Raw genomic sequence first — 72,089 nt, 5'->3', positions numbered from 1 at the left:
TGCCACGTCATGAGGTGAGTATACCGCATGGGCACAGGCAGTAGATGTGATTGGCCAAACACCTTTTTTTTGCAAGCCAAGTAGCTTAGGCAAGGAAAACAAGCAAATACATGGGGGGGGGGTCCTTAGAATTCCTCTATGCATTTCCAAGTGAGACCACACAGAAATTTAAAGGGACTGCTCAGCTGTCTGCATTACTGCTTAACCCTACTTAATACAGAAAGCATAGTTCAATGTCTTTATCTTGAACTTGATTGCGCTGAGAAAGAGGAAACACGTGAACAGAAGACATATATGGCATTTCACAAAGCATTCTGAAATATAAAAAATGTTGTATTGATTAGGAAAACTATCGCAGCTTGAAATATTGATTTCTTTGCTTACACTTAATGCTGCTAATGCAGCCCAGTCGAGCTACCCACTTAACAAATATTTACAATTCTTGAGACACTTTTCACAAGTGATATTTTGGTTCTTCATTTGCAGATATTTTTTTCCCACTTTATTCTTTAAGAATATTTTTAAGTTACTTTTTCCTCTATTTCCCACATGTCTTATGCTACCTAATGCTAACCTTAGCCCCTTCCAACCGCCCCCAGCTCCCCTCTGATCCCCTAGCCCCATTCTGTACCCACTGCTCTAACCTGTGGCCTCCAGCTCCCAACTTATCCTCCCAGCCTCTTTCTGCTCCCTTTGCTCTGCCCTGCCTTCTCCATCACCACGCTGCTCTGAGCAACCCCTCCTCACCCCTCTACCCTGACCCCCTTCTAATCCTTCCAGTCCCTTCCTACCCTTTCTGCATTGGGCAGTCCTCTCTGGCTTCCCTCTGCTCTGACCAGACCTTCTTGCCCCCCTTTGCGCCGGCCTGCCCCATCCAGTTACCTTTGCTTTGACCCGGGCCCCCTATTGCTCGTCATAGACTGTTTCTGCCCCCTCTGCTCTGACCTGCCACCTCCAGCTCTCTTGACTGCCCCTTCTGATCCGATCTTTCCCCTCCAGAAACTCACTGACCTGCTCCTTCATGCCCCCTCTGCTTTGACCTACCTCCTTCAGCTACCCTATATATTATATATATATATATATAAGCCATGTTGTCACTTTTTGTCTGTAACCTCAAAGGCATGCTCAGTAAGTCAGTGCAGTGATGGATTGCAGAACTGGATCTTCTACCTCCAGTTTAATTTACTTCTGACTATTTTGTACGAAACCAAAATTCCATTTGAACATGATTATGTAAAACTTCTAGCATATCTTTGTTATTGTTAATTCTTGCATATCAACTCCAGAGTCTGGACTATAAAAAAGGCTTACATACTTTAGTAATTGTGCTTCAAAGCTTTTCAATTAATTCTGTAGTAAAACAGTCCCCTCAGGGTCCCGATTTCTAAGTGCAAACCACATGGTTCACAGTTAGAAATGCTCAGTTATATGTTTTATATTTTTTAGTTTTCGGTGAAAGTTTACCCTGCTCCTATGTTTCTTTCACAATTCCTTTGCATTTGGCCACTTTTGTATCTTGTTAGTTTTTTTCCTAAAATGGTGAATTATTTGCTCTTGAGGGTTCTCTGTTAGAGATTAGGGTTTCCCTTTGCTGTCGCCTCTATCTTCTTGTTCCATACTGAATTGTCCTTCTAACACCCATTATCTTTTAGCCAGATGGGGAAGTATTGCCAAGTGGTGTCTGTGCCCTGCCCACTCAATATGAGTTTGCCCCCACCTATAAAACACATACTGCAAGGTCTCGAAAATTTCTTGGTATGTGCACCCAACTCCCAGACCCAGCTCGAAGAATTTAGGCTTACCTTGCTGCCATGCAGACAAGCCCACCCTTTCTAAAACTCTTTAAAATATGTATTTATAAACTAACTGGGAATAAAATAGTTGATCTAAATATAATGTCAAGCAATATGATCATCATGAGTCATGTTGTGATGGAGTGTGTGATGGAACTGTCCATCATTGGGGCCCCTGGAGAGGACTAAAAGCAAGCCTGCTACCCACAGATTATGGACTCTGTCTCCCTGCTCTGGCGAGTGGGACTTTTGTCCTCGTCTGGGACCCAAACTCCCCAGTCTCTAAGTGTACCCCTGTACTGGTTAGTGGAACAGGTGCCTCTTACCAGCCCCCTGCATCCATAACCCTAGGAGCGACGGAGCTGTGCTCTCCGACTGAACTGGATGCAGACCCGGTAGGGGTCTGGCCCCAGTTCAGTCTTCTTTTTAAAAGGGGAGATATGTGACAGAATGACCTGTCATACAGGGCCGCAAGGTACTCAAAGATGGCTCCAGCCTGGCTGTCAAACAAAGATAGCACAGGCAGGAACTCCATTTGTTTAATTAATCCCATTAATAGGATTGCTGCCTGGGGATTAAAGGTTGGGTTATATGCATGTATCTGTTAATTTATGTTAATGCAGTTCTCTGTATATATGAGTCTATGTTTTACAACAATAAACTGTTCATTCCTGCTGTACTCAGTTCAAGGTAGTTGTATCTACTTATTGGGTACACATAGCAGGGTTCCAAGGTGTGCATGCTGGCTGGTGCTGGAAGTGATTCCGGGGACAACAGGAGGATACATGTGGGTGATCTCTGGGAGTTACCACAGCTCTCTTGGTGAAACGTTACACATGTCAATACCAAAACTCTGTAAGACATGGTGGTAATTCCTGTGAATATGATCATCTGCATTTCCTTATTGTTGATGTTGTACTTCTTTACGTTGAATAAGTTATACTAGAAACTGTTCACTGATTTCTGTCATTCTGAGCAGCAGTGTTTTTATCTTTGGAGATGTCCTAGGCCTGACCCAGTGCAGCGCCCCCAGCTGCCCCCTCTGTGGCCTCCATCTTCACTACTTTTGGTGACCTTTTCAGAGGAAACCACATAATTTTGAAGTAATGTCACAATTTAATACATTTGTTATGTTAGTGAGTTTGTTTTTGCGTTTCTGTAAGGGTTCTGTTTAAAATTATGATTGACTCATAAGAGCTCTAAACAAGAGTACCTTCTACTTCAATAAGTCGTGTCAGAAATATAAATATGTGAAAAGTCAATGTAGAAACACAGTTAGCTCCAAGGCTAACAGTGAGAGTTTATATTGCAAAGAAAATATATGAAAGGACTATGCCTTTCTGCAAAAATTATCTCTCGCTCTCTCTACTATTTTGTTTATTGAACACTCTTTTTCAGACGTTTTCCTTAGAATTTTCAGAATCCTTCTTTGTTTTTGACATTCAATATATAAAACCTAAGAAAGAAAAGTGCCAACAATATACACACACTATATGGACAAAAGTATTGTAACGGCTGACTATTACACCAACAGGGAATTTTATGACATTGCTTTGTAAATACATAGACATTAACATCTAGTTGGTCCCCCTTTGCAGCTATAACAGCTTCCACTCTTCTGGGAAGATTTCCACAAGATTTTGCAGTGTTTATGTGGGAATTTGTGCCCATTCACCCAGTAGAGCATTTGTGAGGTCAGGCACTGATGTTTGAAAAGTTTCACTATTAATTAACACAGCTGGAAACTAGAAATGCGCAAAAGGGCCAAAAATAAGTGAACACATTTTTAGGTTTGTTTTTGGCCTTCATTTTCGGGCAATAAACTACATTCCCTGCCCATTCAGTACGAAAGTCGTGACTCTCATTCATTGTAACTCACTCATACTTCCGCATCTTCTTGTTCTTATATACATCTTATATGTCTTATCTTTTATCTTCCATCTTCGTCCACATCTCCGCAGACATAACCTGGCCCGAGCTTCCGCCAAAATGGTGGTGCTTCCAGTGACATGCTCTCACCTGATCCCCCAATTGGAAGAAGGACGTCACCAAAAGCATCAACATTTTGTCACAGGTTATGTCAGGGAAGAGGCAGATGAAGACATAAGCGTATCACAGTGTCTTACAGCCATATGAGATAAAATGAGTACCTGTGTAAGGGGGAACACTTGGTTCTCTGGTCTTAAGTCTTACCATGAATTTAAGTGTGAGTTGTATTTTGATTTTCATGCGTGTGTGATTATTTTTAACATAGATTTTTTGACACATTTTTCTTTATTACGAATGTAGTAAGTCCCTGAAGACTCTGTGTTTGGTGGGGATGTGGGTCTGCCTTTTGACCACCACCTCCCTTTTAAGACTTCAATGGTTTTCTTCATTGGAGGGAAACAAAGAAGATTCAGCCCTCCCTCCTTCTTTAGCTATGGAAGGAAAAATGGACAGTGTGGTGACATAAGTATTATTGTCAATGTTTTTGCCAGTTGAACTCTTCCTATATTACATGTCTTTTGATATGTTAACGAGGACACACCTACAGTGATTCAATATGCCTGTTGAATGCAAAATCTTAGTTCAGTCTCTCTCTGCCCACCATCCTGCATGGATGGGGTAATCGGTGGTGTGCTGGGTTATGTTGGACCTTTAGGTTGCAGGTTAGTCTTGGAAAGTGTTGCATTGTATGTTGGGCTGTCACTCATTTATTGTATGTTACTGTGTTTTTGTCTCTTATTAAATATCTGTTAAAGTAGACGAACCTTTGTGTTATATTTTTATATTTGGTTTAAACACCACAGACAGGATATCCCCATGGTGGGCAGTGTGGTTCCAGTAGAGGAAGATAGTGGACCAAGTTTCCACTGTGGCACTTACCACGTCGAGCACCGACATCTCCACACAATGCCTGGAAGCACGACATCTTAGTCTTTAAAAAAATGTAACAATTGTATGTATTATATACACGTATAATATGTGCAATGTGTACCTAACTATCCCCACAGACATAGAACCATCACTACTTCTTTATTTTGTTACTGGATCATATTGTGGATTGTGAGAACCAAAGGAGAGGGACACATTTGCTTTGTAGTTTGTATGTTACCAAGTTACATGTCTTGGTGATGCCCTGCTTCTAACTGTTACTCTTTGAACACTAGCAGTGTTGGGAATTTTGAGAATACATTCTGACATCAATCTGAGACCCTTAGTTTAGAATGAAATTATTTTGCTGTATTGTATCATAGGTTCAGCTGTGTTTTTAACACTGTTATTGCCCCTTGTAAAATATTATGTATTGTAAACAATTGTCTGATGGGAACTGAACTTAAAGACTGTAATTAAAAATAACACTCCTCTATTATCAGTTATGACACTTTGGTGACAAGCCAGGGTCACTGACCTTTAAACTTAAAGGGCATTCCCCTGAACAGGATGGAACCTTCACTGTATGTCAGATTTGCATGTTTCCTGATAGCCGTACCTGTGAACTCTCAATGGTTGACCCCAAATCTCAGGGTTTTTAGACCAATCTTAGGGTCTTAGAGTGACTTTGTAGATTCCTAGAGCCTCAAGCAGACCTCTTGATATTCTACCCTGATGCTTTTCTCATTGCTATACATATTCTATAGTGCTCTACAACACAAAATGTAATTTAGAATAACCTTACCTTTCTATAATTTCCACATCAGAATGATTTGACTGCCATCATTAATAAGTCACTACAAGTTGGAGTCATTGTAGTGGACTGTTTTGAAAGAAATTTGGGTTAGCAAAATTAGACATTAGCACATATGCTCCCTTAAAATACTAGTTTTCTGTTTTAAATATTACTTTATTATTAACGCGGTAACATATTTTTCTTATATAAAGGGTTTCTAGTTTCCTTAGATTGCAATATCTAATGACCAAGTTCATGATACTTTTGAACAACTGCGACCAAATTTTCAACATAACTAAAATATTTTCCAAGTTCCTAATATTTTAATGAGACTGGTTGAAAAATTGTGCTTAATGTCAGATGAGTTCTTACCATAGAGTTATGAAATGACAAATTATATAGCTTTTCCCTGTCAGTTTATGTCTTGTCTTATTAAGAAGATGACATTGCACAAAATGTCTATGATTTATGATTATTAGAAAATCACCCTCTTTCAAAGATTCCAAAGACATATCAATATTTAGTGTGAGTTACAGATGCTTGCCTATGACCAAGAGATGTCTAATTCTCCTTATCTTTGTTTCATTTGCTGCTTACTAGCTTCATACACTCCTGTTCAGATCCTGATGCTGAAAAAGATGAATGACTTTACTTATTTGTATGTACATAGCACAATGAAGAACATTTCAAGATAGTACAATTATTATTATTTATTGTTTCATATAGAGCCATCATATTCTGTAGTACTGTATAATGCATAGACAGGTCATAAAAAGTAGTGAATAACATAATAATTTAACTTAATAATAATTTAACTTACAGAAACAACAGGTGAGGAAGGCCCTGCTCAAAAGAGTTTACAATCCACTGTTAGGAATGGACCAGCCACACTAGTAGAAGTATTTAAGGAGAGGGATTAGGAAAGGTGAGCTAAAGGGTGTTGAGACGTAAATTTGTGGGTGTCCTTAAAGATGTGGGCCTTGAGGGATTGGGGGGGCCAATAGGTCAAGGATAGGGGCAGCCCTGGAAAAGTCTTGTAAACCTGCATGAGAGTTAGAAATCAGAGAAGAGGACAGGCAGAAATCATGGGTTTAGCAGAGAGAGCTGATAGGAGTTATTTAGAAATGAGTGATGAGATGTAAGTAGGGGGGTGCTGTGAAGGGCTTTGAAAGTAAGAGTCAGAATTCTGAAATTAATTCTGAAGAGCAGAGGTGTTAGTAAAGCAATAAGAGATGATGATAAGTCTGGCAGCAGCGTTCGTGGTGGATTGTAGAGGGGTGAGTTGGGTAACAGCGAGACCAGCTAAGACAGAGTTAATAGCCAAGGAGGGAGATAATGAGGGCATAAACAAGAGCCTTGGTGGAATCTTGTGTTAGGAAGGGACCAATACGGTCAATGTTTTTATGATGAAGGTGGCAGATTTTTAAGAAAGACTGAATGTGGGGGTTGAAGGAGAGGTCATAGTCAAGGGTGACACCAGGGCAGCAATTGTAAGAGGACGGGGAGATGACTGTTCCATTAACATTTAGGGAAACTGATGAGGGAATGTTAATATTGGAGGGAGAGAAGATGAGGAGTTCGGTTTATGTCACTGTAGGTTACCTGAACAGCAAGTCACTGACTGTAGATACAAGGCCCCTCCAACAACAACCAAAAAACACCAGTCCGAATCTACTAAAGTTAGAGCCCTGCCAGAAGTATCTTGGGTTCCTAGATCCCTGTTTTAGATTTCAATACAAGACATTCTTTACAATATCATTTTTTTTTAGGTGTTATTGATAGGGAATAACATTTTCTAAGGAAAGAATGAAATGACAGCTCTGCTAAGATTTATTTGCATAGCATACTAGAAAGTACAATTAATGTAATGTGTCAATGGAGCAGCACCTTTACAACAAAATAACAGGTTAAGTTTCTAATACAATTAATGTTTATACTTATGAGGGTTTATAAGTGTAACAACCGTGAGCAGAAGCAGTGTCTCTACTAAGGTGAACTGTCCAGCACAGGCTCGGTTAAAGACGCCTCCTCGTGAAACATATGATGCAGGGCTACACAGAGTCACCATTGTTTGAACATTCGTACATGGTAGATTTTTATAACAAGAACTCTTCTAAGTGTTTCACCTCAGAGGGAACACTAAACAGAAGTCTCAATCAATTAGCTATCCATCAAACGCATGAACATTTGGCTGTTCATATGAAAATAAACTGTCTTCATGTTTACGGGGATGACACAACATAAGCTTTAGTGGGGTATAAAAGTTACTGTGACAAGTGGAGGAATAACTTACCACCTTAGTTTGAATAAGACCAAGTGTGTTTCGGTTATCTTAAGGACAAGCCACACCAACAGGGATATTTACTGTATAAAGAGGCAACTCCTAATGGGCTATAACCCAAAATAAATAATTCTGTACTGTGCCTTTACAGTCACCCCTATTATTTAGCCCAGGGCTTGAACATGCAAAATTTCCATTACAGAGAACCATACTCATGAACACATACTCAAGTAGAACAAGACCTGTCACTGTACATAATGCAGACAAAGGAAACTTTTGGTGTTCTAAACATGCCCTATATTAAAGTTTTTCCTTTGGAAACTATAGTAAAGGAGCCATACATTATTACTTTTTAAACATTTACTAAATGCAAAATGGAACTAATGTGTCACAAGTAGACGGTTATAGTGGACTCAGAGCCTAGCTGGCAATATGAACATAACCAGAGCTTTATAAGCTGCCCTGATACAACGGCTCACATTACAGGACACAAGCAGTACATTTTTAACTGGGAGAAAAAGTACAACTATATCTTGTAAATGTATTGTGACTGTGTTTTGCATTTGATCTAAAGCCTTTATGAGACACTAATTAGCCAGTATACCCTCCTCAAAGATTTATGTTACAAAACAAAAATAACAGTGTTTTGCCATAGTTTCAATTTTTGTGGGTGCCATTTTGCATCAGTAGGCTTAAGATTGAATGTTTTGGTGGGTGTTCAGAGATAGAAGAAACTGAACTGGAGAACTAGGAAACTGGCTTCAGCCAAAGCCTAAGAGTTCCCAAGCATGCAGATGCAGTTGATTTAGGTCAATTTGCCATCAACCTAAACTTGATGGCTATTGAGTCCAGCACAACTGCTGTCATTATCATCACTGAGTGAGCTGAGCAAGTTGACATATGAGTGGTGCAAGGGCAATCTTAAATAAATAAAACACACACACAAAGAGAACTGAGATTGGAAGGAAAATGTATTGTGGTTTATAAATTACAATCAATTAAAAAATAACCATGTAACGATATCTAAACAAATATTTAACCAAATGTAACCTGATACACAAGCCCTAATAGCCTGACTGCTTATCATATACATATGATGTCCACCCTCCTCAATAGGTAGGTGTCCCATACCCCCAATAAGCACCATGACAAAAAAATGGAGGGATGAAGCTTGGCCAGGTGTGGCTCTTTTGCCAGCTCCTTGCAGTCCGTAGTGGCACCGAGGTAAATCCTGTCAAGCAGTGCAATTTATACAAGAGCTACCTTGCTCGCGCTAAGCCCATGAAACTTAACCCTATGCTGCCCTGCACCCTCATGTTACAAACAGGCTAAATAGCCCTATGTATCCATTCTAGTCTGGCAGTTGAGTCGGTGCTTGAGGTGTTACAGATTCAAGCTAATTATGTTAAATTAGATACATTTTTCAACTTGTTCTCCAATTCTATACTATACTCTATGCTATGATTTCCACAAGAACTTGCTGCAAGCTGAATCAATCTAAACCATGGTCAATCTGGCAAGCAAGTACCTTTTAGTGAATGATGCTTAGTTTTATCCAATGTGTACATCCTGAGCTTGATTCTCAGTTTGACTCATGAAACAAATTGAGCTTTAGTTGGACAATGGTCATTCTCAAAACCCTTAATACTTTAGTTGAAAATGCAGGTGTGAAAGTTTAGGTTAATCCGTTGTGTACATTGCAAAACTCATGTATGCTCAATAGGTTGAATGAAGAAAGCAAATGTAAAAGAAGATTGTAATGGACAAGAATTTTAATAGGAATTTGGATTACATTTTACTTGAAAAAAATTGGATCACTTCTTACAACCAACTAAACAAATGCATGTGTCAAGATTCAAGACTTCTTACACATCGTTCATATTTCGTTATGAGCGTTGCAAGAAGATTATACAAAAACAATAGCCCAATGTCCACAATCCACCCCAAGGACCCTAACAGTAAAGTGACAGCTTCAGCTTCAGATTTTAAAAGGCTCATAAATTCAGATTTCATGAAAGACGGTCTTATATTGTCAAATTATGAGTTGTATACCATCGCTTTATACATATATAAAAAAATTGACATTACGCCCATTTGTATGTATACAGTACAACTTCTCCTGTAACAGTCAAAAAAATTGTTAAATAGGAAATGAGGAAAAAGGGATTGTTAGCAATAATAGAAGGTTTAATATATGGAGATTTCTTTGCAACTACTCTGGAGCAACAATATGAATGTTAACTGTGAAGTATATTAGTTTTTTGTGTGTTTGTCACATTAATGTACTATTGTAGCTAAATTATTTAACAAATACTAAACTTATCATTTAGCACATATATATATATATATATTGTATGTACTTTTTTCAACCTATATGTGATATATATATATATAAACGTCTCTGCTAATAATTAATAAAATCCACTGGAAACGTTGCACATTTTTAAATTTCGAAGACTGACTTAAATGCATTTTAGTTTTTTGGATAGTTTTTTGGAATGTAATTTTATGAGGTGTGTATTATAACTAAACCCTCTGCGCATGAAGTTTTGTCACTGCGTGTTTTCTGTGATATAGAAAAATGTAGAATGAATATGTAGTATGGAATACAGAAAGAAAGATGATTATGCGACTGGTTTTTGTGGACTTATATGTAGAGATTTAGCTCACTGCTATAATGTCTGGATTTAATATTACGAGAATAGATCATACTGATCAAACTAATCATTTGCCTCTAGAATACCCAATGCCACATTATCAGCCCATTCCCAGCTATAAGCTGTATATAGCTTGTATGTGTTCTAGGTGTATCATCTCCAGCGGTGTGCTCAGTTCTGTACCATTCTGCTACGACTCATACTTATATGTACCTATCTTGGTGATGGGACACCCCAGGGGGCAGGAGCTACCCCCAGTTTCCAATGCCCTCCTATTTCTCTTCCACCTCTCTGTCACAGGTCTCTTACCCCTGGACTTCTGCCTACCTTTTGCAGGAGGCTCCAGCACACTTACTAATCAGTAGGCATTTCCAGGAGGTATCCCAGAAAAAAGTTAACAGGAGGAGTCTAAAAGTCAGTACCCTGCTAAACTTGGTCTGATTGTGAAAAAAAATTCTTTCCTTCCAACTCAAGTTACAATACACTACAGCCCTGCTGCTTCTCCTGCTGCTGCCACTGCCTGCAAGGAACCTGACACACTTACCATTAAAGGGGATTTTGCTTTCTACTCAAGGTAGAAGGCAAAGAAAACATCTGGAGACTGTGAAGGAAACATCTTTAAAGAATAGTGCCAAGATTTTTGCCTTCTCCAACAGAGACAAGAATAACCAACAAAACTTTCTTATCTACCAGGTGTATGGGACATACATAATTGAAACACTGCACTGAACTCTTAAAGGTAAATTCAACTTGCTATTAAAGAAATATATATATATATATATATCATGATTCATATAAAATCACTTTTTAAATACCCCTATATGATATATGTTTTTTTACTAGCTAACTTGAATATGTATTTGTACAGATATATGTTTATGTGTGCATATGCATGTATATATACATAACATAAATATTATGGTATTCTGCCAGCAATACTTTATTGTATATTGTTTGTTATGTCTTTTTTATGATTTGTTTTCTTTAGTTGTGTTTTAGTTATTATATATATTTATTTATGACTATATTGATTCCAAAGGCTGGACACCTTTTGCTGATGTGAATTTTTACAGATGTGGCTACTGTAGTGGCAGATCTGCTAGCTGAGCTCCCTTGGATGGATATACACAGTGCTGTACTCAGCCAAAACCCACAAGTAGAGCTATTGGACAGTATCACCCTGCAGGCGCCCACATAATTCCATCCCTTCCTCCTTCTCTGTAGAGTTAATAAGCTGGCTTCATCATGGCTTATTGTGTGACATGTCTGTCTTTAAAATGCTGGGTCCCTGCTTATTCTTGATGTAGGAAACTTTTTTAAAGAAACTAAATTTTACAAGTTCAGGAAAAGTCCTTAAATGTAGTCCTTAAATGAACCCATGAGCTGCTGAACAAATCATGCATGAATTCGATTTCACATCTTCTATGTTTATTGACAGCATGTCATATATTTATTGATAGCTTTTACCTGATTTTAATTTAGTGTATTATTATTGGGAATAGCTGCGAAATGGTTCATGCAGCCTATTAATTGTCCAGTAATTTACCATCAGTGCTTAGAATAGTGCAGCTACTATAGGGTCACTAGAAATAGTACAGGTTATAGGCGCCATACTATTACCCTTAATTATTTGATAATTTCGTATATATTAACATTAGGCATTTTATGAATTTTAGAGAGAAACCTCTCTAATTCATCTATGATTCTAAAGGGACTATGCATTAACATCTGTAATTTCTCTAGCCTTATTCTGGTTAAGAATAGAATAATGTTCCTGCAGACATATACCTGTAATTTATTATACATTAGTACTTCGGCTCAGTTACATTGGGCAAAATGTCTTATCATTTATAAAGATACATTTCATATATGCTGTAAATTCTCCAGTGGCTATAATTAGGCATTGACAGCACATATACAGTAGGAAAGACTTAAGTGTCACATTTTTCCTAGCTGAAAAAAAAACCTGAAGGGTGGATACTGGAAAAAGTTAGGTCTGATTTACTATTGGCTGAATTGAAAATACATATTTTTATCCAAGTATAGGTGTGTGGATAAGGAGGGTTTCCAAAAGGGAGGTAGTTGCAGGAAAGCTGGTAACATACTTAAAACCAGGACTGTCTGTCAAAATTTCCATTTTTCTCCCCCTGTTGGGTTTGTCGGGTTTCCTGTAAACTCAAGATTCCAGTTAAATCTGAATCAGAGCATCTATTAGCTCTGTGCAGAGAGGGCATTTAATATGGAAAGTCAGGGTGTGCATTTATTTTAGGATCGGTTGGAAATAGAACAGGGAAAAGAAAATAAGTATTGATGGATAACTAGTACACATTTCCAAAAAAATATTATATTTGAAAACTCAGAAATTAAGAATGTAGGTGAAGGGATGTGTAATAGCTAGGGGTAAAAAATGCATAGGACTAAAACTCCCATCAGTTTTAACCAACTAACCAAAACGTTAAGTGAAGCTAAGAGGCTACCATACATAAACCAGTATGGTTTAAAACTAATTCTTAAATAAAGAACCTTGTGAAAATGTTTTAAAAAATGTAATTAAAATCTCTTCATCCAGTGTTATCCTGCATATTAAAAAGCTGAAAATAGGCCAAGTTTGGAATTTTTGTTTCAGTATGGGCAGTGATGGTCATTCTATGGCATCGTCTTGATAATTCCATGTGTTAGGTTTTATAGATTCATTTATGAAAATTTTAATTTATTAGAATTATTTGTTAATTAAAGATTTTATTGATATATCTCTCTCAGATGTGGAGCTGCTATATTTGGATTTCATCATTCATTTTAGATGAAGCACCATTCAATAGATGCGCTACTTCGGTTTATGTTTTATTTGAATTTAGCTCTTTCCACAAACCTCCCTCCCTGTTACGTCTTGCTGCGTTGGAGAAAGATTTTTTTTTCCTTTTTTTTTTTTTTTAAACCACAAGATGACGCCAGCCTACTCCTTACATCTCCTCCCCTGTCCTCCTCCCTACTAAACAAACCAGACTCTGTCTATGATGGTCCAACGTTTAACCAGCAACAAAAGCTGTGTTCATCTACCTCTCTTGGACCGCATAATTTGTGCCAGCACTAGGCTACTGAGGGCCCATAGAAAAGCCAAGAAAAGTAAAGTTTGTTTTACTGTGAGAAAGAGAAGGAGAAACAGAGAATCGGAGAAATGTGACCGTCATAAAGGAGGAAAATGGGTTCATTGCAGTTACAGAAATCTTGAAAGTTTACTTTTTAGAAATTACTGACTTCTTCTGCAAGTCAGAACAGCCAGCTAGTGTATGAATGATAGGCAGGATACATGAATCTCGCTTTATGCTTGCTCAAAGGACTCACAGTGCTGGTCAATTTTGGTATTCTGCCTTATGAATGTATGCATTTTGGTGTTTAATCATGGAATGATGTAAATAGAACGTCAACTATGTTGAGGCAATAATAGAGTAATTAAATCATTCCATATAACGATCTGTAGAAGTTAATTTTAGATCACAGAATTCTTCCATTCAGTTTGAAATCCGTCCACTTCCATTCAGCGTTTAACAAACATAAAGCCGAAAACTAAAAACTGCTAATTTAAACATGCCTTTTGAAATATGGTAGCATAAAGATTTTTTCTAATTAAAATGCAAAAGTCTATATGTGGATGTATGCCAACAATAGTTTTCAGTAATCAAGAAAAGCGGGATTACATTTGTAATGAGTCAAAAAGGGTAATCAGTATAGTACTTAACTCTCAAAGGGTTAAATCAGTTTTTTGGAATTTGGTGGATGTAGCTTATTTCACACACCATTACCTGGATTTAAATCCCGGCAATCTAACAACTAAAAAAGAGTATCCAGAGCTCTGTAAGTGGGATGTATGGCAACAGATGTTGGAATTGATCAGTAGCTTTAAGTTATCATGGGAGTTCCCAAATCACATTACTCTAGGGTTAAAAATAATATAATTGACATTAGATCTGGATAAACATCTAGATTTTTAAATATATGTCAAATCATTTGATACAGTGTACAGGACAATCTGGAAAGAGTCATAGATTACGAGGGCACGTACAGTTTATACTGTCCCCTTCACCATGCCCCAAAATAGAGATGCCATTGCTGACTTGCTTGCGTTCAGGTCATGCAGGAGGTTACACAAATTGCCAATGTAAGTCATTTGCATCATTGACAAAATAGATTGACATTGTATTTCATACAGAGTTGTGACTAATGAAAGTCATAACCACTTTGATCAGATGGTATACTGTTAGTCTTAACGGGAATGACTTGAATGAATACTTTATTATGCAGCAAAGCATAGTTTATTGTGAAAAAAAATGCGTGATTTCATTTACCGCCTCCGTATTGGTTCACGTGTGCAACAAATTACCAGAAAATTGATTTTAGACCATCAAATAGCTAAAATGTAAAGAGCCAAAAAAGCTTCTTTACACTTATATTTACTAGTGATTTTTTATTACATTCATTGACTTTTTACATTGTTTTATCCACCACAAGCCAACAACGTTCAATAATGGGGTCACCAGTTGTCCTTTTTTAAAAATATCTCTAACTTTGGAGGGAATATTGCAATGTTACTATTATTATTATTATTATTATTATTAAATGCTTGGTTTGTGATAAACACACTTTAAGGTTTATTTAATACCTAAGAAAAACCTAAATCAGCAACTAACTGGCCATACATTATTTACCAACTGGATAAGGGTAATGTATTGCTCATGCCTTTTACACTCAATGAGTCTATTAGTCTAATGAGTTTAATGAGTATTAGATTTTTAGATTATTAGTCTGCTCTACTTCTCATCTCAAGGAGCAGTTGTTCAGCAGGGTATGCAGATGAGCAAAGGTTGTACACAATCACAGGACGGCCACATATGCATTGTATTTGGATTTCTTTTAAGAGCCATGGAAGTATAAGATTGTTTCTTATGCCAACATGCAGGCATCCTAGAGTTTAACAGGAAGATGGGAAAATACTTTCCTTTGACCTTACTTGAGATCACAGGCTTATCAAGGCATCCACTATGGGGCTTGTGTATTGTTATAGTAGCAGTTCTGTTTTGGGGATTACTACCTCTAGTAGCTGCCCCGCAGAGACATAACATGAAGTCAAAGGTATACTAATGAGAAAAGTTGACATAAAGGATATTTTCCCAGTTAAATGCCCAAAAACTCAAAATAGAAATTGCTTCACCCTTCTTACTAGAAAAATCCAGCTTGATTACCATTAGCCACATAACAGAATTTAAAATAAAAGCAGTTGCCTAGGGCTTCAGTAGATCTATGGGTACCCATTCAGTGGATATGGGGAGAGGCCCCATAGATGACATAGATATGCCACAATGATACAAAATGGCATAGGAATTTCTAGAGAAAACCTTCAGCTACGTAATAACTTTTTAAAATCTATTCACTAGGACCAAAACAGCTCAATCCAAGATGGATGCATGTGGTGAAGTGGGTACAGGTGTGGATAGGGACAAGCCTTTACCATGGTTTTTGACTACATGTTTGACATTGTGACGTATTGAAAGCTATTTATTTATCTGAGTAAGACAATGTATCACACAGTCCTCCATTTTGGAAAAATCAATCATAAGGTTTTAAAAATTAGAAAAAAGCTTTTACTTGAGGGAGCTTGTTATACAACCATACAACCAGCATTGTTCTGTGGCAGGAGTGTCAAAAACCAACATTTTTAAAGGTCCTAGAAGCCAGAAGTTTTAGCATTTTTGCTATAATGAGTACACTTCTGGTGGTGGTTTAAAATAAATATAGTGAACGGTCTTTTTCTGTGTATTTACCACAGAACAAACAAATGCATAGAATAAGGTAGCAGCAGCAGCACTGCACAACAAGAATGTTCCAAGTCAGAATAGTCAGAGAACTGTATGTTTTATTTTGGCAGAACTTCGCAGCTAAAACGGTTTCATTTATAGTGAAGCCTCTGTATTTATGCTTAGTCTCAAATTAATGCAGGAAAGGAAGTGTTGGAATGCCAGCTCTTCAATGGAAAGACCAATGTCTGGATGAATAGAGAGAGTCTGTGAAACAGAGAATATAAAGTCTTTACCAAGAGGAAGACTTCATATGAACCCCTTTGTTACCACAAAGTAGATCAGTGTCTCAAGATGAATGTACTATCTCACACCAGGAGGGTTAAGCTATAAAATGACTATTCCTCACAGGAAATATTGATTTTTTTTTTGTAATAGTGCTTATTCCATTAATTAACTCTTGTATTTGAAAAACAGAACTAAATAACAGAAATCCTGTTTGCTGGATCATTGGCTTACCACTTAGATTAGTACCTTGCATCCCTCCAGCTGGCGTGTGACTGCACCAATTGATGATTGAAACTGGTAGGACTAAAGTTCAATATCATTTGGTGGGGCACAGTTGGCAAATTCTGACCTAACACTTACAGGACATCTAATGAATGGATATCCTTATATAGTGAGAGAGTTTTACGCAAAAAATCTTTAATTACTCATAGGACACTCATAGTACACCCCGCATAAAGCATCATTTATTTTAACAGGGTGTCCTTTCTTTCTAATGAACTATAAAGGCTTACCAACTTCCCAAGAGAAATATTTGAACATCTATGAGGACAAACCTGGCCAATTCATTTAAGATTCTACACCAATGACCAGACCTTATTGGAACATCATTGAGCAAGTGAACACAGCACTGAGTGACTCATGTGTATTGGTACCTTTTGGTTTTGAAACATAAGGCTTGGTCCTTCTGAATTAATTCATCAGGTTAAACATTTTTAAAAGCTTGAACATCTTAATAAATATTCCACCACTGTGACAAAAACATTAGTTTTGTTTTTCAGTTTACTGGGTGAATTAACATTGTACCTCAAACGTTTATTTAATCAACTATAATGCAAAATGTGATTGTGAATGTGGATATGAATGTTTCACAGTGTTCTACAACCATAAAGATTGTGATAATATGTATAGAACAGTGGATGTGTTAATAAATTGAATTAACTGAATGAATGTGCCTGACAAGTAACATTAGCTACATATTGCAAAATGTCAAAGTCATAGCTTCATGAGCTAGCATTTAAATGTAGTAAATACATTGTTTTTCCCAAAAATCACATTTTGCATTATAGTTGATTAAATAAACATTTGATGTAAATAGTGTTCAGAATAAAAAAATATTTTTTATGATTCCTCATACCTATTATGCTGCTCCACCAACTCTATCAAGTTACTGGTGGGGGGTAAAGAAATGAGCTTACAATCTACAATATTGAGATGGGAAGGAGACTGATCCTCTCAAATGACTCACTTGATCTCATAGTCATCTGTGGCTGAATAAGTATATATTAACAGTCCATCATTACTAGTGATTTACAAGACTGGAGAAAGAAAACATGGGATTGAAGAACAAGTTACCAATTACTTCTGAAATAAATACCATATTCTCTTGTATATTGTTTCAAACCATGTAATCAGAACCAAAAGTATGTTGCCACCGAATGAATAAAACCTCAGTTTTGTAACTTCATAATGCATTACAAAAAGGTCCTACATTGAAGTCATTGCTTTGCTATACTGTGGTAATGTAAACCAGATTCCCATTAGGTAAGAGTAGGCATTATTATCTCATAGAAACGTGTGGGGGCCTGGCAAGGACAGAAACAAAGATTAATTGTGCGTAAATACTTCAGGGAGCGAACATTTCCTTCCTCTAGGAGACATTTAGCAAAAGGACACTTTATCTATCTCAGTTCATAGCATTTATGATACAACTGTTGAAGCTTTCCACCATCAGTGGTGGAGCTGCTAATCCAGTAGGTGTTTTGCAACTGGTCTTTTTACAACAACATTAACTTGAATGATCATTTCAGACATTATCAGTGTTACATATTCACGAAATAGGAAAAGTCATTTCTAAGATGCAGGGTTAGGAACGGGGGCAGAATGAGCAGTTATTCATATACCCAAGCTAACCTTAGGGGACTAAAGCGACAATCCCTTGTTATGCTGGAAGACATAGGGAATATCTCCTTGACCATGCCTGATATATACATTAATAAGACCAGTTTGATGTTCATCTAATATATCAAATCCCCTAAAGTGAAATAAAATATAGCATTTAGGTACATTAAGGGACTCAACAATATTCAGGAATTAAGTATGTTTAAGAGCTCTAGAATTAGTGGCTAATGGGTCAGGCTCTAAATGAGTAATGATTGGAACAACTTATTTTCTGTAGTAGCAGATATTGCCTTTAATGGACAAAGTTGTAGAACAAGATAGTGAATACACATAAAATTAGGGATAAACAGTAAAACCTTATTTTTGAAACAGATAAACACAGCGTAAGAGTGAAGTGGGTGCAGCGACGAATACTAAATAAAATGTGACACAACTAGAATGACCAATCGACCCTCCTCTCCTTGCCATAGTGTCTAAGTAATATGCATGTATGAAATGGTTTGGTGGTTTATAGAGCCGCACTTAAATGACAGATCGTAGTTTTCACAGCAGATGCCTTGGGTCATTAGGTGAGGTTCGATTTCAAAGCTGGTTCATGGCAACAAATCACTTAATGAATGAGGATCTGCAGGTAGTTAGGTGAACAATGTAGTATAATTAGGTGGTTCTGATATCTGTGACTCTGGAAGCACATCAAGAAAGGGTCTGATGATGATTTAAGGATCCACTGAGACGATTCACTATGAAAGCACTGACAGCAGAACTATACCTTGTGTTTTCATTGGAATCAGTAGTCTTACATTAAAAAAAAAAAAAAATACCCACACAGGGGATTTAAACATTTTCCCTAAATAATTATTATAATAATTAATTTTGAGTTAATATTTATTTTGAGTCATTGATATAACTGATTTCTATTTTAAGATTAACCTGTCATTGTGTAACATCGATATTCTGTTTCTGAAATAATGGTCAACTTGTAGGTTTTGTACTCATCAGCTCCTTCAGTACAGTAATATGTTTTGAAATAAAATACTGAAGAGTGAAAACAAGGGACCTATGTTAAACACAGAAATATTTTATGCTAAGTGGTTCCACATTAAATACTGAATACCTAGTATTTAATGTGAATGTAATTTATATGGTCAGACTGTTAGTACATAATATAAATTCCCTGTTACGGAAATCCTGTTGTAGATATGTAGAATTGGGAGTACATATGCTGTACTTAAGTATGCTACCTGCTTCGGTAGGAACAGATAGGTGAGCAGGAGCAGTGGATTCCTAATTCCTGTAAAAAATGAACATGTACAATGGTTGAACACATGACAAATAATCCACAATGTGAAATTTATTTGCATTTCTGGAAAAAAGGTTTCTTTATTTTTGTTCACTATTGCAGTGTAATGATAATCTTTAAATAACACTTTACTTTGTGTCATACTGATCATAATTGTATATCCTTAAATAGATTGGACTTATTGGACTTCACCAAAACTTTATAAAATAATACCAAAATGGCCAAATGGCTCATTCATCTAATTTGAGTCATCTTTGCTTTTTTAAAAGTATCTTATTTAGAAATGTAGGGGTTAGGTATAAACAGTGATTTTGTTGCTAATTGGTAAAAATGAGCCAATCTTCCCAGTTACTGTTGGAATGTTAGTAATGATTACGCCGGTTTTAATTGTTTGCGGTAACCTACTAAGGTTGTCCTAAAATGTCTTTAAAGAATCCTTACTACATACAAAGCTTTCCCAGAGTCATACTGAAGGTGACACTTTCCCAGAGTCAAATATAAGACGGCACTAACCCCTTTCATAACAGTAGCCCATTTTAGGATACAGAGTTAAGCTAACTGCAATTATTACTAGTTTATGTTGAAAATATAATATCAGTGTTGAGTAAATATTCCACTGTACGTGCTTCAATAACACCTCTTAAATAAACTCCTTAAACATCCTTGAGAATTGTTCCTCCTTCCATTATATCTCCAGATACTATATATGAATCATGAAGACCATGTGTTGGCCAACCTGGGCAACAAATCTACAGTGCTTGGGAAACATGCATATTCAAAACATCTTTAGTTAGTAAACTCCTTTCAAATTATCACATCAGTTTTGTTCTTCAGTAACAACTTTTGTGCTCCTCTTCATCAATCATGACCTTGAAATTAGTCTTAAGTAGCGCCACATTACTTTTATATAACCATAGTTGCTTTAGAATGTCAAATAATGAATTACATAGATTTTAAACTTCTTGAAAGACATGTAATTCAACTTAAATCTGCTTGTTGTAAGGAGAAATTTATAGCCGAAACACCTGTCTCCTGGTATATTTTTAAATTGGTGCTTTTAAATAACATTATCATTGCCTTATGATTTATCCTAGATAGATAGATAGATAGATAGATAGATAGATAGATAGATAGATAGATAGATAGAACAGGATAAGAGGTCAGAAACATGTTTTTTTCTAGAGATATTTATTGTATTAATTACAGTCAGTATTTAATATATATTTAATATATATTTTTCAACCATTTTTCAACCATATCATGTGTGTCCAATTCTGTAAATAAATGTTTAATTGGCACAGTCTGGTGTCCGAAATAGCTGCACCAATGATCTCAAAGTACTTCATTATGCATTCTTTATCTCCCCCTTCAAAGACCCCCTGAAAATCTCATGCACCTCAGTGTTAGAACTGGCTAAAGGTGGACACATGCACACATGGCTTTTGGCCAAAAACATCTCGGGCAAGCCAAGGAGCCGGAGAATGGGGAAATAGTGCAAATGTATAGGGAGTATTCCTTTATGCATTTCCCAACAAATATAGGGTGTACAATGACATATGCATTATGGAACATATGATTCATAGAGTGTACCTTTAAATTTCCACTGCTCTTGATGTATTCTTACAAATTATTTATCCATTATTCACTCCTTAAAAAACCTTTTATTCAATTTTCCAATAGAGTAGCATGTACCACACTAGATGCTTAAAAACACACACTAAGCTACAAGGGTATAAATATGTTTTCATTATTGTGAAATGTTCTGCTGAAAGCAGACAGAAAGTCAAATTGAAGGAGCCTACTGGTAATCATTGATTTACCCAACATTGCCACGTTTCATCATGAGCGAGTTTGAAAAGGCCGTATTGTACAGACCTGCCAGCAAAATTCATTCTGGCAAACAGGGATCCAGCTTCAAATGAATACAGTGCTTCTCTTTCAGAGGTTTGAGCCGGAGCACAGAGTGCGATTTGCTGTGCAATAAAGCTGCAAAAATATCAAATATTATTCTGTCCACATATCTCAGTGTAAAAAGTTTATACTTGGTGTTTGACGGGAATACTTCAATTTTTGTTGCTTTCTAGGTTTCTCTGAGATTGGATTTTTTTTAATATATTCTATTTTAGATTTCCATTTTTTATCACCCTTGATAAAAGGGTAAAAATGTCTACCTTATCTTGAACCAGAAATATAAATGCAGAATAGTTTAACCTTTAAATATGTGCAACATGGAACTCAAAATACAAAATAGAAGATTTCAGAGGCAAAACAATCGGATAATCTTGTAGCAGGAGGTTACAGAGAATCGTTACAATATTTTACCATATTGTCCTATAAACATTTTTCTTACTTGATGGTACGTGTACCAAAACACAATTGCTCTAAACCCCCTCTTCTAAAATATTTCTGATAGCATGTGATATTACGGTATTAGTTGTCCGAACATATTTTTTATAATTTTATAATTAAATATGTAAGTTGCCTAATTGTTTATATGTTTTATATATGTTATGTATGTATGTGGTGGTTATATTAAAAAGACGACAGGGAATGCTCTATGCCCATCCGGCAATTTAAGCATAAGAGACTGTGTTAGTCAAAATCCAGTATATCGTCCATACCAAAAGTAAATTGCAAGTAAATTGTCCATTCGACAGAATATTCTATAAGTGGACGTCACATTTGCTTAACTGTGCACAAAGGTTGTAAATTCCTTTCAGGGTCCCCTTGTAATTTTGATCCATTTGTGAAACATACTACTACTTCTAGTACTAATAATCCTTATTTCTTATATTTTCCTATTGTCCGCTTGCGAGCAGGATCCAGTTTGTCTTAGCCTATCAGTTATAGTTTTGTTGTACCTCTTAAGAAGCACTGCATTAATTGTTGGTATTATATAAATAAAGGATAATAATAATAATAATAATTTGGCATTTACATAATAATTTCTCAAGCAGCCCTCCATAGACATTGTTACTGTTTTGGTCTCTTGTGTCTTGTGAATACCCTACAGTACATTATATCTATAAAATAAAGAAAAAATATTTTCTCATGTGTTTACTTGCTTTTTCTTGGGTTTTTTTTTTTTGAAACAGGTAAACTATGACCACTTTACTCTTAGTGTTTGTGTGTTTGCGAGTCATCGCTGCAGCAATTTCTGTAGAGATTCCAGGTAAGTGACTTTTTAGACCCTTTTCTAATATTTATCCTGCTGAGTGACACTTGGAGGCAATACCTGATATATTTACTAAGTGGGGCACTGCCATAAACACATCACTACACAGTATTTAAGGCAATGGCAGATTCATTCCCCATTGCTTTCTGAATGACAATATAGTAATTTATATATATATTCTCTCTGCAAAAATAAATTTTTTTGTTAATAAAAAAGAGAATTTACTTTTTGCAATCATCTACAAAGAACGATATCGTCAGTTTAAAATGTAAAAGCAGATGTGTTATTTGGGGATTTTGCATGAACATATGCTGTAATTAAGCAGTCCCTAATAATATATGATTCATAATACATAATAGAAAATAGTATATTAAGCTTGTTTAAGAAGCAATTCATAATTATTTCACCATACTTATTGAGCATTAAAAAATCGTGATGCCTAAGCAACGTTTTGTTTGAATGGCTGGATTCATTGATTTATTGTAAATGTATTTTCGTACATATGATTATTTATATTTTTCAGTGCTTTAGTATGGCACAGTATGTGGCACTGTAGAGAATGTAGGCCTTTATGAATCAAAGAAAGCAATAATTAGAGGATAGAAATTGATTGCACTTTAAACAAAAAGCCCCATCAATACATACCTGCCTCTTTACTGAAATATGAATGGATATTCATAATTAATATCTAGATATATTACATTGCCAACTAAAATATTTAGCATACTGCATACAATAATTGCTGTGAACAAGGGATCAATTCATTTATATATACACATTTGATATAATGTTGGAACAATCTAATAAATGTAACTGTGCTTTTAACATCATAAATAGATGTTTCCCATGAAGAGATAGGCCTATTCAAACTAGCTACAGCTAAATCTGCTATATCTTAGTTATATTTGGATAAAAAGTTAATATTTTTCCATAACACGTGAAAATAACCTTGATTAATTTTTGAATGATGAGTAAAGAGTAATAAAGACAATGGAAATGTCTCAGTAAGGCTACTTGCTTGTTGACAAATATCACTAAACCACCACCGGCTTTATAGTGTGGGATGACATGAGCATAGGTCAAAATGGTACACGTTTTTCACACATTTTTAACAGCCTTACCCTACTAAATATTTTACCACTTAGGTCATTGTAACAAATAAAATCTTGACTTTTAAAAGACTTGTGATCTGTGTGTTCATTTGACTTATACTTGTTTTGTAACCTGCAGACCATGGTAACGCACTGAGTGTGAGTATACCAACAGAGTCACCCTTGAGTGTCCAGCTTGGACAACCCCTAATCATTCCCTGTTATTACATCAATGCCTTGGAACATTTGACTGTGGCCCCCTCAACGGCACCTTTAACACCAAGGATCAAGTGGAGCAGACATAACAAGGGACGGGAGACTGTTCTGCTGGTGGCCACCGATGGCCAAGTTCGTATAAATGATGCGTACAAAGATCGTATTTCTATGCCAAACTACCCAATGATCCCTACTGATATTTCCCTGGAAATTGCAAACCTGCTATCTGCGGATACAGGAATCTACCGCTGTGAAGTGATGCATGGAATTGAGGACAGTCAGGACACAATAGAGGTTAATGTGAAAGGTAATCACTCTAATGCTTTGCACTTTATCAAATGACACATTTAAAGTTGAAAGAGAGGATAATATGAAAAAAAACAAAAATGTCATAAAAGACAAAAAAAATATTTGAAGGTCCCAAATTTGCACTCTTAACCCAATATTAATTTTTGATGATGGGGGATGGGTTTAATATTGTGTTTTCTAATCTGTTAAGTAATTGTTGTCTGACAGAAGGCCCACAGGCTGGATATGGATACCTGAGAGCTTTCAGGGTATGACAGCCTGGAGACTTTACCTACTTCTCCATGCAGAAGTTAGGCGAGAGTAGAGCCATGCATGAGTAGTTGGGGAGAGCTCTGGGAAATGGCCAGAACTGGGTAGAAGTGGGTAGAGCCAGATACCACCCTCAAACCAGAGTGCATTTACAAAAGTCACTCTTTGCATGAGCACTTCATAGGCTACTATTATAGGGTATAGAGATTTCCAAAATCTGACATTTCTTCATATTAAAGGCACATGTTTAATAGAGTTTGCTCATTCATGTTCTATTTTTCAGGGATTGTTTTCCACTACAGAGCAATTTCTACCAGATACACTTTGAACTTTGAGAACGCCAAAAAAGCCTGTATTCAGAACAGTGCAACCATAGCTACTCCGGAGCAGCTTCAGGCAGCATATGATGATGGTTATCACCAATGTGATGCTGGTTGGCTCTCAGATCAGACTGTTCGGTAAACATCAGTGTTTTCTGTATTATCCATATTTAAATTTAGTAATTTTGTTGTCTGTCTAATTGCAATTTTTACTTTTGGAATCCCAAGTATTGCAGAATTTCAGTGAAATCCCTTTAACAGTATATGTTTTAACTACAATTATAGAGTTAAATATGGAACACATTTGATTCATATATATTCAGTAGTACATTAGTTATTTAAAACTCCCAGCTCAATGAATAACGTGTACATATATCGCAATAACCCATACTACGTGCAAACCAAATGCAAAATGACTGTAGATTATCCATGTGATTCCTGTTTTATGCACTTTCCCCAACATTTTAAACAGTTATCCCATCCATGATCCACGCGAAGCCTGCTATGGTGACAAAGACATATTTCCAGGAGTAAGAACGTATGGTGTTAGAGAGACAGATGAAACATATGATGTCTACTGCTTTGCCGAGGAAATGCAAGGTATCCTTAACTTTTTTCTGTGCATGGTTTTGTATTTCTACATATACATATGTCTGGCTGCTACATTAACAACCAAATTATGTGTGCCGTCTGTTCTTCTATGTTACTAAATATTGCACTTGATGCACATTCCACTTTAGTTTGTGCAACTCTTTAAGCATTACCATTGAAATTGCCGTTTTAGGTGAAGTGTTTTATGCAACATCTCCTGAAAAGTTCACCTTCCAAGAAGCAGAACAGCAATGCCAAAGACTTGGTGCCAGGCTGGCCACCACTGGGGAGTTATATTTGGCATGGCAGACTGGCATGGATGTCTGCAGTGCAGGTTGGCTTGGAGATCGCAGTGTTAGATACCCAATATCCATAGCACGTCCAAATTGTGGTGGAAACCTAGTCGGAGTAAGAACAGTTTATCTTCACCCCAACCAGACTGGATATCCTGATCCACTGTCTCGTTACGATGCAATCTGCTATAATGGTTAGTAATACCGGCTTTTCATTTGTTAGTTTAATTGCATTTAGATATGTTTTATTTTGCGGGTTTCTCTATTTCTGCTGATTGCTTGCATTAATTGAATAATTGGGGTGGTTAATCTCTTTTGAAGCATATGTAAAAAAAATTAAGTAATTTTGGTATCTCGATATAATGCTTGAGTAAAAAGATCACAGACTCCAATACACCATCCCTTGTATGAAAAAAAACTACAAAACAAACAATGCATACTGGACACACCTTATAATCATATTTCAAAAATATACCTTGATTTTAAGATAAATGAAACAATAATATTGGGGCAAAGGATAAGAATGAGGTGAACTCTGAAACATAAAGATATTTTGTAATGTATGTTATAATTTAGCAGCACCACTAAATACGGGAAGAAATTGTTATATAGTAAGGGATAATTTAACTTTTCTTTCTTTAACCAATCACTCTTTCTTTAATAACTTCTCCGTTGCTTTGCCATGTGACTTTTTTTTAGGTGTGCCTGTTATAACCTCTTTTATTCAATTTAACAGATGATGCTGACAACATCACCATTCAAACTGTAACCCAGCCAGGGCTGGAGATCATCCTACAGCGCAATGCAAGCGAAGTGGAAGCCCGTGGAAGTATTGCTACACTGGAAGAGGTGGACTTTACTCTAACACCATCTGAAGATGGGTTCACAGCTACTCCAGAGCTGGTTTCAACAGAGGGCTTCCTGGAAAATGTTACAGAAGAAGGTATCCAGTTGTGGCTGGAAAATGTTACTGCTCTCCCTTCTCTAGAAGCCACTGCAACAGCAGAAGATGTGACAGCCTTACCAGAGATAACTGCAACGGCTGGGGAAGTTGAAATAATTCCTGCAACTGCTGTTGTTGAAGTTGGAAAACCCATTTCTGAGTCTGGTGAGTACTACTCAAATGGGGAGATTGTCATTCTGGTTGTACACAAGAGAAAATAGATAAGCCAATTATTAAGACTCTATTGTAGAAATGTAGGGGTTCCAGTATTATATAGAGCCACATCCCAAGGGCTGTAATGCTGAAGTGGTTGCTTATATGTGCATTTTATGATAAATACAAAGAACATGGCCAACTCCAACTTTCCATCTGTCCAACAATATTTAAAAAAAACTAGTTATGTTTCATGTTGAATGTATTAATGCTCCAATTTATTTAGGTCCGCTGTATTAGGCTTCCTATTTCATGCATACAGACATTATTATTTTTTTCCAATTTGTTTGTTTTAATGGGTGAAGGGTATTATTTATTCACCTTTTTGTGCCTTTACATTACAAACAAGAAACATAAACCCCTTCATTCCTTCACATTGTAGTGGGGAAGTGTCTTTAAAAGCCCTGGGCCTCTTGATACACTGATCGTGATCATGATTACAAGAAATTTTATACGGAAAGTTGTTTTTTTAATCTTTTCTAGCATTGCTTTGTAAAGTTTTTTTTGTGGTAATAAGAGTCTTTATCAGCCTTCCTGTATACAGGTTATACAGCAAGCCAAAGGGAAGTTGATCACTAACCTCCATGGTATTGTTTTTTGAAAAGGTGTTGTGTTTCATTATCGTGCTGGATCCAGTCGATACTCCCTCAATTTCACTCAGGCCAAACAGGCCTGTCTGGACAACAATGCTGTTATCGCCAGCCCTGCTCAACTACAAGCTGCCTATGAAGCTGGATTTGATCAATGTGACGCTGGATGGATATCAGACCAAACTGTCAGGTACAACATAGATGGTTTCATTGCAATGTCGTGAGCATCCACAGAACTTTTTCTAGATGGGCTAAAGCAAAGAACATAGTAATGGGTATTTGTGTTCCCCCTCTGATCACAAAAAAAAGCTCAAATGATAAAGAGGACCTCTTATCTACCTTGGTCCCAAAAGTCCAGTTGTAGCCACAACTCTGGTTCATGACAGCCAGGGCGGTATAGCCTGTAAACCCTTTTTAAATTTTTTATTTTTTTTTACCATGACCATTTGGGCCTAGGGGAACCTGGGTAAATCTAACCCTGATTACAGTATGTACTGGAAATTCCACTGCACAGAGTTTTTTGCAAGGTGCCTCTGTAAATTATCAGAGTGTATTTTTAGAATATTGTTCTGCTTGTTTCACCATTTTGGGGTGACACAGCACTCCTTTGTGCCAAGGGGTGTTTGGAATTTAAATTCAACCTTGCTCTAAGAACGGTTGAGCTATTTAAGTGATTACAGTATCTTGTTGCAAGTGCAAAAAACGGAATAATACATAGAAGACATAAACAGAAAGAATGGGAAAAATGGGTGATGCATGGTTCACTGTCAAAGTAACTCTGAACAGTATTGTGTCTAGAAATAATAACCCATATTTGTTAGTATTTCAAGTGGAGACATTTTTTTATAACATCCATACATCCTTAGAGGGCAAAAAAGTTTGTTTTTCTGCATTATAGATACCCAATCGTCAACCCTCGAGAAAACTGCAATGGTGACAAGAATGGATTTCCTGGGGTCCGTAACTATGGAGTGGTGAATCCTGAAGAAGTTTATGATGTGTATTGTTATATTGATTCTCTAAGAGGTATGTGATTCAACAACAATAACACAACAGGGATGCTAAATCAACAGAACCATGTTTGTGTGTCCTAGTGGTTGCTATGTTTTGTGCATCTCTTTAAGTGTAATCTTCTGGGTAACTCAGTAATGGACTGATTTAGCGCTGAAGAGGTAAAGAGTGTTTGTGGCACTGTTATTGTGTTTAGCATGGGTAGCAGGAGATCTGTTCCTCCATTCGCTTCTACATCGTGGGTCACCTACATGTCACATATCCTCAACTCTGTTAGTGAGAGATTGAACAGGTCAAAAAAACAAGCATGGCTCCAACCGTGCTTGGCTCATACAAGATCAAGAGGGACCACCCCAAATAATTTTAATCAGGAACTGACTGAAAAAAACTTTAATCACAAACAAATATATACACACTATACACTATATACATACTATTAAATATATATACACACTATACACTATACATACTATTAAATATATACACACTATACACACATGCACAACATTTACAGGATAACCCATAAGGGATGCACAGAAAGTAACCAGTCATCATATAAATGCTACTAGAGAACGCAAGTTTTACTTAGTGTTTTTGAATGGTATTCACTGAATTCTTGCTTTGTTTTGTGTACTTATTGGTCATTAATTTTCTAACAACAACCCAGGAATCTGATTGCTTATGTTAGTGCCCCTATAGGGCTGGGGGCCTACAGGAGGGGATGGATGGGAAGGCCATCCCACCTGACTAAGCCCGGGGAGTTCCCCAAGCTGTTCCACTAGCTTTCTCCACAGCTGCCTTCCTTCACCACTTCCACTAGGCTCTCCAAATCTGACATGCTGGAACAGCTAATCAGCTTCACTGTACTAACTGAAAAAAAAGGAAGAGGGAGACCAGAATACCTGGGGTTTAAGTAGGGTGACAGCACCCACAGGCCATCCCTAGAACCGAATCCCAGGGAATGCCCACTGACATCAGCAGGAATGCTCCTGACATCAGCAGGAATGCCCCTGACATCAGCAAGACCACCCCCGACATCAGGGGGACAGCCCACTGATGTCAGTGGACAGTCCTGGAGTAGTCCTGCAAGGGTAGGCTCCGTGTAGCTAGAGCACAGAAGTTCCCAGGTATGCCCATCATGCAGCCCTTGGCATCTATGTGTCCTGGGGCATCATGTTATTATGCTAATTAATGAACAGCATATTTCCCTCTCCTCCGTGTCTTAAAGGGTTAAAAAAAAACAGCAAGATGGGCTGTGGTTATTATGTGTACTTAATACACACTTGCAACCCTTTTGCCTTGTTTTTAGGAAATAAAAGTGACTTAATTTGATTACGCTAAGCGCATCTCTCATTGCTTGTTCACAGATCATTAAGGAGAATGTAACTGGTTTTTGCGTATAACCCCATTAGGAAATTGTTTCAGAATCTCTGTTGATCTGAAACACAGCATAATTTGTTCTTAGATTTATGATCAGCAATTAAATATGTTCAGCAAATCTGTGCAGCCTTGCAGTAGCTGTTTACATGAAAATACTTCTTTTAGTTCGATTGGGACTACACTAATTCAATTTCTTATAAATCTGCTATGTTTATCAAACAAATTTAAGGTTTTTAGCATTAGGGTTTTGTACAGCAAAACCAATAAACGGGGTACATAAACAACAGAACATCCCCATGTTCAAACTGTGATTTTAGGGGTTCCCCTAATGAGATGATAAATAATCTGGGCCAGATGTTTAAGTACAAAATATGAAATTTATATTTTTAGAACTTCTTCTGATACAGGATAGTTTTCTGTTTCCTCCATTAAGTGGATGCTACTGGCCAAGTTGCATCAATGAGAAGTATATATATAAATGTAAAGGGAGATACAGAATATTTATAGGTGTACAGAAAATTATGTTATTTCATTTTGCACGACACCAATATGCTCTTAGTATTCTGATAATGAAATACATATAAGGTGTAACATGCAGAATAATTTTAATGCTGGTCAAACGTTATTCTTCATTAATGCTGCCCTAGTGGTAAGGTTAGTTATTGACCTAAATTAACTGTTACATCACAATATGAATCTTTGCAGGTGAAGTGTTTTTTGCAACTAAACCAGATCAGTTCACTTTCCAAGAAGCAAAGGATTTTTGCAAGAGCAAGAATGCCACCTTAGCCTCAACTGGACAACTATATGGCGCCTGGAAAAATGGACTGCACAAGTGCAGGGCAGGCTGGCTAGCTGATGGAAGCATCCGTTACCCCATTGTGACACCACGTCGGGCTTGTGGGGGAGACCAGCCTGGAGTGAGAACAGTTTATGTTCATCCAAATCAAACAGGGTTCCCCGATCCCTTATCAAAACATCATGCTTTTTGCTTTAAAGGTAAGTTCTTATGACGGTACCAGGTATACATCTATAGAATGTTTTAACAGAACTTGGCTAAAGCTCTGCCAATGTGGAAGTAGCAATAATAATTAAGAATTACTTATGTATTATAGTGAAGACTGATAAATGGGAGTCCATTAAATGGAGATAGATAGATAGAAAGATAGATAGATAGATAGATAGATAGATAGATAGATAGATAGATAGATAGCCAACCATGTCTGGATGAATTGATCTGTTTCAAACATTGGGTTTTGGTCATTGTGCCTTGTGAAGGTGATCTGTCATATAGTCTATAAATAAGTGACATATTACAGTTGGGCTTCACTAAGGTGTATGGTGTATGGCTTAAAATGCCTTTGGTCGTGTTCAGATGGAGCAGTTATGACTCCAAAATTGGGGGCCCTAAGTCTCATGAACACAGAGATAATGTTCCATGTATCATCAAGTTCTACATTTAGCAAAAAAAGTCTAGGAAAATATAGGATCGTTCTTAAAACTTACTGAAATATGAGATCGTTTTTAAATGTGTCCTCAGAAAGCCGGTTACATTCATTTTCATTTTTAAGCAATATTAAAATTACTGGAGACTCTAATGCTGCAAGTTGATGACTGTATAGTGTTTCATAAAATCTTACAAATTATCTTTTAGCTCACCCAGTCTTAGATGTTCCAGCTACTACATCGATTGAAGAAGAACTTTTTGTGACTCAGGTGGTTCCAGGCTTGGAGTGGCAACCTTCTGGAGAAGGGACAACTGCGGAACCAGAGATTTCCACTGAATTTGAGAATCAGACAGACTTATGGTTGGCAAATGTTACTGCTGTCCCAACTGTTGAGATATTAACAGGTATGCTAAACAATTGTTATATCAGGGAGTAGTAATGAATGTTTATTTTCTAAACAAATTGGACACTGATCTGTATGTGATAGGCGTATGAATCTAAGATGAAACCAAGGACTGATTAAGTTTTTAAAGCGGATAAAACAGACAGACTACATAGGCCGAATGGTCTTTATCTGTCACAAAATTTTATGTTTGCACATCAACAAAAGAGATATGTGGTCATTGCTAAGAATATAGTGATATTATGAGATATGTAAAGAATAAAAACAATAGTAAAATATAATGTGTGCCAAACCTCTAAGTAATATTTTAGACCAGACTTCTAAAAAATTCAATGACCATCAGTTTGTAATGTCATTAACTGAAATGCATTGGCGAGGATGATAGGCAATATGTTGGGCAGTATTATGTCGGTTTCCAAGTGAATCTAGTCCTACTGCAGTGAGTATGGAGCAATGTCGGCCAGCGGCTCACGGGATATTTGCCTGGTGGGCAAACATTGTAACATTGAAACAGTAAAATTATAGAGCAATGATCATATAATTTTTTAGATAAATGGTCAGTCTTTGTAGAATATTTTATACAGTACGCCATCTCCATAAGGTTATACATACTTATGATTGAACTGTCAAAAAATCCCCCCAAAAAACAGAAGCCCTTCCAAGGCCAGGGCACATAGTCTGAAGGGAGGAGGCTGGTACTCAGGCCCCTCAAGGATGGGCGGGCACGCAGGCTTTCATTTTATGATCTAATAAAGACAATTACAAATTATAAGAATATTGTTACAAAAATATATTAAATGTCAGTTTTTATTATTTATGTTTACTGTTTTTAACATATATATAGGCAGTAATTAATTTCTCTCTTTCTTTTTCTCTCTGTATATTTCTCTTGCTCGTACAAAGTGAGCCCTTCAGCCATTCCTCCTGTGAGTACAGTTACTGAACAAATAAGTGGAGAATCATCTGCAGTAGCCAGTGGGGTTAGTGGTGAACCTTCTGGAGACATTTCAGGAGAGCCTAGTGGAGAAGTCTCAGGAATCGAGGAAAGTGGATTGCCATCAGGACTTGAAATATCAGGGTTTCCTGAAGTTAGTGGAGAAGAAAGTGGTGTGTCTGGAGTAAGTGGTCTTCCTTCTGGAGATGTTTCTGGTGAGCTGCCATCAGGTGAAATCAGTGGACTACCATCCGGATTGCCTTCTGGGGATGAAGAAATTTCTGGAACAGTTAGTGGGCTGTCTTCTACATCAATAGATATTAGTGGATGGTCTTCTGGAGACATTAGTGGAGAACCTTCTGGCCTTGAATTACCTAGTGGTTTGCCATCTGGGTTTGTGAGTGGTCTTCCATCTGGTATTGAAGATATTAGTGGACTTCCTTCTGGTTTCCCAACTATTACTCATGTGGATACAACATGGATAGAAGGTGCAACAAAGGCACCTGAAACAGAAGCAGAAGGAAAAGGAGAAACAGAATTTAGTGCTTCCGGTGAAATATCTGGGCTGCCATCAGGTGACTTAAGTGGTATACCTTCAGGATTTGAACTAAGCGGTGAGTCTTCTGGATTAGAAGTCAGTGGATTGTCTTCTGGAATTGATGTGAGTGGAGAGGTTTCTGGGTTTGTTGACATCAGTGGAGAACCCTCTGGATTTGATGTTAGTGGAATTACTTCTGGATTAATAGAAATAAGTGGGGATGTATCTGGAGTGCCTGATATTAGCGGGGACATTTCTGGCGTAGTTGATATTAGCGGGGACATTTCTGGCGTAGCTGATATTAGCGGGGACATTTCTGGTGTAGCTGATATTAGCGGGGACATTTCTGGTGTAGCTGATATTAGCGGGGACATTTCTGGCGTAGCTGATATTAGCGGGGATACTTCTGGCGTAGCTGATATTAGCGGGGACATTTCTGGCGTAGCTGATATTAGCGGGGACATTTCTGGGGTAGCTGATATTAGCGGGGACATTTCTGGCATAATCGATATTAGTGGGGACATTTCTGGCTTAATCGATATTAGTGGGGATATTTCTGGCATAATCGATATTAGCGGGGAACAATCTGGTATAACTGGCATTAGTGGTGATGAAATTTCTGGAGTCATTGACATTAGCGGAGATTTGTCAGGTTTAAGTGGAGAAACATCTGGGATATTAGACATTAGTGGTGACTTATCTGGCTTGAGTGGTGACTCATCAAGTGTGACAGATTTAAGTGGGGGATATTCTGGAATAGTAGACTTTAGTGGTGAATCCTCTGGAATTCTAGACATAAGTGGACAGCCTTCTGGCATATTTGACATTAGTGGTCTTGCCTCTGGTATTTTTGAGGAAAGTGGTGAAGCTTCTGGTGTTACTTTTATAGATGAAAGCTTAAAACAAGTTATTCAACCAACAGAGAAGGAAGAGGAAGGGAAAGGGTCGGTGGAAGTAAGTGGCTTTTTCTCTGGAGATGAAGGTTTCTCTGGTGACGTATCAGGTGTGTCTGGGGCTAGTGGCGAGCCTTCAGGCTTTATAGATATAAGTGGTTTTATTTCCGGAGGGGTCCCTAGTGGTGAAGTAGATATTAGTGGAATTTCAAGTGGAGATACATCTGGAATTGCATTTGTGAGTGGTTTGCCTTCTGGGATTGAAGATATGAGTGGTTTTTCTGGAATCCCTACCATATCTCATGTTGATATCACGTTAATTGAGCTTCCAACAAAAGATCCTGTCACCCAGGAGGCAGGCGAGGGCCCATCAGGAATATTTGAGGTTAGTGGATTTTCTTCAGGAGAAGCATCAGCCGAAGCATCTGGAGCTAATGTGATAAGTGGATCTGGAAAGCAAGAAGTTAGTGGTGAGTTTTCTAGCACTGATGCTTCTGGATTTTCTGGTGTCACGTTTATCACTGATGATATACTTGAGGTTGTGACAAAACCAACAGTTTCACAAGAGCTAGGTGGAGTAACCTTACCATACGTAATAGAAACCTCGGCTTCAGGTGATATTAATGGTGAAATTTCCCCTGTCCCTGACACCAGTGGAGAATCTTCTGGAACTCCACTAGCTAGTGGGGTCACTGAACTATCTCTTGAAGGAAGCACAGAAAGCAGTGCAGACATCTCTGGACATTTTCCAGCTTCTCCTCCAGATTTCTCAGGTGAAACATCTGTGCCTGATATTATTATCAGCACTTCTGAACCAGAATCTGAAATACTACTTCCATCAAAGTCACCTGAATATGCTCGTGAAGAAACTGAGCTATCTACAGCGATGTCATCAGCAGCACCAAGTCTGACAGACATTCTTCCTGATGTGACTGAAGTTGAAGGTAATAATCTTTCCATAAACATAATCTGGGTATAGCCAAAGTATGCCTCTCGAGGTGTTGATGGACTACAACTATTTATCATATGCAGAAAAACAGATTTTGAGTACTAATAGAATAGAGATTGCTATAATTTTTCTCTTGCTATTTATAAACTGAGATATAGTACTGGAAAAAACAACCAATTATTAGCATTTATTAACTTTGGTAGTCTCAATATTTCAATTTTAGATAGATAGATAGATAGATAAATAGATAGATAGATTCACTCTGTATGTGTGTGTGTTACAGAAATTCCAATTTCTAATTAATCTGTTCTATATGTATAACCACAATTGATTTAATTATGTATGAAGATCATTTACAAACAATGATCCTATGAATATTTCTGATGACTGTAGGAATTATTGGAACATGTGCTGATCTGACATGCGGGGCTGGAACATGTGTAGAAAAGGAAGGGAGAGTTTCTTGTAAGTGCCCGCCAGGATACGGAGGAGACCACTGTGATATAGGTAAAATATTATGCCTTTGGTATTTTGTGTTGACTAATTAATGATAATTAGTTTTACAATTCGCAGGGCTTCCATAAACTTTATCAGTGATGATATCACTAAAGGCAAACTAACTAAGACTTTACTAATAGGGTGGGCAATCCTTCTGTCCAGCTGCAATATGCCAATTTTAATTAGCGTTGCTCAAGTGAATATCATATCCTGTGCTGACCTTTTGTCGATAGAGGTAACCTATCAGTCATTGTGACCCTATCCTCATGGGTCTTTGCTTCATATATTTGTCTGTTGACTTTAGTTTGCCATAACTTATGTACATAGAAAATGGCTTACTAGTAGCTGATTCTTATTAAGTTGGTTTCCCCACTCGCCAACCATTTTCAATCTATGTCCAGACATTTTATGCCTGTGCACCTCCTGTGAATGTTAATTAGATTTTTGGAAATTTGAGAGTCTCAGTATGGATTATCCCAAGGACCACTTTGAAGGTTTCCCTGAGGTTCACTGGCTGTTTATTTTTCATGGCTTGAAATCCCAAATAGTTGCTGAACTACAGTTCTCTTTGTTACCGTTCTATATGTACAGCACAGTTTTGTATGAATCAATTTCTTTCTGTATTCATTTTATTATTTTTTGTTGAAGAAAAAAATAGAAGAAAAAAAAAGAATTTCCATATTGTGGAAATGTAAACTGAAAACCTCCTTGAAACCTTAGAGGAGTTTTTTTAAGAAAAATATGTTTGCCTGTAAATGTTCAGGGCAACTAAATGTTATTCAAATAGAAACAAAATTGTTGCTTATTATCCTGTCTCTAGCAAAGAAGAATTGGGTCATTTATCAAAATCAGTGCAAAGTTGTTATAAAAACTGCACAATTGAAATTTCAGGATTTTTTCTTATAAGAAAAAGATAATAAAATAAATTTAATATCACTGCTACTTTTCTTCAGCAGGCACTGAAAATTATTTAACAGGAATTTTCTAAATGTAGAAATTCATTGAACCTATGGAAATTGAACTAATTTTTCAGGCGATTAAATTGTTTGGTACTGTGATATGTTTTGTTCTCTTCATTTTGTTCTCCTCCAGGAATTTTGTATGAAAAACCTCACCAGACCTGCTAGGTGGAAAGAAGAAGCTTAAAACGTCTAATCTCCTGCATTTTTAAGTCCCCAGCACTCCCTGCCGTCTGCCTTGCTTTAGCTAAATGCCTAATTTCCCTCTTTCAGCCTGCTTAAAACATAATTGATGCTAATTGTTGCTTGTTCAGTTGGTGTCCATTCAGTTCTGGTTCAAATTGCTGCTGCTTACTGACAAACATAGAACATGCTAAGATTCTGAGCTTTCATTCTATTTGGATTAGGTACACAGTTCCAAATGCAGAATAGGGTTTTGATCACCTACTATTATCTATAGACTGGGGATTTTTTTTTTATAATAGCCAGGTTATTTATCAATGGCCATGAACTATAGCACACACCTACTAATATAAATATATAGAATGAACGTCAAAATTTCAATATATTAGGAATGTGGGTAATTTAATTTTGTCTTAATCAATTTGTGCTCTAACTGCGCACTTTTTTGTGTGGCTGATTCCTTTGGCTATGTAAATCAGATGCATTATGGGTTAACACAAATTGTGTTAGTCTAAAATTATGTATAATGCTATCTTCCTACCTGGTTGCAGATAAATGACCCTTCAATGTCAAAAGAAAAAAAAACAAAACTCAAATTACACAAAAAGTAGATTTTTTTGTTTAGTTTTGTTCAAGGAAAGATTATATTCTTTGTCCAGAGATACATTAAATTAGATTTTTATATCGTTATATATTTAATAAAATAATATAAATCCACAGAATTAGCAAAAAGGGACAATTTCTAGTAAAGCATGCAGTTTAGCACACTATATATATATTGAATAATCTAAATTTGGTGACAGCCATTTTCTCTTTTAAAATGCTATATTAACACTAGTTAATTAATTAACATATTAAGTACTAGTAATTTACCTGTCTACACAAATATCTCCTGCACCATGTGGATGATCACAGTACGTCATTTAGCAATAAAAAAGGGATCTAGTTATCACCTCTTCTCTAAACTAAGTCAAAAATTTATTAAAGCCAACAAAAAAACTATCTAGTATGACTGCTAACCTAATAATTTAAGAGTCAGTAAGGTAATACATTGCTTTAATATTTTAACTAAAAACACATCGCCTTGTTCCAGAAACAGGGTCATGTATATGTATATATACAATATATGCATACCTTAGCAGCAGCATCTGAAGCAGTACAGAACAAGTAGTTGCTCTCCTTTTTTTGGACAGGGTAGCAGCAGGAGACCTAATGGCAGACCCTTGATTTTTTACAGACATTGATGAGTGCTACTCAAGCCCCTGTGTGAATGGAGCTACCTGCGTTGATGGCATCGACTCATTCAAATGCTTATGCCTTCCCAGCTACGGAGGGGACCTGTGTCAGATCGGTACGACCAATGTGGCTTGAGCTAATTTTACTAACAAATGCATCCAAACCCCTGCCTCAAAAGCAAAGGATTGTGCTTGTTTCAGTGGGCCATATCCTAATACAGGCCTGCCTGTGTGAGAAGAGTAAGGATGTTGAATAATCTTATTTCATTCCATTTCTTTTCAGTTTCTTATTTAACATTCTTTGTTTCAGCTCAAGATACATGTGAAGCATATGACCTTATCATCATTATCACTTTAAACATTGTCTTCTTCTCTGGCCAACTGCAGGTTCCTTTCACCAGATGTAGTTGTATATATTGGATCCTAGTTGAAACTAAGTCCAGTTTATATTAATAATTCAAATGAGTCTGCTCTGTGGTAATTTCCAGTTCTTTTATCAGAATTCCACCAGCCATTTTTAGATAACACATTACTGATGTAATGCGTGCCACACGAACCTCGCGAGGTCAATTGAGTATGTGATCAACCTAAGTTTTGTACGCTATTTATGTAAATACCCCCTATTCTCCTGTTAAATTTGCCTGGATATGATTAATCAGTTATTATCGTAAAATTCACCAGAAATTGTGTCCATGTCCACAATTTTTATTAGGTGGGAAAAAATGTGTTAAACTTGGTATTTTTCTCATTATTTATTACTTAATATGCAGTTGTGAGCAGCTTCTGTAACAGAGCTATTCAGCTGCATCCAAGCATATTGCTCATATACACCATAAGTGGGCATGTAGTCTTTGTCACTCTATAGTAGAATGCTATATACTATAGCATTGCCATATGCTAATACACTGGCCTGTCTGATGGATTTTATAGCCATCTACAGCAGTAGCAGTTAATCTCAATGCTGGTCCTCAAGTACCTCTATCACAATCAGGATTTCCTTAGATGAGCACAGATAGAGCAATCAGACCTGCTTTATTATGGGGCCACCTGTGGTGGTATGATGAAGACCAGAAAACCAGAAAAGTTGGGGTATACCGTATTTGCTCGATTATAAGACGACCCTGATTATAAGACGACCCCCCAAAATCTGAATATTAACTTAGGAAAAAAAGAAAAAGCCTGAATATAAGACGACCCTAAAGGAAAAAAGTTTTACCAGTAAATGTTAATTCATGTAAACTATTTTTTTAAATAAAACCAATATGGCACTGTGGCCCATGATATGCCTTTTAACCCTCTATATGCCACTGTGCCCCATGGTATGCCTTTTGACCCCCTATGTGCCACTCTGCCTCCAGAAATGCCTTATACCCCTATATCCCATTCTGGCATTTAAGGGGTTAAAATGCATATTATGGGGCAGAGTGGCATATAGGGAGGTATAAGGCATTCCAGGAGGCAGTGGCATTAAGGGAGTTAAAAGGCATTGTATAGAGCACTCTATAAGGCATTTCAGGAGGCAGAGTGCTCTATTAAATGCCCCCTTAACGCCACTCTGCTTCCTGAAATGCCTTATAACTCCCTATATGCCACTCTGCCCCATAATATGCCTTTTAACCCCCTAAGTGCCAGAGTGGCATATAGGGGTATAAGGCATTCCAGAAATGCCCTATGTCCCCCATTTAACACACACACGCACACACACTTACCGGTGCTTCCAAATTCCTGCTGTATTGCCGGGGCAGCGGGTTGACGTCTCCTTCCGCTGCAGCCGGAAGGAGGTGGAGTTGGCAGCGGGGGGTTGTCTGCGTCCGTCGCGGATACCTTTCCCGGCTGTCAGAGATCAGAGTTCCGGCACCTGTGCGGGGAACTCTGATTTCTGACAGTCGGGGAAGGTATCCGCGACGGACGCAGACAACCCCCGCTGCTAGCCACACCTCCTTCCGGCTGCAGCGGACGTTGTCTACGCGGATCGCGTAGACGTCAACCCGCTGCCCCGGCAATACAGCAGGAAGCACCGGTAAGTAAGTGTGTGGGGGGGAGACAGGAGGATCCAGGTCCCCTGCAGCGGTGCGGGGGATCTGGATCTTAGTCTCATAATCAGACCTCTATTTGAGGTCTGATTAGAAGACGACCCCGATTAGAAGACGAGGGGTATTTTTCAGAGCATTTGCTCTGAAAAAAACCTCGTCTTATAATCGAGCAAATACGGTACTTCTTGCTTTACGAGAAACCCAATTTAAAATTAGGAATAAGTCTATGGAAGAGGCAGAATGAGGTGACATCACCAGTTCAAAATCTTACTGATGCACACGCCTAATGGAACCAACCAAGTTGCCTTAGCAAATCCCAAAACCCCACTTATTGGAGCATTTCATTGGTTTTATTATTGATAAAATGCATTTTAAAACTTAAAGCCCTTTTTAAACAATACCCTCTTTGTTCTATGTCATGAATAAATTGCTCCATGGGCCAGAAAAGAAGGCGATTCAGCCTCAGAAAACACTAATTTATGGGATTTATGTAAAATTAGTTCCCAAATCTTTAATTTAGATAATGGTCAGCCCAAAAAAAAATTGTATGTTTATTTGTTTGTTACAGAAATGTTAATGTTCTGATGGAATAATGGAAACTCTATTTATTTCCTATTCATCTATTTTAGACAATTGTCTGTTTAGAGGCCATAATTTGCCAGAATTATTAAATTACTTTATTTTTTCATTTGAATAGCTTTTTTTCAAAGTAGAATCTGACTATTGCTAAAAGCATTTCTGTTCCATTTCTAAATGAATTACGCAATGTTTATAATGAAATCAGCAGTGTTTCAAATGTGTTACAATTCCATTTTTATTGCTAGTTTTAACTTCCCTTTTGCTAAAGAAATTGGTAGCGTTAATACAATTTAATGTGTAGAATATTGGAAAGTGCAGCGAATGAACACAGATAAGTCTAACCTAATTGCAAATCTTGTGTCTGTTCTGGACTTTTGAATTAACTCAAGTTTACTTACACTTTGGTTCTGTGTCTTAAAGAAACAGTGCCAATTTTTACACAATTGAAAAATATAGCAAATATATGCCCATAATGTCCATTGGTATAGGCTTTTCTTCGACTACCTTCTGACTGATGTCATCACCACAGCCTTTTAAAAGCTGTCAATTTGAGTTACCATCGAAACTCAAAGTGTTAAATCCAAGTAGTTGTGCAAATTGACACTCACATTGCACACATGGGGTTAGAGGAACCTGCAGAGGAACCTGCATTGGTTCCATTTTGTCTATAAGCTTTTGTATATCTGAGTGCGGACGTGTCTTTCTCTTTCTTTTTCACTCAAGACTTTCAGGTCAAAGAAACACACCTCTAATAATACTTACTCTGTTTCTCCCAATGACACTGAGATTTTGAATTCTACAGGTTCTCATCCAAAGCCTTGGACATTGAAAGAAGCCTTCTTCTGTCTACTTTTGTTTCCATCAGTGACCAGAGTTATTGTTCTGGAGCTTCAGTTTGTTTCTTATATCTTCTAGATCTGGAGGTATGTGAGGAAGACTGGACTAAATTCCAAGGTCATTGCTACAAACACTTTTCTGACAGAGAAACTTGGGTGGATGCAGAGAATCAGTGTCGAAACCATCAAGCTCATTTATCTAGCATCCTTTCACCTGAAGAACAAGAGTTTGTGAATGGTGAGTACCAACATATGTGTTAATACACCTTCACCATTGATGAAGGTGAGGTAAAATAAAGACTGCAGGTGTAATTTTGAAAGGTATTTGGAATGATCTTCCAGAGAAAATATGCTTAAACATTTCTTAAAAGCTAATTATTTGAAATGAGTACTGTCTCTTGGTCTATGTATATTAACAAAGTCTATGTTTTTAGTATTGTAGTTGTGGCAGTTATTATTCTTTGATAATTATTATTTAAACAAGGTATTCAAATAAAATGGTATCCATTGAATGTGATCATAATGTCATTATGTATATGTTGCCAGTGTTAATGTATTAGAAAGCAGATGATGCATGCTGACTAAGAACCCATTCGCTAAAGAATGTCTACCTGGGTTTTCCCAATCTCCTTCTTGGCCTCCTTCTTGGTCACTAATTACATTAGAATACTAGGGGTTGATTCTATTACTAGGTCCACAAAAAACTGTTAATGATGGTTTGAATTCCATTGATAAAATCCATATGATCCATAAGATTTACCGTCATAGAAAGCAGTAGTGCAAAGATCCAGTGCATTAGGCATTTTATGACAATTCCTTCAAAAATTGTCCATAATAAATAGTTATATTCCTAGTAGTATTTAAAAAAACAGGTCTAGAAATAACCAATATAGTATCAACCATTCACATCAGTGTTAGAAACCCTATAAAATTCTATAGTACACAGCCTCTATTACAACATTACTACTACACCTGCGGTCAAAAGCTGTCACTGCAGTAAGAAAAATGATGTGTATAATGAAAGTTTATCTTTAATGTATAACTAATCCCATTCACTCCATTCAGGCAATGCACAAGACTATCAGTGGATTGGGCTGAATGACAAAATTATTGAAAATGACTTCCGTTGGTCTGATGGAAACTCTTTGGTAAGTCACCTTGAGTATAATGTTTGGACTTATATGAACAACTGTTCTGTGTAGTTGTTCTCCCTGTTTAAGTTGGACAATCTACAACATCTCCAGCATTCACTAGACCAATGGTTGCTATAGAGAAACCTACTTACTCATAACTGATATTTCACAAGGTTGGTTATGTCATGTAGTTTCCATTCTTCTTAGGAATTATGTGCAAACTGTATGATGAAATATTCCAATGTAAATCATCAGATTAATATTTACTCTATCTGGAAACTGTCCAGATGTCTATTTGATTGTTTGAGGACATACTCTTCAGGTCATGGAGACATTTTTATTGGGGCATGGTTAGAGTAAGGGGCATGTGACGATATGTGGGGTGGGGGCAAGACCTTTGTTGAAGCAGGGCATGTGGGATCTGTGATTGTCTGTCCTGTACACGGTATATAACATTCAGTGTGTGGATGAAATGGAATGGTTACAATATTGGAAAGTGACAAATATGGAAGCATTACTGGATAAAATAAAACAATTGCTATTACATGCATTTTTGCAACCTAAGCAACAAATATCTCATCTCATATAAGATATTGCATTCAACAGACAAATGTTTAATTAGGATAAAAAAAAAACATATAGTCCATGAATTTCAACCATTTCACAAACCCATATTAGTTGACCCAGAAGAAGGCAAAAATAACTCACTGAGACAGTAATGCCATCTCAAAGGAAAAAAATCTTTCTTGACTCCAAGGCAGTCGGACTTACCCTGGATCAACATTACCATATCTACTTTTTCTTTTACTTGTGATAACCCTGTATGTATTTTATATCTTGAAAAACATCCAAACGTGTTTTGAATATACTAGTGTTTCTGCTTTGCTTGCATTTCTGTGTCTTCATCGCACATACACATGCTTACACCATTATCTCGTGAGTAAAAACAAACAACATTTTTGACATTTACCAAACACAAAGATAAAAAAGTGTTTAAACATACTTAAATATCCTTCTGACAACATAAATCTGAACATGATTTGTTTTCTTTATTAGCAATATGAAAACTGGAGGCCAAACCAGCCTGATAATTTCTTTGCAACTGGTGAGGATTGTGTAGTGATGATCTGGCATGAAAAGGGAGAATGGAATGATGTGCCATGTAATTACCATCTGCCATTTACATGCAAAAAAGGAACAGGTAATTAACAAAAATGATTGCAGAAGCCTCCAATAGCAATATGGTATCAGAGGACTCATTGTGTTGTATTACATTGCAAAAAACTTTAGTTTCATATTAAGCTACAGTTTCCCTTTAACTTCTCCAATATGTGATTTCAGCATCAATTCAACGTTTCCTTCATCTTCCATCACATTCTTTGTATATTTAGCACTAATGAGCAGTACGATGAGCTCCAAGACAATTCGCTTTGCCTTTGTTAACATATATTTATGACACCATACAACATTATTCTATAGTTGTTCAGTTGATTGACATTACCTTTTTTTTATAAGCTTTAGATATGAGAGCATCATGTTATGCTGAGCTGCATTGAGACTAAAAGATGGATAATGAATTTTAGATCTGTTATAATGTTTTTGGCATTGATATTTAATTTGCACCCAAATATCACACCAAAAGACAATCATTTCCTTGGTCATTACTCATTACAGCACCTCATAAAAGAGGGAAGCCTTGTGTGGTTTTCAATAGCCTCAATCTTTTGTATTCCCAGGAAAGCTTTTTAGATTTTGTTGCTAAGCATCTTAGGCTGAGCAAAACACACCACCGTATATAAATATCCCCGCCACTAAATTTTGCAAAAGATAATAAGAAGACATTGAATAGGTATTTAAAAGAGATTTTAATTAGCAGTACTATTCTTTACCCAGCATTAATTCAATGACAGACTGAGAATGTTTGGTTCTAGTGTACATAGATAGCAGGGCGCTGCAAGGCTATTGGGATGCTAAGGACCTAAGCAACGGTCTTTCCAGATGAAGGAACCACAAGAATTATTGCTCCTTATTTAATCTGTCACCTTTTATTTCTCTTTTGGTGCAAAGGATGTCTGTAGTTTTTTGGGGTTTTTTTAAGCAGGAGATCCTGCTAGGACCAGAACACATTATTTGGTATCAGTGCCTCCTTGGGTAACCTAGTTTTAATTCTAAAAAGGACAACATGGCCATATATGTGTTTACCTAACTTGCATCTTACAGCTGCAAGCATGGATATATATACGATATCACATCAAATATTATAACTTAATTATTTTACGTATAACTGATATTACAAGATTTAAGTAATGGCTTTTGAACGCGGATCCCATGTGTTTAGAAGAGATGGTCTTCATGAAGCAGGAGTGCTGAGTAAAAAGGGGACTCCAATTCTTTTAGCATCTGTGACAATGTATATATATAGTGCCAGCAGATTCCATAGCTCTGTCACAAAAGGGGAATCTTTTTTAGCTGATCCAGCCTTGGGGTATTTTATTAACCCTTTCAGTATCATAGGCGTGAACACTGTGTTGATATGCATATCCATGTGAAAAGGCTAATGTTCATGTTTTCATCCTTGTAGTGGCTTGTGGCGATCCTCCAGTGGTACCAAATGCAGCAACATTGGGACGAAAGAAAGAGCGGTATGAAATTAACTCATTAATCCGGTACCAGTGTAACCAGGGCTATGTACAACGCCACGTACCTATAATCCGGTGCCTACCAAGTGGGCACTGGGATGAGCCACGGATACAGTGCATAGATCGTGAGTATTTTAAATGCCATGTTCTGTTTCTTACATATAATTGGATAACCCTTATTGAATCATTTTTCTGTTACATCTAACTATTTTGCAGATTATAATATTATGCTTTTGAGGATTTATATCTTCTTCGCGATTTGATTGATTATTCCTCCCATTATCTCTTATCTTGCTATTTTTAAGTCGATAATTGTCCCTGACTCAGCCTTTACAAGGGTTTCCTGATCCACAGGATCAGGAAATTGGCAAATGTGGCTAGAGTAGCATATGTAATCCGAGATCAGAAATAGCCCATTGCTTTTAACCTAATTATCTCTAAAATAATTGAGCTGATGGCAGAAAAAAGTACAAGCTTTAAGCTTTGATATATGAGATTTGTTATATTAAAAACCGTGACTATTACAGACACTTTTTAATGTAGGTTTATATAAGCCATGCCATAATTTAAGACACAGAAAACACAACCTAACTGCGGTAAAATAGTGGCTTGTTGTTTTCTGCTAATGTTCCTTTACTCAATGGTGCCCCTATTTCCATGTTTTCCAACATTATACCCTTGCACATGCATCCCATAGAATGCATCTTGTGCGTGAGTCCCACAGAATGTCACATATCCAAAGCTGGAGGGAGCATTCCTAGTAATAATCTGCTATTTTGCTGTAATCACTAAATGGTGAGTTTGTAAGAGAATTGAACACTTCATCCCTGTGATTTAATTATGAATGGCCGGTCTGATTGAGCTTCTCCAGCAGCAAGGGTTAATATGGCATTTCAATAAATCTAGCCATGTTACTTATGCATTTTACAGGGCCAGTCCTTCATGCTCAGTGAGGCTGTCCATTCATAATCGTCTACTAAAATCATGGAATTGAACATTTTCAATTCCCCTGCGAAATCCCCATTTAGTGAATTCACTTCATTTTGTTTAATGTGCGGATTACTGTGAAATCACACACCTAACTATACAAATCCGAACACAAGATTTTTCCTAAACATTCAACTCTGATATTTGCGCTCCATGTCAGTAGAAAAGAAAAAAAACCACCTTTGTCAATTGGCTCTAGAAGTAAAAGGCAAATTAATTAGTTACTGTACCTCGGCCAGCAGGGGAGTCAGTATTCACGCACATTTGGGTCATTATGTACAAATTACCAGATTATTTCTCCACGGTGCACAATATGCGCCTTGTGCAGTGCTTCTTAGATTAAGTGAACTGTGGTCAGGATCATTTGATTGTTTGAAAGACTGAAGCCATCTCTTTGGTCTGCCTACCATAAGTGGCATAATTACACATTTCCCAGCCCGGTGATTTCTGGAACTGGCCTACTTAAGCTACAGCTCTTCTCAAACCAAGTGCCTTAGCGGGGGATACCCACAAGAGCAATCTCGACAGACTTATAGGAGAAAGTATGTCCATTCTGTAGGTTGTAGGCTGAACATATTATCTGTATTGTGTATTTGTAGCAAGACATCACGTAGTCTTCCGTTCAGATGCTGAACGAGTTAATAACTTCCTTTTTCGCTGATTATTGTACAAGACATCCAAAAATCTGTACTCATACGTTTTTTTCCCCCCCTGCTTTTCTTTCTCCCTCTGTTTAATTCCCTGCAGCTTCCACTTTCAGACACAAGAGAAGCCTCAGAAGTCGACGGAGAGCTATTGCCAAAGCCGCACAGAAAAATGCCCATTAAAAAAGCAAACACACAAAAAACATATTGTAAAGAACATTTATATTAACAATGTCAATTTGTTTTTGTTTTGTCATATAAGGAATTTATATTCAACAAAACCCAAGCTGTATATAAAAAAAGCACCAAAGCAAATTAGGTTTCAGCATTTTTTTACTAATGGTCAAAGAAGTGCCTTTTGTAGTGCTCATGCTGTGCCTTTCTTCTGAGGGTTTAAAGGAGAGCGGAAAGATGTTTTGAAGAAGTAGAAAGGCAATGTGAAGCCATAAAGACTAATGTCCCATTGTTTTAATTAATTATAACATGACTATAATGTGATATTTTTATTATTTAAACTCCAGGCTGGCCGAATGAATTTCAAAAAAATTATATATATAGATAAAAATATATTAAAGGTTACAAACTTACATTGCACGTCAAAAACCTTGAATAAATAATTGTGATCTGTTGCTGAATGTATTTTAAATGTGAGAGGACAAAGGGGTGGCGTAGGTGGGTATTTTAGACGAGAAGGCTCTGTCCACGACTTCTTAGAAATCAGCGATGAGAAAGCTAAAAGCCGGCTCTCAGACCCCTGTGTACTAAAACTCACATCAGGGTCAGCCAGCCAACAAGGGTTTTGTAATCCCTGAGCTGATTTGGAAGGAGTCATTAACCATTTGTTCACTGCATGTGCTACAGTGCAATATTAATTGGGAAGGCTAATCACATGCATGGATAGAGAAAAAGCCTTCTATCAATTACAAGTATTGCTCAGATAAATCACAACTGGGATATAAATAAGGGAAACACAATTTAAATAATCTTCTGCAGGGGCATCTCTATTCCAGATCATATTCTAATACATACCTACCCATAGTTTGCCAAAATGGCCCCTGCACTTGCACAATAGTTTAAAAGGCCTGCACATGTAAGCACCCAAAATGCATTGTCCTTAATGGGTTTAAGGACAACCCGTTGTCCTTAAAGGGTTAATAGTACCTATGCTAGTGGAATTTAGTCACCACCATCCTATTCCAGCACATAAGGGGGTTAAAGATACTTTGGGACCTTTGCACACAAATAGTATTCAAATACTGCACTTATAATAATGCACTTAGTTGACAAAAAATGCAGGTTTTTACATTAACATCTTCAACATCTTCATCTTGAGAAACCTGCATAAAAAAAAGCCAAATAGAATCATTGTGTTTTACACCGTCTGGCTGAGTAGATGATTGTCTATAAATCAGGGCGTCTTATTTAGAGAGCACTAAGCAGTCTTTGGTAATGCAAAGGTAAAGGACTACATGTCCTAGCATGCTTGGCCTAGACAGGAAGTCCACAACACCTGCAGCGTCAAAGATTTGATGTTCCTGCTCGTGGACGTATATCGATATTTTCCTCAGAATCAAAACTAACTTATGGGTCTTGACAGCCATTTGCTTAAGTTTTAAAATACACGTGTCACTCAAAAATATATATAAATATATATATCTTCTGGCATCATATATATATATATATATATACACACACAAAATGTATATCTTCTGTTAGAAAGAGGAGGAGATTTGCTCAAATGCCCAATTGACATTTAATGTAAGCGGAAATACTCAGGGGGGGGCACAAATTTTTGTAGGTGACGGGTCTAATTTCAGAAGAAAAAAATATAGTAGTACCCTAACCTAATTTATATAAACATTACTTGTGGCAGATATTTTACCAAGAGCCACATAAGGACTAATGCCAATCACAGGCCTAGTCATGGGAACCAGTGTCTTTGTACAAACACTTTGCCTCCCCGGTGATAAAATGTGCTGTCCGGCTAACAATGGTGAAACAGCATGGCATTATGTGGACAGGTTTGCCAAAAGCGTGAGAAAAGAATATTCCACCATTACTCTACTTCCCCTGCATTTACAGCGACACCTAATATTTAATTTGTAACATCTTCCCATAGTACGACATTTGCTTCCATGGCCCATCTGCTCTCCGGGGACCGTGCAGTGCATGATGTTTCCGTGCACCTATTTATATTACAGTAATAATAATGTTATTAAAAAAAAAACAATTGGAGCACTAATTTTGTTTTATTTTCTATTTAAATGAAGTTGCAATAATCTCCTAGACGTCTAAAGGAGCCTCTGTGTGTAATGTCATGTACAACGTTTTTTTTTTTTTTTTGTAAAAAAGCAAAACAAAGATTTTATAAAATTTGTGCACAGAAAAGACAAAGAGAATGATGTTTCTAACAATGACTTTGTGAAACATGTATAATAAAATGCAAACCTGTTTTATTTCCTGCTGGATCTGCTGTTAAATGTCTTTGTGCTGAGTGTGAGTATAAGGTGAGAGGCCAATGTATAGGTGTGAGAATGTAATGATGACTATAATACTGTTCAATGCTGTGGTTATTGAAAGTAGTGAAACCAAAAAGTCTGCTCTAATATCTCCATTCAGGTCATTCTGGGGTAATATTCCAGCAGCATGAAACCTCCAAGCTGTTAGTAGACAACGACTCCTTAGAACTCAGTCAACCAAATATTAACTGGGGTTCTGGTCAAACTAAGACCTCTCCAAGTGTCTCCCATGAGACCATAGAATTGGGTTCTGAGTATTGGGTAACATATAGACAATTTGAATCATTCCGTACATACATAAATAAATGTGTCCTGTTGGCCCAGGGTATGCCAGTTTATTATGGTGCCTCTAGGGATATCATCCTTATCCAATACACTACATTTTCGTGTGGAAGAACTGGAATCACACTGAGGTAATAAATAATGAAAAAACAATTAATATTTTAATTTAAATTGACTTGTTGTACTTTGTACTATGTAAGGTATTAAAAAATAAAAAAAATAACCTATCCACTTACAAAAGTAACCGTAGTTTCATTGTAATTTTAATTTTAGCAGGTAGTCAGTCATTTTAGTAAGGAGACTATATTGCAACTTTTGATGTTTTTGAGGGCTGCTATATTTTTAGTAGTGGTGCTTTTCATTTTTTAATCTTATTTACTATTTTCACACATTAATAACAAGTAAAACATTCCCAGATCACTATTGTAAAAGAGAGAGAGAGAACCATACTGGTGTAGAAGGAGAAAAGGGCCCTGCTCTTGCAAGCTTACAATCTATTAGTAGGTAAGAGGTTGACGCAATTTAATATATTAACTTCAGTGTTAATTACAAATCAATCTTCTTATTTTGAGATGCAAGTTTTGTAACTTTGTAATATTGTGTATCTCTTTCAAATTTGAACTTGAGGGCAAGTAACCTATGTCATCCACTCTAGATGTAGATGGTGGAAGCAGGATATCTAAGACTTAGATGACATAAATCTATAAATGTGATGTTCTGTTGAATCTTGTTACGGGGCTTAAGCCCCAGATGTAGCTTAAGCCTAGTAGTGTCCCCAATGAGGACACACCACCAACTGTAGACTGTGACTCTCATGATGTAAAGGTGGGGAAGTTGGCCAAAGTGAGTATGATGAATGAACCAAACTGAGCTGAAAATAACTTGTGGAGCTTGTGTGCAGGTCAAGCCAACTCACTCTATACAGGCAAGGTTTTTTAAGTATAGTCAGGCTGGGCTTGCTTTTACACTAATGCCAAATACACATGAGCTTTCCAACAATAGAAAATATATCCTTATAAGAATTGCTTTGAACGCAATGAAAAAAATGTTCATGTTATTACATTAGTGAGCAGATTTTGTGTGTAATGTTTTAATAACCAGTACGATACAGAAAGAGTCTCAGAACTCTGGTAAGCCCAAAAACCCAACCATTTCTTCTCATATGAACACAAATACCTCTTTAATTAGCACAGACCTGAAGACAGACACTGATTGATCCATCTGAAAACATGTTCTGTTTAAGGTATTTGAGGGCCAGCACTGAAAAACTCTACTATATATTAATACACACGTTTCTCCTGTTGAAGTTTAACAGGGAACTATTCATCGCCTGGGCAGTGAACTGCCTACACGTTAGCTTTCGTTTCAAAATGGATCATGATTTCTTAACATATTGAAAAAAAAAGAAAGCTTATTAATAATAAGAAAGTTAAGGCTAGCTGGTACATTTATCTTTTTGATGAATAATTCAGTACATTTGTGGAAATAAAATATGCCTTCTTCTAAAATGTTCTTCCATTAAATTCCATAAAAGGTTGTCCCACACACCAGCTCTCTAAAGGAAAAAATGGTTCTTTCACATTTTGGAATGTGTATTCTAGGGGCACAACACTAACTATTCAAATATTTTGAACTATTTAAAATTGAAAAATACACAAATATAAGAAGTTGTTGAGGAAATCCAGCTCAGGTGCATGTCGGTAAATATTAGTGACTAATAATCTAATAATAATATGACATGGAAATGTCAGGATATAAATATCTTAAAACTAATTGAACTGTTTTAGAAAGCCTGTTATAATAAATAGAGAATTTGAGAGAAATTGAGAATACAAATTTTTCTCATTTAAGGAAATATTAGAACATTTTTTTTTTCTAATGGACTTTGGATCTACATATAATTACCAAATGAGTAACTATCTTTGACCTCTATGAGTTGTGTGTCCTTTATGTGGTCTGCTCATTGATTCTTTTTTATCTTGGGTATTTACTGATTTACTTAAAGGGCTAATTGGTCCTCCAGACTTGTATCATAGAAATACATTGCCCCATTCTACATGTTACATGACTTGCAAGAATATAAAGCCACTAGGATTTCTAGATCCTAACCCTTTTTATCAGTACTTCACATGACAATAACCAGAACTCAACTGATTCCCTCCTGTGAGTTAACTTATTACATCGCACATTCTGTTTAGCAGATTACACACGTGCCTGTAATATGTGCTGGCCAGCAACACGTAGAATGCATATGTGATCTTGGAAAAATACTGTGCTAACCATAGCAGTAAGCCAAACACCAGGAGTTTTCCGCATGTTGTGGTTGTGGTTTTTGTCTCTATTGGATTGACTAAGCACTAGTACAGTCAGCACAATTTGCGAAACTATCCCAGAGTTAAGCTTATTCTAAATTCTGTTTTTGGTTATTACAACCCTGTCACGGAACCATCCGTGACTTTGGACTTGGGTGGCGCCTGGAGGCTGTATTTCCCATTATAGACAGTGGACCCCTGTATTACATTACATACTTCCAATCGGGGTACAGATCATTCCCGTCACAAACCCTACACTACAGTTTAAATATTTAGTGCTCAGAGGATTAAAACGTCTGCTGGTTGCCCCTTGTTTGGAATTTTCATTAATCAGGTTCCCTTCAGACAAATAAAGGGGCAATAAATAAAAGATTATAGAATGACTTATTCAGGGTGGTCAGATGGATTGAGGAAGCACGTAGTTTAAAAAATTAGACCCCTTCTCATATTTCTGTGTAGAACTTAACATCACAAGCTGAGCATTGTTCAGATGGAATGATTGGTACAAATGTTTTTTTTTTTAAATCATTAGAACCATATTCTATTTTTATTTTATTTTGTATTCACTTATATCACAGGGAACCCATGTAATGTTGCTTAATTGATTTTAAGTGCTAGACACAGTTTGTAAAAGAAAAAAAAACTAATAATTATTTAAAAAAATAGCATTTTACCTTGGCCTTTTTGTGACACTGTTATTTATTTGTCATGTTGGAGATGTTCCATTTTATTTGTTACATTATGCTTGAGCTAATTAAATGTGATTTTGCTAGAGGGCAGATCTCAAACAAATGTAATTATATAAAAGTATGTTGTTCATGACTTGTATTGACTTTAACCCCTTATGGACAATGGGCGGTCCCTAAACCCATTGAAAACAATGCATTTTGAGCCCGTACATGTACGGGCTTTGTCATTAAGAAGTTAAATCGATAAATCAACATATAGATAGTAATTTGAACATAACTATAGTCCAGGGTTCTCACTGGGAGGATCACAAGGTGAACCCTACTGAGTTTAATCATAAAACTTCATTTACTGTTGCTGCCAGCAAATCCCTATAAATTAGTCAAATACGACATCCTCCATGCAAAAGCCACATGTTACAAAAATTGCATGTGTCTATATTTGTGATTATACACAACAGAGCTTCTGATGAAAGCTCGAGTTAGTGCCTGAAGTCCGGCTAGGAAAGGTAACACACAACTTTAATGAACACTGAACTTACTGAAAGTGAATCACATTGGGAAAGACAAAAACGAAGGAACTCTCACACTCAGGGGTTAATGTGACTGAGGACCACGTTGGAGAAGAGAACATCTGTGACAGCCATAGTCTCAAAACATGCTTTTCTCTTCCACCAGAAACCCTGCGGATGGGGCTGAAGATGTGCTCTTGAGACTATGGTCTGGCTGCAACCAGAGTCAAACTATGCCTTTTATTCTTCTATTTTATTTCATTTTTTTTATTTGAGAAAGAGTAACAAATGGTGAGAAACAAGCCCCCTCACAGACAGACAGATAGATCAGGCTGATGGACACTCAAAAGAGCGGATAATAATAAATTGTATTACTTAAACAGAGTTTCTTAAAATGTACCACATGGGACACTTTTTATAGGAATAGCTGTTATTTCAATACTTGAAGACATAGACAAGACACAGCTGCTATTAAGGACATGTATAGGAGAATTGCATATTAGGATTACTACATTGGAAAAACCTTTCATTTGTGGTTACTGGCTGGAAACAGGTTCGAGAAGCACGGCTCCCAAAAGGAAAAAGCGAATATGTTAGCTGTAGAGAGGCTAGTTGTTTTTTTTTTTTACTTTCAAATAGGAAACACATCTTCAAACATACTGGTTTTAGACTTATGTTCATACAGTACTTTGGTGATTTTTGGTAACGGCTAGATAAAAAGTAAGTTCACATTAATAATAGAGACCACAAAATCTAACAAATAACAGAAAAGTTACAAAAAAGGCACCAAGAATTTCTCAAATAATAGAAAATATTTAAATATAAAAAAAATATCCCCCTTTACATAGAAACATAGGATTGGATGGTAGATAAGAAACAAATGACCCATATCTAGTGTACCCATTTTTCCTGCTGTAAACATTAATCAGGATTAGATTCAGTATAGCGGTATCCCCGTATGCTTAGATTCCTTTACGGTATTATCCATCCTATACATCTTCTGCTGGGAGGCTGGATCATTTATCTACCACCCTCTCAGTAATAATGTTTCTTCCAATAATAATAATAATATCCTGTGGCTTTGTGAAGTCATGATACTGGTCTTGTCAGAAGGTGTAGACACTAGCCACATCTGTTATCAGTTTGGCTATATCAAAATTTGCAGAGCTACACCTGGGATAGATAACTTCTGATGATCCACCTGCCATGGGTCATCTACGATGGACAGCCAAACATGTAGTTAAAATCAACCACAGCGTTAGTAAATGATGCTGCACATATCGGAGCCACTCTGTAGCCCAGAAAGAGCTTCTTGAGGAAGGACATAGAGTTCTATAAACTCTGCTTGGCAAACACATAAGTGTTCTTAAGCAAAACCTGCTTTGAATAGTGTAAAGATGAACACATACAGTACATCGTAGAACTCAAAAAACACTCAGAATAAATATCATAGAGTAGTAGATTCACTGGATAGTAGAATAAAAAACAGTATGCTATATAAGACTTGACCTCAGTCATACCCAAATGCCAACTCTGAGATACATTTTTGTATAGTCTATCGCTATATATATATATATATATATATATATAAATAAAACAGATTTTAATTAAAAAGGGTGAAAATTTTAATTAGAAGGGTAAACAATGTATTAGAATTGATGAGAAACCACAGTAAAAGTGATCAGTTTAAGTAATGCTTAAACTAATAGCATCATAGAATTGATATAATAAAGTGTTTCTTCACTGGGGTGGTGAATATGTGGAAAGGGCTTTCAGCAGATATGGTAGAGACTAATACAGAAACTTAAGTATACCTAACCATGGATGTTTAAGTATTTGCTGCAGACTACATGGCTCACGTATTCATTCATCTGCAAAAAAAATATAGATTAATGAAGGGAGACTCTAGAGACATGATAATTGGAAGAGTGCCTACTATTGAAATACATTTTCTATTTAGTATTGTAAATGGTTAATTGCATTATGACGTTCAATTTAATCATTACCTAAAAACCCACATTTGGTCTTGCTCATGAGAATCAATGCTTAGTTTGAATATGTACTTATTCATTATGAATGAGAATGAATGCCCCTTCAGAAGGAGAAATCTTACACCCAAAACATTAACTACATGTATGGCTTGAACACCAAGATACAGCCCCAGCTCATACAGAGAGGCTCATTTTTACTAAGTGGCTCTGTACTGACTTGCTCTATTTATCTATCTGCAGTTGGCCACCTGGAGTCCTAGCGGTTTATATGCAAACTGGGAAGCTCATTCAAAACGCTGGAACCCTGCCATGCTGGGAATAAAGAGGAGTCTTGTTCATGAAATAGCCCTTATTTCTATTTGCCACGTGGATATCCAGTTTGAATAGTAGCTGCAGTGTGGACAGTATGCCCTAGGAAATCCACAAAATCAACATACGAATTAACCCTCCAGCTATCTGAACTTCCCAAAAGCGAAGTGCTTCGCCGTATATTCCCGTAACCATTAATACAAACAAAAATAAGTGAGAGTTTTAAAATGTTACCTATAACCTGACAGAAGAAATAGATATTCCCTGAATATTTAAATATCTGTATTCTATCACTCCCCTGGGTTAGGTAGTATATGCTGGTTTAATTGTCATACTGAAACAATAAGCATATCAAAATAACCTATAAAAGCAAAAAAAAAATTTGGGTTTTGAATGTCCTTTTAAGTTCAAATTAATTGGCTTAATTTGAATTAATTGGATTTTTGTAAGATCTCGTCTCCCTTATTCCAAATTTAAAATAAATATTAGAAGTTTTTTGGGGAAAGATTACATTTTTTATCTAATCCAAATAAACTTTTCAAGTTCCTAAGTAAATTTACCAGCCTTAATCACATCAGTCAATTAGGAAAAGACTTTGTCATGATAGACGGAACATGCAGAACTGCACAATCATTTCATCAGTAATATAGCTGTCGCTGTCCCAAATTGTACGAGATCCCATCTTTGATTTCACAGGATTCATTAAAAAGGGAGAGTGACACAGAAAGGCACGGTCATTGATTTTGCATCAAGTAGGTTTTTGATCCCTTGACAAAATAACTCTATGTGTTTGATGGTAAAATCAATTTCCCCCTTTGGGAGCAGAACCATAACCTGTGACCTACAATCATCCTGAAGAGTATATTAGAAACGCATTGACAACAAAGAACACTGACAGCTACAGCTTCATGGGTAGATGAGCCGCTGCGTAGCTATGGGGTAACAGCACGCTTTCATTTAGACATTCGCCTAATTGTCATAAAAACATTTTTTTTAATAATTTGCTCATCGGCTCTTCCAAACATTTGTTTGTTGACGAACGGTCAAATCGGTGTTAGAATGTTCTTGCGTAAAAGAAGATGTTTCATTTTTACTTTTTGGCTTAGGTAGGAAAAAGGATACAATTTTGACCAAATTTAACATGATTTGGGGAAATAATATACAAAGCCAGACTGGCCGACTTTGGCCTGGAGGGGACTGGCCTAGTAGCCGAGCAGCATGGAGTATGGATTCAATGGCTCAGCTAGTTTCTGCACTCTTAGGCTAGGTTTCCACTTGGTTTTTTTTAGCTAAAAACGCCCATAAAAACGCCAATAGCGCCACCTGGCGTTTTTTTAGTGAAAAAACGCAGCAGCCAGATGTTAGCTGTTCTTCAATAGGAAATCGCAGAATGCCATATCCACTTAGCGTTTTTTTGTTTGGCGTTTTTTCAGTCCTCTTTGGCGTTTTTCTGCTTTTTTGGGCTCTGTGGCAGTTTTTCAAAATCGCAGCATGTTGACACTCTGGCGTTTTTTGCAAGGAAATCTTGGCGTTTTTCTCCAATAGAAGTCTATGGGAGAGAAAAAACGCCATGAAAAAGCCATGTGGGTTTATTGCCTTGGCGTTTTTTATGGCGTTTTTTCCACAGTTACAATGCAGAGGATGGACCCAGTATCTGTGTGTCCTACGAGAAATAGGCTGGAAACAAACAGTTTCACACAAAACAAAGTTCATATTGAATTCTACACCATTTGGAACAAACATGCCATTACAAACAAACATACGCGACACATCAACTGGATCCTGCCTGCCAAAAGCAACAGCAAACAATTTGCACCATCATTTGGGGCCAATCTTCCTAGAGGAGCAGACATTCGGAATAAAGCATGCCTTACAAACCACAGAAAAGAGACAAAAAGATCCGCCGGGGCGTTTAAGTAGAACTCTACCAAGTAAATGACATCAGGGGGCAGATACTTGCCATTTATCCTAATCCCTTTTAGCTGGGTGAAACTTCTAACTTGTAAAGGCTGGAAAAACTGCCTAAGGTCAAAAAAAGCAATTTCCACAGAAAGGCTAAAACGCCAGAAAAAACTCCAGAAAAAAACGCCAAAACGCAGAAAAATGCAGTGGCAGTTTTCTTGGCGTTTTTCATCAAGAAAAAAAACACAGGACAAAAACCCAAGTGGAAACCTAGCCTTACAGTGGAAAAACGAGCGCTAGATTGTAACAAAACGGTCTTCGAGTTAACACCAAGAGCGGTCAAGTAACAAGTGTTAAGTGTTCAACCTCACACAGGCATTAGTAACTCTAATTGTAAATTGTGTAACTCTGAAACTCCACGCAACTAATGCTTTTTTTTTATTTAAAATGACTGCCTGCCTGAGAGGAGCATATCTCTGGGCAGCCAATTGAGCTTTTAAATTCAATTAAGCTAAAGTAGTCTTTAAATGGGTAGACATCCCTTTAATCTGATGCAAAGCTTTACAGATATATATGGTATTTAAAGCCTACATTTTCATTATATATAATAAATAATAATAATAATAATCTACCTGGATTTAATTTATATTAAAAATTTAAAAGGTGCCAGCATTGCAGGGGTTAATTTTAAACTCTTATTGGAGGGTTATTTCCTTGTTTTTTGGCTTTTTTTTCTACCTGTATAGTATTAGAGTAGTCTGCAATCTTCGTTACCGAAAGCCCCTTTCAAATTACCATAGATACGGTATATTTGTAGTAATGTATGCATTAAAACATTCAGAACGTGGTCATATAAAAATATACCTTTGTAGCAATGCTGACGTGCAGAAATGATGGTGCAAAGTTAAAACAATGGTCTAACAGTAGGGAAAAAAAAAGGCTGTAAAAATAACCTGGTGCAATGCTGGCAAGATTTTATTTATTAAAATAATATCCAGTCACTTATTGATGATATAATTAAAATTCGTAGTAGAAAGTAGTAATATATATATATATATATATATATATATATATATATATATATATATACCTATGCACTATATAAAGTACATTATATAGCATTTCAGTGCTGGAACCTATTAAACTTTATGTGGCAATGGAGAGGTTCATTTGCGCATGTAAAAGTGTATTTGGATTCCCCTGTGCATGTGTCATGTGTTAACCTGCTTTTTGACCTTTTTGACTAAAATGGTCTATTTTTGTACAGACCTCATTAAATCGCTTAAGTGCAGATGTTTATCTGTAGCATTTTAATGGCCTTGGTCTACATACTACCTCTGAGAATTTGATTCACCTCTGTTAAAATCAGTTAAGGTTTAAATGGGTCACTGGATCAGGCCCATGGTTTCTGAAAAAACACATGACGACCCCTATACGATATTGGACAATTCTGTCTTACACAAAGTGGTGCTCGTATTTAAACTGTAGTACTGAAAATCTCGGTTCCAGTTCATCTCAAAGGTGTTCGATGGGGTTGAGGTCAGGGCTCTGTATAAGTTGGAAGCATAGCATTGTCCAAAATGTCTTGGCATGTCTCCTTCAGCATCCCAACACATTTGGCCAATGCTATGCTTTCAACCTTGCAGGAACAGTTTGGGGAAGGCTCTTTTCTATTCCAGCATGACTGTGTCCCAGTGTACAAAGCAAGGTCCAAGACATGGTGTGGAAGAACTTGACCGGCCCACACAGGGCCCTCACCTCAACCCCATTGAACATCTTTGGGATGAACTGGAACGGAGATTACAAGCCAGGCCTCCTTGATCAACATCAGTGCCTGATCTCACAGATGCTCTACTGAATGAATGGGCAAAAATTCCTACAGAAGCACTCCGAAATCTTGTGAAAAGGCTTCCCAGAAGAGTTGCAAATGGGGGACCAACTTCATATTAATGTCTATGTATTCCGAATGCAATGTCATAAAAGTTCCTGTTGGTGTAATGGGCAGGTGTCCCAATACTTTTGTCCATATAGTGTGTATATGTACATCCTCTAGATTGCAAGCAGGGCCTTCTTTACCTCATGTATCGATTCCTCTTTCATCGATTCTAGATTTTTCTCACCCTTTGAATGTATGGACTGTAAGTGCTGCGTAAACTGTTGGTGTCATATAAATCTAAGATAATAATAATGATAAAGATCTCCAGGGTTTAGCAGAGCAATGCAAATTATTTTCAAATAAGATCCCATTGAACTTCACAGCATCTTTGCTCATTTCCATAACAACTTAATGGAGCTGTCAACACATGGCTAAACGTCTCGCTGTCTAAGTTTTTGAAAGACAGGATTTTGCGAATAGAACTAAACTCTTTAGATTTTATGAAAGACATGATATACCTGCATAGCCCACTCTCTAGCCGTCAAACAAAAAAAATATTCCGGGAAAATGACAATTTGAGTTTTCCTTTAAAAGCACAGTTTATGAAAGAGGTTTAGGATTTAAATAACACAATGGTTTTGCTTGAAAGCAGATAATGTTCCAACGGAGGCTCTTAAACATATGAGAAAAACAAAAACAATACAGGTAATTTGGGATTTTATGTGGGAGGATGAAACTATGACAAAGTGAATAAAACAATAATAAGTATTGTAGTAGGAAGGTGCATGTTTTTGCATTTATGTTCTCAAGGTCTCCATTATCAGGTATGCGCACGGTAATAGTCCATCTTGGACAAAAAATCATTTCAAAACATTGCATTTCTTTTTTAACTGTTTCAGTGATAGACTTCTACCCAGTATGCCAAACAACACACTAATACCGCTAGATCGTAAGCTCGTTTGAGCAGGGACCTCCTCACCTGTTTCTCGAAGTCAAATATGTTATGTTATATATACTACTTATGTCCAGTTTACCTATTACAGGCATTTTAACATATTTAGCAACAGGAAAGGCCCAGACTGGCTTTTAGTCACACAAGGCACATGCCATCAATTGGTTTGTGTGCTTGGATGGCCAGTGACCCGTTGTAAGGTTTGTCTGCCTGCTGAATACACACTGCAAAAGTGCTTGTGATGTGAAATTGTAGCATGTGGCCACGAGCATCCAGCAGATGAGTACATGCATGTGATATATCAGCTACTGTCTCAGTGTCAATGGGTAAATAATCACCCCGGGTATTTAAGACATTATCTAATGAAGTCTCATGGCTAGGATATATTACACAAAAAGGCACACGTTCCTCCTGTTTATTAACCACTTTTTGGGTCTTAGTATATACTAGGTTGCGTACAACATTATTATTGATTGATTTATGTAGAGCCATCGGATTATGTGGCCTTGTGCAATGGGGTTAAAGGAACATCTACTGTCAAAAAGTGGGTATTATGAGAACACTCTTGGTGACAGTACAATTCTGCATGCACCAAGGTTGAAATATTTTCATGCATGGCAACTGCACCTTCCGAACCTTTCATTTAGTGATATGACTATGTTGTTAGCGAGTATTTAGCATGCAGCTGGAGCTTGGGTTCCTGGACATCCTGGTATACCTGGTGTTTTACTAGAGAAGCCCCAGTGACCATGTTGTTCAGCCGCAGATCCTGGTTTAATTTTTCACTCGATCATATATTTGCCTATTATACTACTTTTCAAACAGAATCTGCGTAGGAAACTATGTTTTACAATTTATTCTGTTTTATACATATAAATAACAATTTTAATAAATGTATGTAAAAAAAAAATTGTAGAAAACAAAATCATTTGAAACAAACTGAATGGTTGGTAATAAAGGAGAAAAGCGAAAAAATATTCATATTGGCATCTTTACGATGGTCTTTTATGCAGTAGATCCTCCAAGCATGAGGCATGGCCTCTTGTGGTGCCTAAAGGTATTACATGCATATTTTTAACTACAAACCAAACAAAAATGGATGATGCAGTGTTTCAGCCATAAATTATATTTTATATATATATATATATATATATATATATATATATATATATATATAATGAGAAACTTTATAAGTCCTGTGTATGTCTAGTAAGGAGTTCATTTAACAAACTGGATTTCAGTGATTCAATACTTGGTTTTAAAGTTTCTTACTGGTCTCATCTACGAGGTAGAGCTATTGAGTCACAGTAAACAGTTATTTTTACCATCTGATGACAGTATCATATAAAAAAAACTTTGAACATGTAACCATATCTTACTTTTTTTTTAAATATAGAGAGTATATGGTGCTGCTGGATTGCACATGCATACATTTTGAAAAATGTTACTGTCTTTTAACGGGGGTGGTATGTTAAGCAGAGACCTGAAATTCTTCTGCCTGCATCATCTTTTTGAGAATACAGAGTGTGTTCTGCACAGCGTGACTCTTCAAGCTCTTGGAATGGAATGGCTAGAATGTTTAGTTCATCTTGTAACAATATACTCCAAACTTGTTGTGTCTTCTTGGGAAGCCAAAGCTTCGGACTCCGGGTTCTGGAGGCCCACAGTTAGGACGGGGAAAAGCGATAGGATATCTGATGCTGCCATCATCTAGCCAGCCAGCATCACAGCGGTCAAGGTCAACGAATTTCCAAGCCGCAAAAAGTTGTCCAACCTTCGCAATTTGTGCTCCGTCTTGTTGACAAGCTTCCCTCGCCTCAGCAAAGTTTAACTTGTTGGGATGTTCAAGGTAATAAACTCTTCCTGTAAAAAATAATTATATCTGTGACCAACGTAAACATGTTTGTGTACATACAATTTAACAAAATTTCAGCAATGATTATAAATTAAAGGTAAATACGATAATTTTGCAGCATCTCATGTGCTTCTGTGTAGGGTATGATTATGAGGTGCGTATGTTTTCACACCAAACTAGATGCCCTTCTTAAGCTAGGGCAGCACTTTTTATAGCTAAAAAATATGTACGCACATACATACATACATAAATTAATTGAGCCGAATCCCTGACAATATTGAAAGGTTTTCTGGATTATTGTGCTACTGTATTAACGCATGGTCTGAAGTTTTTCTAAATGTTGTGGTTTGTTTGTTTGGGACTGTGGTTAATTTAAATCCATTTAATTGCAGAAATTGATGTTTAATGGAATAGGCCATATATAGAAATATTCACTGGCGGTGCTTGGCTAGCAAAATTATTACAAGGGTACTTGACTTGGAGAACATATAAGAGGCACTGGTGCAGTTGTACAGGTTGAGTATCCCTTATCCAAAATGCTTAGGACCAGAAGTATTTTGGATAACGGGCCTGTCTTCTCACCTTCTCCTCGCCGACCCGCAGCACTTCATGTCCATTGTTCAGTCTTCCTCAGAGCACTTCCGGTCCAAAAAAGGGAGCAGAAGTGCTTAGGGGAAGCCTGAACAACAGTCCGGAAGTGATCTGGGACCGCAGCGAGAAACCTGAACAGAGCGGACAGCAGGGAGAAGCCAAAAAGGAGGTGGTGAAAGGATCTACTGACTACAAGAAAAGGAAAGACACCATATTTCCTGTTTCCACCTGAGTTGTGAGTATCCCTTATCTGAATATTCTTTACCTGAAAAGACACTGCGGATTTTGGATAAGGGATACTCAACCTGTATAAGCTCAGCTGGGTGTGGATATGTCTGAACAGGGATAATATTTGTACAGCTATATAATGCCAGAATTTGGTACAGAAGTAAATATTTCGGCATCTTATGTACTAAATTTGTGTTTAGTATTGACGTATAAGTCTCCTGGAGCTCACCTTTCAAAGCAGAAGAAAAGCAAAAAACATCATATTTGTGTAGGTGTTTATGACGTTCTCCATAGGTTCTGACTCCTGGAGCCATTTCCTTCCCACCACAGGGTTCCCGGGGTAAAGTAATAGGGTACTGGACAGTGCCATCCATTATCCAGCCAGCATTGCACCAGTCAAGACCCTCCTCCCATGCCTTAAACAACTGGTCAAACGAAGACATCACGGAATCTTGTTCTTCACAGGCTTTCTTTGCATCATGAAAGTTCAGCTGATATCTTCCATGGTGAGGCTGATAGGGAAAGACCACTCCTGGGTAAAGAAGGGGATATACAAACATGGTAGTAATTAACGCAAGAGAGAGAGGTTCAAAAAGCTGTGAAATGATGACCTCATCAACTTAAAAGGGATAGAATGGTTCAAGACCATTGCAACCTATAAAAGTAATACTTATGCTGTATGACAATGACATCAAAAGGTAGGAGCAGCCCTCCTAAGCCTCACAAAGCCTGGAGAATTTAAGCAATATATGTAACCCAAGTGTTCTCTCACAGGTTTGTAGAAGATAAACAATAATATATTGAACAAACCAACTCACACACATCCAGTGCATTAAGGGTTTTAGATCATTTATGACAGTGCTTGCATTTTGTGATTCTTTGTAATGATTTATAGAATTCTCACTTGCATACGATATGTTTCATATACAAACCTAGTCTGTCTATATTGCATGCAAAATCTAGTACCCTAGTCTAATATTTCTCCCTTTAAAAAGTTATGATGGACAATGCATGAGCACGATCCATTCAAATATTTTGTAAACAGTGACATCAAGTGGCTGCATCAAATATAAGTGGAACACAAAAAAAAAAATCTATATATATATATATATTTATGGGAAAATGGCTAATCAATGAAAGAAATGTTAACATTTTGAGAATACAATATCCTAGAATGATTTTTCTCCCTGCAGTCCAGAATTGGCACTCTACTTTTGAACTAATATTCTTAAAATAGAAGGAATTTAAAGTCCACTTTAGAACTAATATTTATTTGAATCCAAAGAGGTTTTTCCAAGGGGTGAAGCCAAGATCCAGTGATGTGCTTTTCAACTCTGCCACGCTCGTGCCTCTTATAATTCTTATGTAATTTTACCCTGTAGTTTACTTCCATTCCACGCTTGCTCCTTACCCTTTCCTGCAGGTACCAATATTCAATTCAGAATAACTGAGTAATATGCACCCTCTAGATGAGGGGTTTCCAACTTTGTCATCAGAAGCCACAAACCTGAATTTTATTTTTTATTTAACCATTATCAAACAGCTAAAATCTGTTTAATATTAAAAAATGTCTGTTTTGTTTTTCAACACTCAGTATATGGGCATAACCTTTCATATGGAATCATCTTAATTTTATTCATGATTTCTATTAACTATAATGAAAAAATGGGGTACGAGTTGTAAAGTATACCTTTAAATTTTAACCGTAACTACAGGAAAAAGCATGCTCTAAATGTTATATTTTCCCCAACGCAAATTAATGTGGATATTTTCCTTTATATTGGCATTAAACTCAATAAATGCAACGTAACATTTTATCTGAATTTTTATAGTTTATAAAACACAATATAAAATAATTACTCACCGCGTAGCTCTAATTCCACAATCCCACTTTCATCTTCCAGACCATCAATAACCTCACATTTGTACCTCCCATAGTCCTCCAGTCGCAGGTCGGAGATGACAAGTGACACCTCATAAGGAACATTTTGACGCAGGTGGACGCGACCCTTGTAATCCCCAAAACTGCGGTGCCTTAACCCAACGGCAACCAGCACATCTCTTTCTTTTGTGTCATCTTTGTGTAATTTAGTCCATTTTACACGATATCTCCGCTGAGACTCTAACTTTGGCTCGTAGTGGAATGTGCACGGGAGGGTAATATTACCACCGCGGTAACCAAAAAGTGAATCATCAGGTGTGTTAATTACAAGCTTCACTCCATTGAAATGAACAACTAGAAAAAAAAAAAGAACATGTTTGAGTAGTACACACACACATATTGTTTTGGGAAAATAATATCCTATGTGACCTGTTTGATGGTTATGTAAAGTAAACATATAGGACAGTTTTCAATATATTAGATTTAGGGCTGAAACAACTAATCGATAAAATCGATAAAAATCGATAATGAAAATCGTTGTCAACTATTTTCATTATCGATTAATCGAATCGATTTTTATCAATTCTAAAAATTATAATCCGACCTCAAACAGAGATCGGATTATAACACTAGAATCCAGATCCCCCGCAACGCTGCAGGGGACCTGGATTCCCCTCACTGTCGGCCGGTCTCTCACTTCCGTCTCTCTCCCCATCCCATACACCCCTCTGACTCCTCCCCCTCCCATACATCACTCTGCCTCTCTACCCGGCTCCGTTACTGACTTCATAGAAGCCTCAGCGTAAGTGAAGGGCAGTAACGGAGGCTGTCTGTGCGCATCGTTTAGACCCCACCGGCTGACAGAGCATCATCCTCTCTGTTAGCCGGTGGGGGTCTGCATCGCACAGACAGCCTCCGTTACTCACCTTCACTTACGCTGAGGCTTCTATGAAGCTGCAGTGAAAGTGCCTGTCAGTAACGGAGCCGGGTAGAGAGGCAGAGCGGTGTATGGGAGGGGGGAGGAGTCAGAGGGGTGTATGGGAGCCACCCTCCCATACACCACTCTGGCTCCTCCCCCTCCCATACGGCACTCTGCCTCTCTACCCGGCTCCCTGGTGTCTTGTGAACCTCCGTGGCTGACAGGAGGCAGAGTGGAGTATGGGAGGGGGGAAGAGGCAGAGTGGACTATGGGAGGTGGGAGGAGGCAAAGTGATGTATGGGAGGGGGAGGAGGCAGAGTGGAGTATGGGAGGGGGGAGGAGGCAGAGTGGAGTATGGGAGGGGGGAGGAGGCAGAGTGGAGTATGGGAGGGGGAGGAGCCAAAGTGATGTATGGGAGGGGGAGGAGGCAGAGTGGTGTATGGGAGGGGGAGGAGCCAGAGTGGTGTATGGGAGGGGGGAGGAGCCAGAGTGGTGTATGGGAGGGGGAGGAGCCAGAGTGGTGTATGGGTGAGTTATAGTGGTGTATGGGGGGTATTATGAATTTCAGGGCATATAGGGGGTATAAGGCATATCGATATTAGGCATATCAGGGGGGCATAAAACATATCTGGGGGTAAAAGGTATATCAGGGGGCTCAGTTGCATATCACTAGCATATAAGAGGTATAAGGCATATATGGGGGCAGAGTGGCAAGCTGGGGGTCAGATGTGCATAACCGGGGGCAGTTTGGTAAATAAAAAAAATTTAAACAAGGCTTTTTTCTCATAGTTTTTATTAAATATGAAAAATAGTTAACATATGAATTAATATTTACTAATAACTTTGTATTAAAACCTAGTTTGAGAAACACTGTGTTTGGGTTCTTGTAGCTTTTATTATTATGTCAGTAAAATAAGAAGGTGAATAGAGAGAGGCCATTGTGATAAAGAGATGAAAGTGTAAATTGTACGTTTTTTATTACATTATTTTAAATTGAAAAAAAAATGTAAAAAATGTTATCCGATTAATCGATTAATCGAAAAAATTATCGACCAACTAATCGATTATTAAAATAATCGTTAGTTGCAGCCCTAATTAGATTGTAAACTTGCGAGCAGGGCTCTCTCCACCGAATGTATCGGTTTGTCTTAGTCTGTCAATTCTTGTCTTGTCATAATCCTTGAATATATGTATTGTATTAAGCGCTGCATAAACTGTTGGCGCTATATAAATAAAAGATAATAATAATAATAATACAAAAAGTTGTGGGCTAATAAACCGAATAGCAGAACATGCAGACCAGAGTATGGCAATCTGGTAATGTTGGTCTGAAAAATGTCCACTAGATGGAGCTCACATACAATCTGCAATTAAGAATAAGATTTCTCAAACACATACAGCAGGGGCGTCCAAGTTTTTTCTGCAGTGGGCTACTTCATCAGAAATGTATGTGTGCGTGGGCCGCACTAATTTTTCACTGAGAGAAAATATGGCCTTTTAGCTTTATAATGCATATTAATACAGGGTTAATTTGGCGATAATGAAAAAAGCAGTGGACAAACAGTTTTTTGATCAACTTTTATATGTCATTCTATCAATACTAAATTACTTAAACAGTACAATAAAGTCAGTCCGCAAACCATTTAAAACAAGTTTTTCAAATAAAACTGCACAAGGCTGGAGCACACTGTGGGTACAAGCTGGATTTAAACTGACTGACGCACACTGAGTTGATCAGGGCCGGATTAAGAGCATCACAGGCCTGGTGCTGAGGATTTTGGTGGTCATTTTATGGAAATAAATAAAACAGACAGAATCTTAACTCCTTGGCATCAATGTGTACTGGATAAAGATTACATCAGTGCTCTGCAGATAATACAAGATTGAATCTTATGTGATGGGATTGGGAGTACACTAAAAAAAAGTCAAAAAAAGTCACAATTTACTGCCACTAATGCCTTTTAATAAATATGCAGATTGAAATAGAGTAAATAACACAAAACTTTTACTTTTCCTCCCGATGATTTCTGGGCCTAGAAAGTCCTCTGAAGTGACTATAAATTCAAGAGCGTGTTTTATCTCTGGATAAGTAAAAATTACATAGTTTTACTTATTCCTACAGTAAGTAAAGTGCCAGGAAACAGATGACCAAATACACACCAGGACAGATTCTGCCACAACGACACCCAAACACACACCAGGACAGGCTCTGCCACACTGACACCCAAACACACACACACCAGGACAGGCTCTGCCACACCGACACCCAAACACACACACCAGAGCAGGCTCTGCAACGCCGACACCTGCATCCGGATGGGTTAAGCTACACAAAGCATAAAAAATGCTTTCCACACTGCTTTGTTGTGTGTTTGCCCCCTTGTGTATTGATGCCCCAGCCAGGCCCCCCTTTAGTATTAATGTACTCCCCCCACACCCTTGTGTATTGCCCCATGTGTATTTGTGCCCCCAGCCAGCTCCCTTTGTGCATTTATGCCCCCAGACCCTTGTGTATTGATTTTTATGTAATGCCCCCAGACAGCCTCCATCCCTTTTGTATTGATGACCCCACCCCCTTTTGTACTGGTTAATGCAATGCCTCCAATACGCATGTGTATTGTAAACGGCCACCCCCCCTTTTTTGTACTGATTTATGTGATGCCCCAACCACTCTGTTGTGTGCTTATAACCCTCAGCCGCCACCTTTTTGTATTATTTTATTTTTGCCTCAAGGCAGCCCCCTTTTGAATATGGGTCCCCTTCCATCTATCACCCTTACTATTTTTTTTAAATACTTACTTTTTTGCTAACCTCTTCCCCTGCAGACTGCTCTCTTCCAACATGTTCTTCTCCCCATCACAAGGAACTCTTCTGTGTGAGCCCGCCACCTTGAGCGTCACATCGCGTCTTCAAAGGGGCGGGACAAAGAGCCTCACTGAGGCACTGGGGGGCATGGTGCCTGCACGACAGCCGCTTCAAAATCATTAAGCGGTCGCAGTGGCATCTCTGGTTGCCGCCCCACCAGGAAATCTCCCGGTTTTGTGGCTCACGCTGGCTGCACCTCAAAGTCCAGCATGGCCGCATTTGGCGGGCGGGCCGCACGTTGGACACCCCTGACATACAGTATACACGGAAGGACTCTGGTATCATGCCAGGTTGCCCCTAAAAGGAACCAGGCTTGTCAAACTGGCCACGTTCCTATGGACATTAGGAACTGTGAATTGTTCTAGTTTACACATTTTTCTATAATCATCATCTTTTATTTAGATCGCACCAGCAATTTATGCAGCCTTTTTTACCGTACATACATTCAAGGGGTATGACAAAAACTAGAACTGACAGACTAAGATAAAGAAGCCGCATGATTACAATTTTGAAAGAGAGGTCCTTTCCAATAAAACATTAGTGGAAAGTAGAATAAATGGATCAAAAACAATTTTTTGTTTATTGGTCTATTCATTTTTGGACAACAAATTTTGTTTCCTGCAACTTTTTTATTTATTTAGATTACGAACTTTTTTGGAACAGCAATGTATTCAAATAGTAAGGTGGTCTGTGATTTACAAAACGAGATGGTCTGAATGAAAGAATAAACAAATCCTGAAATTAAGGGGAAGAATGGCTTGAAATAAACAAAAATAGGAAAGAGTTGTCGCTTGGCATTCCCATAGAAAAATTTCAGTGGACACCCAGTGGATGGATATATAAACCAAAGATGTTCCTTTCTCATGAATGGGCAAAGGGCATCATCGGCCACCTTAGCAAGCTAATCCTGATGGTCTAGCAGGTGGTTAAGGCCAATTTAACACAATTCAGCTTTTGGGGAAAAACAAATCATGAGATATTTGTTCTGATTAGGAAACCAAATCTTAACGTAATACTTTGCACAAAATATTGAAGGCAGAATAATTTTTACTGATAAACATTGGTAACCGTCAGCACAGAATGATCCCCATTCTTACTTTAGTTAGTTTCACCCTTAGTTTTTAACTACCATTGCAATACATTCTTCAAGTTAGAATTCATATATTCAGAAGTATCACATTCTATATGGATGTGGCACCAGAATACAAAAAGATATATTTTGTTAAACATGGTAGCTATCAACATACCTTCTCCGTTGCCTGTCTTGTTATTCAGGATATGGTCATAGAAGAATCCATTGTAGAAAGGTAGACAATAACATGTGTTGACTAGCAGAAGAATTCCAGCTACTTCGCAAAGCATTGTGCTCTGGCACTGGGTCCTGCTGCAAAGCAATTTCAATTAATTACAGTCAATTACAGTTATATATTTTTGAAATATATAATTAGAACTATAGATACCTGGTTAATACGTATGTCAGTGCTGTACTTTACAACTACTCAAACATATTAGTAGCATTGTTATAACATACACTACAAAGTAAAAGCGAATAGCATAGTGTGCATAGTTTTTGCATTGAATTTGTGCCATTTTTATTATTATTTACAGTATAACAAAATGTGTTACATATCCATTCATCCATTATCTATCTAGTTAGGGTCAATTTCATATGCAAAAGAAATTGCAAGGAATTGCAAGGTTTCTAATGGATTTAAAAATTATAAATAAATTGATAGCGCCAGAGACCACCAAATGATTATACCCTGATTAGCAAAGGTCGTGGCATGGCTCGTTGACGTGGAAAATAGGTTCCCAAGGGCAAGCAATCTAGTTAAATACAGGGTTTGAAAAGATTGCAGAACTTATTTGCTAGTAGACTGGACCTTATAATACATCTGATCACACACATTGCTGTTCTTCAAACCAATTAGATTTGTAAGAGTGCGCAACACGGGAAAAAAAATTATTCTTATTGAAGATTGTCGATCAATCAGTTGAAAGCTAAATAAAAACTTGTATATCATTTATGATGATATTTATTTAAATGTGCATTCGATTCTTTTTCAGCCCTTATCCTGAACACAACTGCAAATCAAGAATTTTGAGTCAGCCGAGGTCCTTCACCACAGAAACCTAGATTTTTTGGCTCAACCACACAAAGTATGTAAATTTTAAATATTTTCTTAGTTTTATGGTTAATGAAAAAAATCTAGTAGAGTTGGATCTTCCCAGTAACTTTGCATGGAATTTATAAATAAAGTTGTTCTCTTAACTTAATAAGCTCACTAAAAGATTTAACTATTCACTTCATGAAGAAAAAAATCTTCATGGTGAAGCAGCCATTCAATAGCCTTTGCTTTATATGTTAAATATAAAGCAAAGGCTATTGAATGGCTGCTTCACCGTATTGTCCAGGTCATCTACCATAATCCTCCTCAGACTCATGGGGTAGTTGACAAAATGGGATTTGTAGTTGAACAGCTGGAAGCCTACTGTTTTTGGTTACCCCATAATTACATTGTCTAATACACAAGCTAAAATGGCAATTACTGGCAAGATGAAAAGTTAAAAGGTGTTGAAAATTTCAATGGACCATATTTATAGAGAGCAAAGGCGTTGAATGTGGAACAGTTGGTAAAAACATTCCATGAATTGCTCCATGGGGCCACCAAATTACTCTTTTAAGTATGGTTTAATTATTTCACGCATGATAAACCTTCTCATGTGGACTGATCACATCAATACAATAAAAAAAAGTTATATATCAAAAGAAAATATGGCTTATTAGACTGGTCTGTTTGATGTATCAACTGCATAGGCATAATTATTGACAGCAACCATTGATTATAATGGATACTGCCCTGCAAGACCTCACAACATGTGACATTAGTTTCCCACCATATATTATATATACTCTAAGAGTAAAAGATATGCCAGGGACAACTTAAACATGTGCTATTCCATTTTCAAGTTCTAAGGGAAAGCCATGATCTCAGATTTAATGTGTCCTTAAAATTAAATCATCTATTTTCATTGTAACCTGGAAGGGTGTAACCTTCTAAATACTAAATGTTCTCATCATCTGGACTGCATTTCCCACGAAAAGCAGATGATAAACCAACCCTCGGTGGAACAATGTATAGAATTTAAGAAAGTACATCTGTTGGAATCAAGTGACACTTAGTTATATTCATAGAGGACCTGGCTTCATGAAGTCTTAAGATCTTAACTTAGTAACAGTTTTAAAGGAAAGGCAATGTTAGGGCATGGAAAAATAAAATCACAAAGCTCACTGTATGTACATGAAATTAGCGTGCTAATGAAGGAAACCCGATCACTGGAAAATGGAGCGAGAAATTGAAAATATAATAGACAATGAGGCCAGTTGGCTGCTTTTGCTGTATGACCCAAGGACTGAAGAAGAATGAGTGCAAGTGTCAAGGAATTATTTTAAAGGGGAAGTGGAAAATGGACAAC

The 72,089-nt window shown here is 37.2% G+C and overlaps 2 protein-coding genes across 2 annotated transcripts; one reads left to right on the top strand and one right to left on the bottom strand.

The window, feature by feature from the left end:
* The first annotated feature begins 22,761 nt into the window (after positions 1–22,761).
* Positions 22,762–47,114, top strand: LOC149300009 (aggrecan core protein-like). Its single transcript, XM_089485500.1, has 19 exons — positions 22,762–22,831; positions 24,065–24,448; positions 24,983–25,157; positions 25,492–25,619; positions 25,804–26,097; positions 26,640–27,011; positions 27,665–27,839; positions 28,548–28,675; positions 30,746–31,039; positions 31,695–31,892; positions 32,795–33,961; positions 34,097–35,200; positions 35,599–35,712; positions 38,083–38,196; positions 41,608–41,766; positions 42,594–42,676; positions 43,718–43,862; positions 45,243–45,425; positions 47,035–47,114. The coding sequence occupies exons 1-19, from the start codon at positions 22,762–22,764 to the stop codon at positions 47,112–47,114; spliced, it is 5,367 nt and encodes a 1,788-aa protein (XP_089341626.1).
* A 14,737-nt stretch (positions 47,115–61,851) lies between these two features.
* Positions 61,852–69,974, bottom strand: LOC149300008 (hyaluronan and proteoglycan link protein 3-like). Its single transcript, XM_089485713.1, has 4 exons — positions 69,860–69,974; positions 64,811–65,182; positions 63,176–63,478; positions 61,852–62,135 (listed from the first exon to the last, which is right to left on the bottom strand). Exons 1-4 carry the CDS (start codon positions 69,972–69,974, stop codon positions 61,852–61,854), a joined length of 1,074 nt encoding a protein of 357 aa, XP_089341839.1.
* Between the last annotated feature and the right edge of the window lie 2,115 nt (positions 69,975–72,089).

This window comes from Sceloporus occidentalis, unplaced genomic scaffold (genome assembly GCF_023333645.1).
Source record: "Sceloporus occidentalis isolate IW3139 unplaced genomic scaffold, rSceOcc1.0.p SCAF_26, whole genome shotgun sequence".
NCBI lineage: Eukaryota > Metazoa > Chordata > Lepidosauria > Squamata > Phrynosomatidae > Sceloporus > Sceloporus occidentalis.
The sequence above is the reverse complement of the archived record's forward strand: the minus strand, read 5'-3'. Positions and strand labels throughout refer to the sequence as shown.

What these genes read in the sequence shown, in the direction of transcription:
- LOC149300009 (XM_089485500.1), top strand. Translation starts at nt 22,762, where the DNA reads ATGACCACTTTACTCTTAGTGTTTGTGTGTTTGCGAGTCATCGCTGCA. An exon ending in CTTTGCCGAGGAAATGCAAG is followed by an intron (nt 25,620 to 25,803) that starts GTATCCTTAACT and finishes TTGCCGTTTTAG; the next exon opens with GTGAAGTGTTTTATGCAACA. An exon ending in AGGAGACCACTGTGATATAG is followed by an intron (nt 35,713 to 38,082) that starts GTAAAATATTAT and finishes GATTTTTTACAG; the next exon opens with ACATTGATGAGTGCTACTCA.
- LOC149300008 (XM_089485713.1), bottom strand. Translation starts at nt 69,974, where the DNA reads ATGCTTTGCGAAGTAGCTGGAATTCTTCTGCTAGTCAACACATGTTAT. An exon ending in CAAGACAGGCAACGGAGAAG is followed by an intron (nt 65,183 to 69,859) that starts GTATGTTGATAG and finishes TTTTTTTTCTAG; the next exon opens with TTGTTCATTTCAATGGAGTG. An exon ending in CTTTTCTTCTGCTTTGAAAG is followed by an intron (nt 62,136 to 63,175) that starts GTGAGCTCCAGG and finishes TATTTTTTACAG; the next exon opens with GAAGAGTTTATTACCTTGAA.